The sequence below is a fragment of the Humulus lupulus genome, chromosome 6, assembly GCF_963169125.1.
Source record: "Humulus lupulus chromosome 6, drHumLupu1.1, whole genome shotgun sequence".
In the NCBI taxonomy this organism is placed as follows: Eukaryota; Viridiplantae; Streptophyta; class Magnoliopsida; order Rosales; family Cannabaceae; genus Humulus; species Humulus lupulus.
Window position 1 is genome coordinate 104,346,399 of NC_084798.1, and position 72,089 is coordinate 104,418,487.

At 40.6% G+C, this 72,089-nt stretch overlaps 2 protein-coding genes across 2 annotated transcripts; both read right to left on the reverse strand.

Annotated features, from left to right (window-relative positions):
* Positions 1-36,603: 36,603 nt before the first annotated feature.
* Positions 36,604-41,508, reverse strand: LOC133785368 (uncharacterized; the record flags this gene model as incomplete). Its single annotated transcript, XM_062224615.1, has 11 exons — positions 36,604-36,958; positions 38,525-38,652; positions 38,988-39,170; positions 39,658-39,719; positions 39,851-39,941; positions 40,025-40,127; positions 40,548-40,635; positions 40,755-40,908; positions 41,017-41,068; positions 41,179-41,258; positions 41,371-41,508. Coding segments are annotated over 11 exons (1,434 nt in total), but the record flags the coding sequence as incomplete, so codon positions are not given.
* Positions 41,344-42,145, reverse strand: LOC133784140 (uncharacterized). The gene is made up of 2 exons (XM_062223627.1): positions 41,874-42,145; positions 41,344-41,776 (listed from the first exon to the last, which is right to left on the reverse strand). The coding sequence occupies exons 1-2, from the start codon at positions 42,075-42,077 to the stop codon at positions 41,669-41,671; spliced, it is 312 nt and encodes a 103-aa protein (XP_062079611.1). The 5' UTR covers positions 42,078-42,145; the 3' UTR covers positions 41,344-41,668.
* Positions 42,146-72,089: the final 29,944 nt, after the last annotated feature.

Genomic DNA, 72,089 nt, shown 5'->3' on the forward strand with positions numbered 1-72,089 from the left:
TTAACGCTTCTCCAAATCACAGTTCCATCCCCATGAGTAAACACCATTCCAGAAGTAGACTTCCTATCATCGACAACCGTGTGAAAATCAGAATCAGTGTAGCCTATCGGTTCCATTGAACCACCCGAATAGACTAACATATAATCCTTTGTCCTTTGTAGATACTTAAGTATGTGCTTAACTTCTGCCCAATGTTCTCTACTAATATTTGACTGGTATCTTCTTATTATCTCCCACTGCGGATAGTAGATGTTCGACCTAGTGCATATCATAGCATACATAAACTTCAAACTGTGGATCCATAGGGAATTTTCTTCATCTCTTCTTCCTCTTGAGTAGTCTGTGGAGACTGCTTCTTAGAAAGATGAACTCCATTTCAGGATGGCAACAATCCCTTCTTCGAGTTCATCATAGAGAAATGTTCAAGTACCTTTTCTATGTACGCTTATTGAGATAGCGCCAACATCTTATTCTTCCTATCCTAGATGATCTAGATACCGAGAACGTAACTAGATTCACCCAAATCTTTCATCTGAAATTTGGTCCCAAGATAGTTCTTTATGTCTGATAATTTCTTGACATTATTACCAATAAGCAAGATATCATCTAGATAAAGTACCAAGAACACTATCACATCATTTTCCCTTAGTTGGTAAACACAGGGTTCATTAAGCCTTAAGTTCTAGGAGCACGAAGCTTGTACTTCCAGACTTTCTTTTCCAGTCCAGCTACTACAAATCCTTTTGGTTGATCCATATAAATGGTCTCGTCAAGCAAGCCATTGAGAAATGCTATCTTGACGTCCATTTGCCAAATCTCATTATCTTGATGTCTATTTTAACATGGCCACCAGAGAGAAAGTTTCCTCATAGTAAATTCCCTCTCTTTCAGCATAATCCTTTTCCATGAGTCGAGCCTTCTATGTCTCGACCTTTCCATTAGCTCATCTTTTCTTCTTATAGATCCACTTCCACCAATAAGCCTGATGTCCATCGGCGCTTCTATAAGATCTTAGACGGAGTTGGAGTACATGGACTCCAATTCTTGGTTCATGGCTTCAAGCCACAGTTCATTTTAAGAACTAACCATTACTTGTTTAAAGTATAATGGATCATCCTCATAAGTGTCGGTTGCTACCATATTGGTTTCACCACCCATTCCGTAGCAAACCGGGTTCTGAGAAATGCTCCCACTACGACAAGGCACTATAAATGTCTGACTTAAACCAGCTATATGTTCTTCATCCACTGTAACGACCCAACTTATTCTAGACTTTGGACCATTAATAGCTACTATACACAGACACTAATCTTAAGAGAACATACATATGAAATAACCAAAACTTTATTATAAACTGTAAAGCAAAGGTTAAATGCATGAAAATTCATTTAGGATATGGGATCCCATTGTTTTGAAAATATTAAAATAATCATAACTTTAAATCTTAAAATTCGTTACAAAACAAAGTGCGGAAAATATATGAAAAGCATAATTTTAAATGACTAGAAACAACATCATCTTCGAATCGTTCACGCAGTCCACTGATTCCATTCTCCCTCAATACACATTCCCAAGCCACCAAGAATCTTCCCGTCGCCAAAACTATTTTCCTGCACATATAAAACATAAAGGAATGAGCCTAATGCCCAGCAAGGAAAATCTACTACAAGCATGAAACATAATCATACACATAAACTATGAACATATATCATATACTATAACACATATATCATAATTCTAACCCATGTACATGGTAACTATTGGGCTTTGATAACTAAGCAACTATAAGCCTCAAACTAGAATGAGGTTTGCTAGTTAAGTAACTATAAGCCCTAAAGCAAAAAAGTGTTGGGGTTTGCAATATCTCAACTATAAGCCCAAAACATAAAAGTGTTAGGGTTTGTTATATAACAACTATAAACCCCAAAACATACATATATCATAACATATAAAATCATACTATAGCATAATCATAACATATTGAAAACATAACACATATCACATATGAGCTATTCTATTTCCCTTACCAAAATACCGGGATGATGAGAACAAGGTCGGAATTTTGAAACACTCCTAGAAACAATTAATAGAGAGGTGAGTATTCTAAAAGAAAAGAGATGAAAGGAATGAACTAAACCATTGAGAAGATACCTACCAACAAGAACCACAAGTTCAAAGAACTTAGATGCCTAACCAAGAATAAAGAAGACCGAGTTAGGATTTGAGTAGAGAAAAACTATAAAAAAACTAAGGAAATATACAGATGAACTAGGAATAGGAATACCTTTGATAGCTTAATAACCGAACTATACCTCGAAACCAAAATACTCTATATATCTTACTTCCCAAGTGTTTGATAAGCTTATAATGATAAAGCTTATAACCCCAACCCAAGTGTTTAACACTCTAAAGTAAACCTAGCAGCTTATAGGCTCTGAACTCAGCTTGAAGAATGAAGAAATGGCTGTGTACTAGGTCCTATTAATAGATTTCAAGAATGAAAAGTTCTTCATTTAGCTTGAATAAAATAATGGCTTTTTAATAGAAAAATATTTGAATAATCGTTCAGCAGAGGCTGAAGACTGGGTCAAAAAGATTATGGCTTATCAAGAGGTTTATAGTATAAAATGAGCTCGGTTTCAAAATCATTTGAAAATGCAGCACTAGAGTCGATATATCGCCTCTTATAGGAAGTATATCGCTTGGGCTCATATTCTTGAGGCTAGTCTAAGTAGTCGTGCGAAGTTACGTGTTTTTCGTATTCTCGTGTGGCGATATATCGCCCCCTAGAGATGCGATATATCTGCATACGCTAAAATATTATAAACGTAATTACACTCTTTCAGCCTAATTTGAATTGAGTAAATAGCTTTTACTGAGTCTAATAACAATTTCGAAGCTGCTGGCAGACTCTCAGATTTTCAAATATTACTCTTAATAAACTATTCCTCAAAAATACTTAATTTCTCATTAAACATACATATGACAAGTGTTATTATCTTATTGGGTCTATCTAAACCTTATAGTATAATAAATATCTTCTCCATAATCAGTCATATTAATCAAACCTGAGGTTACAATTAATATTCTTAAACTATAGATTAAACTTATAAAATCTACAAGTATTGCTACGAGTGTCCAACTAAGTCCCGGCTTGAACCAAAATCCACAGTAATAAACATACTATAACTACCACTAGCTATTACTATTACTACTATCTAACTAGCTAAGTAAAGTTCTTAGACTCTACAATTCTCCCCTACTAAAAGAATTTCGTCCTAGAAATTTACTTACCAATTATTTCCGGATACCGGCCTCCCATGTCATCCTCCAAATATTTCTGGAGTGCTACGTATTGTACTTGAGGACGTGAGATGGGTCTGACACATACTTGGGTAGCATTGAGATGTGGAGCACATTGTGGTTATCTGCTAGGGCTGGCGGTAGGGCTAGTCTATATGCAATTGCTCGTACTTAGTCCAATATCTCAAAAAGACCTATAAATTGGGGACTAAGCTTGCATTTCTTCCCAAAACGCTTCACACCTTTCATAGAAGATATCTTCAGGAAGACTTGATCTCTGACTTTGAATTCCGCATCGCGTTGCTTGGCATCCGCATAACTTTTCTGATGGCTTTGAGCAGCAAGCATACGCTGTCTAATTAGCGCTACTGCTTCTTGAGCTTTTCTAATAGCTTCGTGACCGAGAAGCTGCCTTTCTCCTACTTCGTCTCAATGGAATGATGATCAACACCTTCTTCCATAAAGCAACACATAAGGTGCCATGCCGATCGTTGACTGGTGGCTATTGTTGTAAGAGAATTCTATCAGTGGCAAGTACTTATTCCATGATCCTCCGAAATCAAATACACAAGCGCGCAACATATCTTCTAAAATTTGAATCGTACGCTCGGACTGACCGTCTATCTGAGGATGAAAAGTAGTATAAAGACTTAACTTAGTACCCATGGCTTGCTGTAAACTTCCCCAAAATCTCGATGTAAACACCTATCCTCTATCTGGCACTATTGTTTTGGGGATTCCATGCAGCCGTACTTTCTCTTGGACATATATGTCTGCGTACTGATCCGCTGTGTATGAAGTCTTAACAGGCAGGAAATGAGCGGACTTGGTTAGTCTTTCTATTACTACCCAATCTAAATCATGCTGCCTGTTTGTTCGTGGCAAACCCGTCACGAAATCCATAGCTATATTGTCCCATTTCCATTCTGGTACGCTAAGTGGTTGTAATAATCGTGTAGGCCGCTGATGTTCTGCTTTCACTTGCTGGCATACTAGACACTTAAACACAAATTTTGCTATGTCCTTCTGCATCCCTAGCCACCAATAGATTGCCTTGATGTCGTGAGTCATCTTGGTCGACCCTGGGTGAACTGAGTATGGGGTACTGTGCACTTCTTATAGAATCGCCATCTTAACCCGTTAATTATCGGGCACGCATACTCGATCCTTCTATCTCAATAATCCTTGACTTGATATTGAGAAATATATGGCCTTGCCTTCTTTGACTGCATCCATATGTGCTGCTAGTGTGTCATCATGCCCTTGCCCAATCCGTATATCTTCTTGTAGATTTGACTGGATGGATAAGTTAGCTAGGTTGCCGATAACTACTTCTATTCCGGCATTGATCATCTCTTCCTGCAGCGGCTTTTCTAATCTGGCTAGTGCTGCTAAACTTCCATAATTCTTCCTACTTAGAGCATCGGCAACTACGTTTTCCTTTCCCGGGTGGTATAGGATTTCGCAGTCATAATCCTTTACTAACTCTAACCACCTGCGCTGCCTCATATTGAGCTCCTTCTGAGTGAAGAAGTACTTTAAACTTTTGTGGTCCGTATAAATCTTGCATCGTTCTCCGTAAAGATAATGGCGCCAGATTTTTAATGCAAAGACCACTGCTGCCAACTCCATATCGTGATTTGGATAGTGTTGCTCGTACTCCTTCAGCTCCCTTGAGGTGTAGGCTATCACCTTGTCATTCTGCATCAGCACGCAACCAAACCCTTGCTTCGACGCATCGTAGTAAACTACAAACTTGTCGTTGGGTGTCGGTAGACAGTGTACTGGTGCTGAGCACAGCTTGCCCTTAAGCAACTGGAAGCTTTCTTCACATCTATAATTCCAGTTGACTCTTTGCTGTTTCTGGGTCAGGTTGGTGAGCAGAGTGGCTATCTTAGAAAAGCCCTCTACGAACCTCCTATAATAACCTGCTAATCCCAGAAAGCTTCTTACTTCAGATGCGTTCTTCGGTCTTGGCCAATCCTTCACGGCCTCTACCTTTGCTGGGTCTACTGCAACTCCGTCCTTGGATATAATGTGCCCGAGGAATGCCACTTGCAAAGGCCAAAACTCGCATTTCTTGAACTTGACGTAGAGTTGATGCTCCTTTAGTCGCATTAGGATTAACCTCAAGTGATCCTCGTGCTCGACTTCGTCCTTGGAGTATACTAAGATATCATCGATGAATACTACGATGAGTTTATCCAAGTAGTCCTTGAAGACCCTATTCATTAAGTCCATAAATGTGGCTGGAGCATTGGTAAGACCCAAAGACATAACTAAGAACTCGTAATGCCCATAACGAGTCCTAAAAGTTCTCTTAGGAATATCCTCTCCCCGCACCTTGAGCTGATGGTACCCGGACCGTTAATCAATCTTTGAAAATATGACCGCACCTCGGAGTTGATCAAACAAGTCGTCAATCCGGGGTAGCGGGTACTTATTCTTAATTGTTACCTTATTCAGCTCGCGATAGTCTATGCACATCTGCATGCTTTCATCCTTCTTCTTCACAAATAGAACTGGTGCTCCCCATGGAGAATGGTTTGGTCTAATAAAATCCAAATCTAGGAGTTCTTGTAGCTGTGTCTTTAACTCCTTGAGTTCTGTAGGTGCCATCCGGTACGGTTACTTAGAGATAGGCTCAGTGCTCGGTACTAATTCTATCATGAAGTCAATTTCCTGAGTCAGCGGCAACCCTGGCAAGTCATCGGGAAATACCTCTGGGAATTCTTTTACAATACAGACATCTCCAACTTTAAGCGGTGCTTCCTTTACTACAACTGTGATGCTGGCTAAGAATGCTTGACACCCCTTTTCTATCATCCTTTGAGCTTTGAGAGATGATATTAGCAGTGTAAGTAGTCCAAAAACTTGTCCCATGAAGTATAATTTCTGGCTGTCAGGAGTCTCGAACATCACCTTCTTGCGTTTGCAATCGATGGTTGCACCAAGATGTGCTAGCCAGTCCATGCCTAGTATCACGTCGAAGTCCTTGATCTCCAGTTCTATTAGGTCTCCTTCTAGTTCTACGTCCTCAATCTTGATTGGTATGCCTTGTACTATCCTTGATGATAGAATTACTTTGCCCGAAGGTAACTCGGTTACAAACCTAGTTCTAAATCTTTCACAAGGTTTGTCTAGTTTTTCTATCATTCGTAACGAGATATACAAATGAGTGGCTCCCAAATCAAATAATACAGAACATATATTATTGAGGAGAAAAACCAGACCTGTGACCACCTTATTGTTAGCATCAGCCTCTCCTTAGGTTAGGGAAAAAACCCTGGCAGGAACCATCTTATCTTCATTTTTCCCCTCTGACTTGAGCTGAGGACATTGTTTCTTTTGGTGTCCCTCTTGACCACAGTTGTAACATCCTTTGGTGTTTGCCCGACATTCCCCAGGATGTTTCCTTTGGTACTTAGCACATGGCGGGTATTCTACATAACCCGGCCTACTACCTCCATTATTTGTCCGTGCCCTTTTATCGCTGTCGGACTGCTTATTGTCAGGATACCTTCTTTTCTGACCGTTGTTGTTGTTGTTGCTGGACTGATTGTTGTTGTTGTGGTTGTTGTTCTGACTTGTCTGAGATTGACCCTGCTATCTAGGCTCAGGCTTACTGGCTTCTTCTTTACTAACATTAGACTACAGCGTTTCTACTTCTATTGTCGTCTCTAGAACATCGGCATAAGTAGTATTTCCTGGGTTTGTTAACTTAACCCCTAGCTCGATCTTCAGTCGAAGTCCTCTAATGAACTTAGACACCCTTAGATAATCAGTTGGAACCATTTCCAGTGCGAACTTAGCCAAACGGTCGAACTACCGAGCATACTCTGCCACTGATAAACTTCCTTACTTCAGGCCAGCGAACTCCTCAACTCTTGAAGCGAGTACAGCTGAATTATAGGACCTTTTGTGGAACAGCTCCATAAATCGAGTCCAAGTCATGGTGGCAACATCATGCATCTGCTAGACTAAGTCCCACCATATCCTGGCATCTTTCTTGAGCAAGGACTAAATGCAGGATATACGGTCCGCATTGTTGAGGTTCATGTGTGTCAGGATTGGCTCCATGTTTCTTAGCCACTCTTTTGCCTTGAAGGGGTCTATAGTCCCTTCAAAGTTCGGAGCGTGTTTCTTACGTAACCGCTCATAAACTGGCTCCATGTGCTGTATTGGATACGGCGCATAATTCTCCACTGGCCATCCCCTATATGGACCAACTTGTTGGGGGTACAGAGGCCATATGCTAAGGTTGTGGCTGCGGCGGAGGCGGAGGCTGAGTCTGGGGCTGAGCCTGTTGTTGCTGTTGCTCCAATAGTTCCTCGACTTGCTGTTGCAGTCTGGTGATCTCCGCGGTGTTGTCAACTGGCGGCGGCGGCTGGCAGTAGCACGCACTCCCCTTCTGTGAACTAGAGGGGCTTCATTGTTCACCAGAGCAACGTTGGAGGCGGTTCCTGTAACGCCCTACCTCCTTAGATTCATTGCTAAGTGACTTTTAAACGTTCGTTTAACTCGCTAATCGAGGTTTTTAGGTCAAAAGTGTAATTAAATCATGAACAGTGAAATAAACTTTGAAAATAATTCCATTTTCTACAAATCGTTGAGTGTTTGACACTTGGGATCCCAAGATACTGTTTAGAAATATTTACAACATCAAATTTACAAGTTTGAGTCGACTAGACGACAAAATCTAAGTTTTAATACAACCGTCTCCCAAAACCACTGGCCGTGGCAGCCAGGCAGACCAAACATGTACACGCTGCTTCTCACTCTCAATACTCATGGTTGGTTGACTTTCTTCTTGCCCTTGCCTGCACCACAGAGCACCCGTGAGCCGAAGCCCAGCAAGAAAACCCTCACAAGCAGATAACACATGCACAACAAACACTTAGCATATAATCAGGCCACCAACGGGCTAAACAAATACGACCATGTCGTCCCAGGCACTCCACCAGGCCTTGGGTTCGCGGTCCACACTGTGAGGATATCCCAGGAATCCTTTAGGGTCTCACCCTAGCAGCTCGTACTCCACGTGCTCAACGCTGCTTCTGGCCGCATGCCGTACTCGGCCATGCTCTCAACGTGCTGAATGTCGTTCCCGGTCCACTGCCAACCTTGGCCTGCGTTGTTCCCGGCTCTCGCCGAACGTTTATGTAATTGTATTCACAGCATGACAAACATATAATGAATACTAACATATTCAATCAAAGGGCTACGCCCTACAATTCAAACATATTGGGCTTAGCCCTGCATACAAGCTCTGTGGGAACAGTGGTTTTCTTATCTATATCTCGAACTTCCCGATGCACCAAGGCCGCGAGCACGGTCCTCTAACTCGAGCCTCTCCAAGGACCTAGTCACAACACATATAAATACCCTTTAATACTAACCAATCCAAAACCACTTCCCGGGACCAATCCCACACTCTCGGAATCCCCAAATTCCTAAAACAATACATCGAAAACATCCCCCGAACCCACGGAGCAAAAGCTCAAAATTGCAAAATTCCATATCCTGAAAATAGCCTAGCGCCGCGGCGCCCAGCAAGTCAGAGAGCATTTCCCCTTCCCAGAAACAGCCTTGCACCGCGGCGCCCAAGAACAGGGCCGCGACGCTCCTTCGCGAAACCCAGATTTATGGGTTTTTCCCTGCATTTTCCCCGAGCTAAAACCATTCCAAATCATTCCAAGCAAGTACCTAAGTCCCAAAATCATTTCCAAACCCCAAATAAACCCTTTAACAACCTATAAACATCATAAACAACCCCAATCACACAATCACACCCAAAATCCCATCTTGAGTTTCAAATTCTGAAAACTTAAACTATGGCTTCCAAGACTTAAACCAGAGCTTGAAAACTATAAATCATGCCTCTAAAATCTTAAACCACACCAGATACGAAAATTAGACATGCTAAGGATTCTTACCTCAATCAAACTTAGCTTGAACTCCTCCCAATTCTAGCTCCATGCCCCTTTCCTTTTGATTATCCTAACTGAATTTTCCAAGTAAAACCAACCATATTTCCTTTAGGTTCCCACACTTATTCTCTTTAAATTCAAGCTTAATTTCAACAAAAACAGAGTTCAAACTCTTACCTTTGATAAATCCTTGCTCAAAGTCGAGTTTGATTGCCCCAAACTCCCTCAATTCTCTTCCTAAGTCTCCCAACCTCAATCTTTCTCTTCTTCCCTTTTCTTCTAGCTTTCTCCCCAAATTTCAGCATAAACCCAATTGCCCAAATGAGAATAACGTGAATCACTTCTTCCCTTCAGCTCAAGCTTATCTCTTCTTAGCCAATGGACCATTTTACCCTTCCTTAATTATCCCTTCCTAACTAAACCTCAAGGGCTCTTTTGTCATTTCTTGTCTATTACAATTCTACCATTCCTTTCAACCAAACTTGTTACTCTCAGTGGTTACTAGCAGTTACACAAGTTACCAAATTACCAGTTACCATTAACTCACAAGAACTCAATTTACAAAATCCCCAAAGTACCCAAGGCTCCTCCCGAGCCGGGTAGTTAACCCCGTTGTGACCTTTAAATTAACTAGCTCTCTAGGACCGTCTCGGCATGTGCATCACATTAATATCACCACACTCACGTGGTACAAACCACATAGTACAATTATCACATTTATGCCCTCAACGGGCTAAAATTACCAATTTACCCCTATCATGCAAACGGGGCTCACATGCACATTTATACCACCTAAACATGCATTCTAATCACATATTCATTTAAATTCACATATTATCATATTAATTCACTTATTGCCCTCCAGGAATGCTAATGAAGGTCCTAAACCTTATTAGCAAATTGGGGTGTTATAATTATCCCCTCCTTACAAGAATTTCGTCCTCAAAATTACCTGGAGAACTCAGGATGCCGCTCCCCCATATCGGACTCAAGCTCCCACGCCGCCTCTTCAACCTTGTCGTTTCTCCGCAGTACTTTAACTAAGGCGATGGTCTTACTCTGCAAGACAGTACACCCCGTACCTCTGATTATAATTTTCAAAGTCCACCGCTTTTACTCTACTCCTCGACCATACTCTTACAAGAGTAACAATCTTGTTCCACAAGATCTTGTCTAATAGCTATACCTTCGTAAGTCCTCTGCTTACACCACAACCCTGCTGAAACTTCAGGGTCTGCTTAGCTCATAATGACCACCTCATTGTCTTACTCGTGATTCCACATAAATTTCAGAACTCCCCTTTCTTTCTTTAAACACCATTCTATTTCTTGTCTGCTCTTACTTAGAGAGACTCAAATCTCTTATCCCGGAGCTTTATTTCCCAAATTTTAACAATGTACAAGTTCTTTTATTCTTCTATATAGGCAGACACTCCTGCCTTAAGAATTCCATCAACCTCTTTGGCTTTCCCTCTAAACCAATATTGAACTGTAGTATTCACTATCGTTCACCCGCTTATCATTACATACCAACGCAGCACCAATTTCAGTCACTGCCTTGTCCACTCCATTACAATCTGAGACACACCTCTCAGTTAGGAGTTTCGCCTCCAATTAAATTTCCCTCAGTGGAGGATTCCAAACACCAATCACCCATCTGTTGCTTTTCACTAAATCTGGGTCTCAGCGTTATCTTTCTTACGAATGACCAAATATTCGTTTCCTTTTACTATGTGTACTTTGCCTACCCATTAAATCAAGTAAATTTACCATGTTCTCACTTTACCTTCCACGAGGCTTAATCCATCCTCTCATCAGTCTAAGCCTGGGCATGCCCCAATCTGTAATGCACCCCTCACAGTTTCCTATCTTCATCAAAAGTTAGATTCTTTACGCTGCAACCATTTACCCAATCATAACACGCTTATTCCTGCATTACCAAATGCTAATCAATTCCTACTCTGTTCTTTGAACTCCTAATCTAACACTATCCATTCAGTCTATCTTCAAGTTCTGCTGTTTCCCCCCAATCTTCGAAGTAGGCTTCTGCGAAGACACTTGTATAGTGGATGACGTGTTTGCCATTCTTGTTGTGCTCTCTATCCCTCAGACGTTCTTTAGTAGCTTCTCTGTGGCTTCAGACCAAACCTCTACATACCTGTCCTCTCTTCTTCTTGTAACGTTACTCTGAATTCCTCTGACAAGACCAAACCGACACTTCATGGAGCTTTACCTGTGACCCTGCTTCTTTAATGCTAACATCTTCGGCGCAGTCGTTCGCTTTCTACTTCTGACTTGGAGCAGTCCCTCATACCGTCCATAAACCTCAAAGGAGATTCCTCCGTACAGTTCCTATTTCTTCTATTTGTAGAGCTCACCTGAGTCGCTAACGCTTAACCAATTAAAAAGAACCTTTGTTACCAATCCATCACACCCTACCCAGTATAAGTTGTGATTTCTAAAATGTCTCACTCCTTGACCCCCAGCTGGTGATAACCAGACCATAGATCAACTCCCGGAGTCATTGTCTTGTCTAGTATCTGGGCATCTAATCTCTTTATCCATATCAAATGCTGCTAACAATTTCCATAGTGCGATACTCTAACTGATTCACCCCAAGGTCAAACTTCTTCAATTGCCTCAGTAGTGTTTTTTTTTCCTTGTCAAATCATTATCATCTTTCATAATGCCCCTGATATCGAATCTATCTGTAGCTGAGTTATGGAGTGTGCCCAGTCCTCCCTACTACAGCTATCTGAATCGCTACTAGTCAGCTTAGTTTTTTATTCCGTCCAACTAAAGTATTCCAATCGATTTTCTCCACTATCCATAGTTGTTTCCTAATGAATTTATTCCCATTCTGACTCATGCCAAGACTTCCATAGGACAAGCTCCCTTATTACTTGTGCCCCCAATTCCTCTTCCAGGAATTCCTAATTCCTCTTAATATTCCTCAGCCCCTCGCAAAGTATCTTGAAATATATTCTCTATGTCCAATTCTGTCTTGACACACTCTCAGTACCGAACTCTTTCAGCCTGTTATATATATCCAGAAACGTGAACTTCCAGTTAACCAGTCAATTCTGAAAAACTAGCCTCAGCTTCAAATGTAACAAGGCATTCCAGTCTTCCATCCCCTAGCCATGTGTAACGCCCTACTTCCTTAGAGCCGTTACTAAGTGAGTTTTAAGACAAAACAGTGTGCAATGAACTCGCTAACCGAGGTTTTGAAACAAAAGTGTGACTAATTAAAAGTTAGGGCTGTAATCTTTGAAAATGCGACGTTTCATTAAAAAGCTTCCAGTATTAAACACTTGGGATCCCAAAATAAGGTTTGAAAACTATTTACATATTGAAATAAGTTTACAGTCGATTAATCATAAAAATCATAGATTATTACAGCCATTTTCGAATAAACCCCCAACCAAAGTAGTCGGGCAGGCCAAACATGTACGCATCGCTTCACGCTCTTCGTACTCATGGTTGGTTGACTCAGCCTTTGCCCTTACCTGCAACACGGAGCACCCGTGAGCCGAAGCCCAGCAAGAAAACTCAAGCATTTCATAACATATGCAAAATATACAGTTAATCATATCAGATAATCCACAGATAAACAAGTCAACCATTAGACTAAGCAAACATGGCCCTGCCGCCCCAGAACCCTTACCGCAGCCTGGGGTCTCGGTCCTCACCGCAAGGATCTCACACATATCCTCTGGGTCCCGGGCCCTGCCCTGACCATAAGCATCCCATGTGCTTAGTGTTACTTCCGGCTCCGCTGCCGTACCCAGCCTACGCCGCACTCGACCTTTGCCGTTCATTTCATTATAATCATATATAGCATAAACCAAGCAACATTCAAACAAATGCCAATTTATTTAAATCTGCACCCTAACATGTAATGCAATATAGTGCCATGCCCGGCAATCATCTCATCATGCAACATGCAATATAGGGCCATGCCCGGCAATCACACTATGGGCCCACGCCCTATCCTACGGGTGTTATAGTTTTCTTACCTGTATTCCGAGCCTCCTGATGCACTAAAGCTGCGAGCACGGTCCTCTAGCACGAGCCTCACTAACAACCTAGTCACAACACACAAGAAACATCCCTCAATACTAATCAACCCAAAACCACTTCCCGGGACCAATCCCGCACTCTCGGGACCTCTAAAACCTTAAAACAACACCCCGGAGACATCCCCTGAACCCCCGGAGCAAAGGCCTAAAATTGCGAAAAATGTCATCCTGAAATTGGCCTTGTGCCGCGGCACCCATCAGTCAGGGGCTCCCTCACCGCGGCACAAAAAACCTGTGCCGCGGCACGCCTTCGCAGACCCAGAATTCTGGGTTTTCCTCTTGCGTTTTCTCCGAGCTAAAACCTTCCAAAATCATACCAAACCAATACCCAAACCCCAAAATCAATTTCAAACATCAAATAGACCATCTAACAACCCATAAACATCATCAAAGGCATCCAAACACAATAAAATCCCCAAAATCCACATCCTTGATTTCAATTTCAGAAAAAATAAAAACTCAAAGTTCAAACTTAAACCATGCTCAAATTTCTTAACCCATAACGTAATCAAGCCTTAAATGTGTACAAGATTCCTTACCTCATATGGAGAATCCATCCCAAAGCTTCCTTCATCTCCTAGGTCTCCAATTCAGCTCCTCCACTCATCTTCTTCTTCTTCATGCCCTAGCTTTTCCCTATCTTTTCTCTTCTCTTCAAACTCTATCAAGACCAAAATGACTAAGCCCCAAACTGTGTACCCCATATAACCCAGCTGCCATTTATCTAATTCCCAACCAAATGACCATTTTGCCCCTCCTTGCCTAACCTTTCCTACCTAAACCTCAAGGGCACTTAAGTCCTTTCATTTCTATTTCATATCTACCATTTTCTTTCTAAAAACTTGTTACTCTCAGCAGTAACTAATGGTTACCCAGGTTACTAAATCTCCAATAACCATTACCCGCTAAATCTCAACTTAACCATAAAATTCCCGAGGTACCCCTAGGCTCCTCCCGAGCCGGGTATAGAAATCCCGTTGCGACTCTTGAGTTAACTAGCTCTCTAGGACCGTCTCGGCACGTGCATCACAATGGTAACACCACACTCACGTGGTACAATTCACAGAATACAATTATCACATATATGCCCTCAGCGGGCTAAAATTACCAATTTACCCATATCATGCAAACGGGGTCCACATGCGTAATTATTTCACCTAACATGCATACTAACCACGTAGTCATGCATCTCAATGTTCAATTAGTCATATAACATGCTTTAAATCATGACCATGCATTTAACTCATAAAATCACACATAAATCCCATCGTGCCCTCTTGGCACGCTAATCAAGGCCCTTAAGCCTTATTAGCGAATTTGGGTCTGTACACCATGGAAAATCCATTTTAACATACCGAATCATTCTATGTAGAAGCCACACTCTCACCTGACATCCTCCCAGGTGGTACCTCGTGCCTCCGGTGCATAGTAGACAACTTCACTGGTTTCCATCACCATCCGGACAACTTCCTTGTCAATCAGATTTTCCCCCTTTCTGACAAAACTAGAAGCCATAAAGCTATCCGGGGTTCTTCTGCTTTGATTAGCGAGAATCTATCCTTACTATACTTCATCAAAGGAAACACTGCCATTTGCAGCTCTGGTACTCATGCTCTATACATCATTTCTTAGTTCTTCAAACAACTTGGCCCTCTCCGTTATCCACATACAGATGATAAGTTCTTACATCTGAGCGACCCAAATACTTTGGACTATTCCAGAGTTCAATCTTTAAATGGGTCATCATCATTTCCAACTACATCCTTCTGTATCAATTTCCCAAAATGAATTACCCAATTCACAAAACCCATTGATTTACACTGTTGATACCCTATCATTCCAAACCAAGCTTGTAAGCCCACCAGTCTCCACAGTTCAAACCATGTCTTTATAACCTCTTCTATCAATTCACCATCTGAGTTCTTTCCAACCCATCATGCCAATATCTCAGCCCGAGTACCATTTCTAGGCATCCCTCTGCCATAACATTTAACAGAACCCTTTAATCATGATCTCTCATCCTCTTAACCGATGGTGGAATTAACTCTGCCCATCCACTGACCAATTCTTTGTCAACCCAAACTTCCCTCAAAATCAGAGGATAACACCCCTTTAGGCCTTTCACATAATACCCTTGTCTATCCATATCCTTCCAATAAACCAACACTGGTAACCTTACTACTAAAGCATACAAAGCAGCTATTTTCCCAGAGAAGTCCGCTGTTCCTCTGTCCCGTCTCAACTATTACACTCCCCAGCTCGCTCACATAATAGCGATCAACTGCTGCGACTTTTAGGGATAGATGGAGGTCTCTATCTCCAACTATTATCTAGAATCCCCCTACAAAACAACACCAAGTCCACTTAACCATCCTAGGCACAAACAACTTGAATTCATCTGCCACTGCCGACCAACCTCCTCAACCCCGGGGTTCCCACTCTGAACCAATCCACAACTAAATCCAAATAATCACAGTTATCATGCACACACAAAGCATATTAGGCCAAATCCACAATGCCATGCATTCCACTACAAAATTTGATCACAACTAAGTATATCCACACTCATCATGCTTTATACAAGCCAATAAACAGATATAACATATCGATTACATCTAGGCAGTTAACCATATACACTCAGCATGCAAACCATTATCCCAATATTCATCCACATGCAACAACAATGCTATTCAGCACGCTTTAATCTCATCATGCAATAGTCAAGGGCCAGGCCCTATCAGTATCTCATGCATATGTCAACTCATTCATCATGCTCCATATCAACAAGCAGGCAAACAGGGCATTTAAACACATATTCAATCATATCAATCACTAATACCAACCAACCCTGAGTCGAGCTTGTCACTGACAGCGAGCGTACATGTTCGATCAATCTCCAGAACCAATAAACCTTGCCTCGCTCTGATACCAAGTTGTAACGCCCTACCTCCTTAGAATCATTACTAAGTGAGTTTTAAACGTGCGTTTAACTCGCTAATCGAGCTTTTTAGGTCAAAAGTGTAATTAAATCATGAACAGTGAAATAAACTTTGAAAATAATTCCATTTACTACAAATCGTTGAGTGTTTGACACTTGGGATCCCAAGATACTGTTTAGAAATATTTACAACATCAAATTTACAAGTTTGAGTCGACTAGATGACAAAATCTAAGTTTTAATACAACCGTCTCCCAAAACCACTGGCCGTGGCAGCTAGGCAGACCAAACATGTACACGCCGCTTCTCGCTCTCCATACTCATGGTTGGTTGACTTTCCTCTTGCCCTTGCCTGCACCACAGAGCACTCGTGAGCCGAAGCCCAGCAAGAAAACCCTCACAAGCAGATAACACATGCACAACAAACACTTAGCATATAATCAGGCCACCAATGGGCTAAACACATACGGCCATACCGTCCCAGGCGCTCCATCCGGCCCTGGGTTCGCGGTCCACACCGTGAGGATATCCCAGGTATCCATTAGGGTCTCACCTTGGCAGCTCGCACTCCACGTGCTCAACGCTGCTTCCGGCGCCATGCCGTACTTGGCCTTGCTCTCAACATGCAAAATGCCATTCCCGGCCCTTTGCCGTTCCTAGTCCCCTACAGACCTCGGCCTGCGCCGTTCCCGGCTCTCGCCGAACATTTATGTAATCATATTAACAGCATGAAAAACATTTAATGAATACTAACAAATTAAATCAAAGGGCTACACCCTACAATTCAAACATATTGGGCTTAGCCCTGCATACAAGCTCTGTGGGAACAGTGGTTTTCTTACCTGTATCCTGAGCTTCCCGATGCACCAAGGCTGCGAGCACGGTCCTCTAACTCGAGCCTCTCCAAGGACCCATTCACAACACATATAAACACCCTTTACTGCTAACCAATCCAAAGCCACTTCCCGGGACCAATCCCACACTCTCGGAATCCCCAAATTCCTAAAACAATACATCGAAAACATCCCCCGAACCCCTGGAGCAAAAGCTCAAAATTGCAAAATTCCATGTCTTGAAAAAATAGCCTAGCGCCGCGATGCTGCCCTAGAGGGCCGCAGCGCCTAGCAAGTCAGAGAGAATTTCCCCTTCCCAGAAACAGCCTCGCGCCGCGGCGCCCAAGAACAGGGCTGCGGCGCTCCTTCGCGAAACCCAGATTTTTTGGGTTTTTCCCTGCGTTTTCCTCGAGCTAAAACCATTCCAAATCATTCCAAGCAAGTACCTAAGTCCTAAAATCATTTCAAAACCCCAAATAAACCCTTTAACAACCTATAAACATCATAAACAACCCCAATCACACCCAAAATCCCATCTTGAGTTTCAAATTCCTAAAACTTAAACTATGGCTTCCAAGACTTAAACCAGAGCTTGAAAACTATAAATCATGCCTCTAAAATCTTAAACCACACCAGATACGAAAATTAGACATGCTAAGGATTCTTACCTCAATCAAACTTAGCTTGAACTCCACCCAATTCCAGCTCCATGCCCCTTTCCTTTTGATTATCCTAACTGAATTTTCCAAGTAAAACCAACCATATTTCCTTTAGGTTCCCACACTTATTCTCTTTAAATTCAAGCTTAATTTCAACAAAAACAGAGTTCAAACTCTTACCTTTGATAAATCCTTGCTCAAAGTCGAGTACGATTGCCCCAAACTCCCTCAATTCTCTTCCTAAGTCTCCCAACCTCAATCTTTCTCTTCTTCCCTTTTCTTCTAGCTTTCTCCCCAAATTTTAGCATAAACCCAATTGCCCAAATGAGAATAACGTGAATCACTTCTTCCCTTCAGCTCAAGCTTATCTCTTCTTAGCCAATGGACCATTTTACCCTTCCTTAATTATCCCTTCCTAACTAAACCTCAAGGGCTCTTTTGTCATTTCTTGTCTATTACAATTCTACCATTCCTTTCAACCAAACTTGTTACTCTCAGTGGTTACTAGCAGTTACACAAGTTACCAAATTACCAGTTACCATTAACTCACAAGAACTCAATTTACAAAATCCCCAAAGTACCCAAGGCTCCTCCCGAGCCGGGTAGTTAACCCCGTTGTGACCTTTAAATTAACTAGCTCTCTAGGACCGTCTCGGCACGTGCATCACATTAATATCACCACACTCACGTGGTACAAACCACATAGTACAATTATCACATTTATGCCCTCAACGGGCTAAAATTACCAATTTACCCCTATCATGCAAACGGGGCTCACATGCACATTTATACCACCTAAACATGCATTCTAATCACATATTCATTTAAATTCACATATTATCATATTAATTCACTTATTGACTTCCAGGCACGCTAATCAAGGTTCTAAACCTTATTAGCAAATTGGGGTGTTACATTTCCGTTGGTGTGAGCATATCTTCGAAGCAACATCGCAGCAGAGTTCTAACAATTGACAGAAACATGTCAGAACTTTACCCTAATAGGCTCTAAGGAAAAAACTTAATCTAAACAAACATAACTCGGAACTATTAATTATGACTTCTTATGAAAATATATAAGTCTTCTTTTTTATTAGAGTGGGTTTCTATACTTAGAAAAATAAGCCATCTTTATTATTTTCTTTGTTTTTTTCTAATCATCCTATATGACTAAATTCTCAGGCTCAAAAATCATCTTTGTTCCAAAGTTAACCATATTGAGGGAGGGCTGAGATCAGTAAAATCGTTCCCAGTACTATGGCCCCCTAACTCTCAATATAGAAACTTGGTTCATTGATTTGTATTCACCCTCACCGAACTTAGTAATTATTTATTTATTTATTTATTTTTTTATGATTACAAAAGAAAATCAAACTCATACATGATAATAAAATAACCATGATATTAATTTTGAAAAGAAAGTTTTCACTATTTACAACCATAAAGGAAAACAAATAATGAAACTAATTATTCTAAAAATCGGGATCTTTTATATATGATCCTTCATCTAACATATCATCATTTAACACCTCATAGTACTCATTATCATGTGCCTCAAAATTCCCTCAAGGAAGGTTCGTAAAAAATCTATGATGTTGCTCATTTGTAAACTAAAATTCCATTTTTGAAGTGAATATAATTAAGAGAAAATAATATCTCAGTGCTACCGGCAATTCATCTTCATCATCCATTGTTTCCCATATTTCCTCTAAGGCTGCAATTACAGTATGAAAATCTCTAAATAGTCTAATTACTAAAACGTATTGCTCCGTTGCTCTCATCATGATATGCTTAGATTCTTGGAGGTAACCTATTTCTCTATGGAACAAAACCAGCCTCCGAGTGATTCTTTCTAGCAGTCCTACGGTGTTTCTCAGTTCTCTAATTCTATTTAATGCCTTAATGATTCGAATATCCTCATAAGTTAATGCTCCGTTAATTCTTAACTGAAAACATAAACACTAAAATCGTTAGCTATACATATAAACATAATAACTATAACTTAAACACTTACTTGGCGTTCAGATTCAGAGCTTTGAGTGTGTGTATCAAGGAGATCTTCATGCGAATGAACCGTTGCCTTGATACCAACTGTAACGACCCAACTTATTCTAGACTTTGGACCATTAATAACTACTATACACAGAGACTAATCTTAAGAACACATACATATGAAATAACCATAACTTTATTATAAACTGTAAAGCAAAGGTTAAATACATGAAAATTCATTTAGGATATGGGATCCCTTTGTTTTGAAAATATTAAAATAATCATAACTTTAAATCTTAAAATTCGTTACAAAACAAAGTGCGAAAAATACATGTAAAGCATAATTTTAAATGACAAGAAACAACTTCATCATCGAATCATTCACGCAGTCCACCGATTCCATTCTCCCTCAATACACATTCCCAAGCTGCCAAGAACCTTCCCGCCGCCAGAACTATTTTCCTGCACATATAAAACATAAAGGAATGAGCCTAATGCCCAGCAAGGAAAATCTACTACAAGCGTGAAACATAATCATACAAATAAACTATGAACATATATAATATACTATAACACATATATCATAATTCTAACCCATGTACATGGTAACTATTGGGGTTTGCTAACTAAGAAACTATAAGACTCAAACTACAATGAGGTTTGCTAGTTAAGCAACTATAAGCCCCAAAGCATAAAAGTGTTGGGGTTTGCTATATCACAACTATAAGCCCAAATCATAAAAGTGTTAGGGTTTGTTATATAACAAATATAAGCCCCAAAACATACATATATCATAACATATAAGATCATACTTTATCATAATCATAACATATTGAAAACATAGCACATATCACATAGGAGCTATCCTATTTCCCTTAACAAAATACTGGGATGATGAGAACAAGGTCGGAATTTTGGAACACTCCTAAAAACCATTAATAGAGAGGTGAGTATTCTAAAAGAAAAGAATGAACTAGACCATTGAGAGGATACTTACCAACAAGAACCTCAAGTTCGAAGAACTTAGCTGCCTAACCAAGAATAAAGAATACTGAGTTAGGATTTGAGTAGAGAAAAACTATAAAAAAACTAAGAAAATATACAGAGATGAACTAGGAATAGGAATACTTTTGATTGCTTTATAATCGAACTATACCTCGAAACTAAAATACACTATAAATCTTACTTCCCAAGTGTTTGATAAGGTTATAATGATATAGCTTATAACCCCAACCCAAGTGTTTAACACTCTAAAGTAAACCTAGCAGCTTGTAGGCTCTGAACTCAGCTTGAAGAATGAAGAAATGGCTGGGTACTAGGTCCTATTTATAGAGTTCAAGAATGAAAAGATCTTCATTTTTCTTGAATAAAATAATGGCTTTTTAATTGAAAAATATTTGAATAATCATTCAGCAGAGGCTGAAGACTCGGTCAAAAAGATTCTGGCTTATCAAGAGGTTTATAGAATAAAATGAGCTCGGTTTTAAAATCATTTGAAAATGCCGCCATAGAGCCGATATATCACCTACCATAGGCAGTATATCGCCTGGGCTCATATTCCTGAGGCTCGTCGAAGGGGTTGTGCGAAGTTACGTGTTTTTCGTATCCCGTGTGGCGATATATCGCCCCTAGAGCTGCGATATATCGGCATACGCTGAAATATTATACATGTAATTACACTTTTTCAGCCTAATTTGAATCGAGTAAACAGCTTTGACTGAGTCTAATAACAATTTCAAAGCTACTGGCAGACTCTGGGATTTTCTAATATTACTCTTAATAAACTATTCCTAAAAAATACTTAATTTCTCATTAAACATACATATGACAAGTGTTATTATCTTATTGGGTTTATCTAAACCTTATAGTATAATAAATATCATCTCCATAATCAGTCATATTAATCAAACATGAGGTTATAACTAATATTCTTAAACTATAGGTTAAACTTATAAAATCTACAAGTGTTGCTACGAGTGTCCAACTAAGTCCCGGCTTGAACCAAAATCTACAATAATAAACATACTATAACTACTACTAGCTATTACTATTACTACTATCTAACTAGCTAAGTAAAGTCCTTGGACTCTACATCCACGTTCTCATCTATTGGCATTGGTATCGTTTGAACAGTTCCTCCTGATTGCATTTCTTCCAACAGTATTTTACTCAAAGGTTTGAAGTTTTCATGTAGTCGTTTTCCAGAAAAGGATCATTTGTGGAAGCAAACACTTTCTTGTCATTTTGACTGTTTATTGCTGGTTGTGTTGATATTCCTGTTTTTTCATTATAGTAATTGGGAAGGGATGACGAAAATTAAATTAGAGATACAATAAATTTTTTTTACTATTCCCTCCCCTTCTCTTCTTAATTTTTAGAATTGAAAATAAATTCCAAAAAGATTAAAAGTGGATTCACCCACGTGAAACTAAGAACATGGGTTTCCAAACTAAAAAATTAATTAATAATAGAGTGAGAAAGAAAATGTACTAGCTATGGAAACAATATTATACAAAATATAAATCAATGTTGTACGACGATTATAAATTCTAAATATAAATTAAGTAGAAATTTTCGTATTACTTATTGTTACTATGTTGACTGCAACTAAATCTTTAATAATTGGGTTTCAAGTTAGCGACTTCTAATTTTTTTTCCTTCCTTTCTTCTTCTTCGCTTCAGATTTGAAAATAGAAAAATAGAAGAGTTGAATTAATGAAAAACCCAAAGGAGGTTCATGGCCAGGGGTAACGAAGCCGGAGTAACAATTATTTTGGAATGTATCAGTTATGTTCAAAACCGTGTGAATAAGGAATCTATAGGCATTTCTCGACATAATATGCGTAGTCGAATAGAATTGTGAAAATTCTCTCCTTCTTGTTACAAACATATGATTCAGGGGAAGATAAAAAATAGATTGAACTGATCACTCGTGTGTCCGCCTTACATTCCAAGGAAGACAACAATTATATCATATCCAATCGATCCTATATTTATTTAAATATAAACAATCCAATTGTATATCGTTAATTCAAAATCATTTTTGATCCGATCAAAATACAATTAATATTTTTGTGACAAGGAATAAAAATATCATGGATAAATCCAAGGAAATCTTTTTTAAATCCAATCGATCTTTTCGTAGGCATTTGCCGTCGAAACAATCGAGGGATCAAATTGATTATAGAAATATGAGTTTAATTAGTTGATTTTATTAGTGAACAGGGAGGGATATTGTAACGCCCTGAATATTCAAGACCGTTACACTGTGTGTTAAAAATAATGCTTAACTCGTTAAGCGAGTCATTTAGTCTTAAAAGTGTAATTAGGGTTAAACAACCGTTTAGGTATTAAAAGTTTTTGTCAAAAGTTGAACTTTTCATTAAAAATAGGTAAGTAGTTACAAGGGATCCTAGAAGTTTCTAAATAAAATACAAGATTATTAAATATTATAGACTTAGCCGACCTAAGCGGAAAATTTCAACTAATAACTCTTGTTCCTCAAAATATCTCGACTGCAGCGGCCGAGCCGGATGAGTATGTACACGCCGCCCCTACAACTCTCCAACTCATGGCTTGTCCAACTTTCGTTTGCCCTTACCTGCACCATGAAGCACTCAAGAGACGAGGCTCAGTAGGAAAACCCAAACAATCATACAAATGATAAGATAGCATTAACATGTATTGCATACTCTATAACAACAACCGATTCACATACATTTTTTGTAACGTCCCAAATTACCAAATAAGGCTAAGGGCCTTAATTAAGGGGCCAAGATGTCAATTTATGGAATTATATGATTATATAAGTTATATTTGGTGTAATTATGTGAGTTATATGATAATATAATTAGATACGCATTTTTAGGGGTATCAAATATGCATGTGGGCCCGTTTCTTATCAGAAGGGAAATTTTCGTAATTTGGCCCGTTATGGGCATAATTGTATATATGTACATATATTTTATATATGTGAGAGACCACATTATTATGTGGGTTTATTTGGGGTACTCGGCACGACCCGATCCTAGGAAGCAAGTTAGCAGGAAAATCACAACGACACCCAATACCCTTCTCGGGGAGAGTCAAGGGGTATTTTGGATAACTAGTACGTTACCGGGTTATCAGGAAATAGGAATAGATATTTGAGGATATACTTGGAGTCAATGATAATAAGGGGAGATACTGAAGACTTTGACCATTTTGCCCTCGGGGACGTTTTTGGAACCCCGAGCCTCAATATTAACTTAAGTGACTTAAACCTTAAGGAAACAGAACACAAACACAAAAAAAAAAAAAAACACTCAGCTTTCTCTCTCACTCCCAACTGACTCTCTCCCTCTCTCACTCTCCCTCTCAATTTTGAAAGTGAATTCTTGAGGAAAATAAGGAGAATTGTTAGCCAGAACTTAGGGGATTGGATTGTTGCAGCTAGGGGAAATTAACTTCCAGTTGAGGTAACCTTTAGACCTTGTTTTCCATTGAAATTCTATTTAGTTTGGCTGTTCTTGTGGTGTTCTTGAGCTCTGTAGCTCAAGTGTTGAATTGTGAGTTTTGATGAATTTTTAATCAAAGTTTAGTTGTGTTTTGATGCTGCTAATGTGTTGAATCTATTATTAGGATTGAATTATAGTTCTTGGAATTATTTGGGATGATTTTAGTAGGTTTTGGCTGGAGAAAAACAATGGAATTCTTTGTTCGTAGGATCAGGTCGTGGCCCTGTTCTTGGGGTGCCATGACCTAAGCAAACCCAGAGCCAGATGGGGGGCTTTTGCTTTGAAGGCACACTGCGACCCTCTAGGGTAGGTCACGGCCCGTGTCCTAGTTCGAGACTGGAGGGTCCTCTGACCTGGGAGGCGCGTCGCGACCCTTATGGGCAGGTCACAGCCCGCCTAGTTTGTTTTCGCCATCTTAGGTCTTGAGTAACGGTTACTCAAAACTAAGGGCTCGAGATCGATTCTACTACCCAGTTTAGTGGAATTTGACGTCCCAGAGGATAGGACTCAATCCTATATTATGGTTGTGACTAGGTTAGTGCTAGGGACTCGAATCTGGGATTGTGCTCGAGGGTGTTTCTTATTATTACGCTATACTCGAACCTGAGGTAAGAAAAATGCACCCAATACATGATATATGTGATTAGGGCACGGGCCCCTTAGAATGAATGTGATTGAGTTATATTTGTGCTTGTTGATTAGACATACTTGAATATTCTATTTCTGTCTAAGTGCTATATGATTGGTCGCATGGTTTGCGTAGCTAGGGCTCAACCCCGTACATGATATTATGTTTGCTTTTAATTGATTGTATTATATGATTAATATGTATGCATAGTTGTATTGTCTAAAGTCTGCTTATCTGTATCTGAATACCTGGCTCAAGGCTTGACTTATTAGTCAAGGGAGGCAAGAGTGTGCTGCGCGCTGGTCGAAAGGCTTAGGCTCAATCTGGAACGTACTATTACGTTGGCCAACCCTATGGTCATTAAAAACTTAGAGGACCAAGTATAGTGGGCTAGCTCTATGGCTAGTCACTCAATGCCAAGGGAAAAAGCCCCAGGTGACTCTATGGTCACATAGCTAGGGCATAGGGCCCGGGGTTGAATCTATAGTCAACTATTCAGGGTAGCGGGCCCCGGAATGATCCAATGATCATTTATTTGTAATTTTTTGTATGAATGAGTAGGTTATTACTTCTGGGCATGTTATATATATATGTTTATGGATTCTGTATCTACTGTCCGTGCACATGTTTAAGTTTTCTTGTTGAGCCTTGGCTCACGGGTGCTATGTGCTGCAAGTAAGGGGAAATGAAAGCTTGACTAGCCATAAGTTGGAGAGCATCGGTGGTGGCATATACATATGCAGATGCTCCTCCACCATGACCGAGGGTTTCTCAGAGGAACTAGGCTTGCATCCCTTATTTTGGCGCTTAGGTCATCTCGTTGTAACTTTTGATGTACATACATCCTTTTGAAACAGTTGTTTGTAATATTTTGGGATCCCATGTATGTATGAAACTTTTGAATGAAAAGTCAACAGTTCCATTGACCAAAATTTTTCACCCTAACCCTTGACATTAACCTTAGTTACACGTTTATAACCAAATGACTTGATTAGAAAGCCTGACACTATTTAAATTACACAGTGTAACGGTCCTGGATTAGGAGGATGTTACAACTTGGTATCCGAGATGCCAAGGTTTAAGGGTTCCTGAAGACTAGCCAGGCATGTACACTCGCCGCTAAAGAAAGCTCGACTCAGGGTTCAGTAACTATTTATGTGGTTAGGTGTTTAACTGCTTAAATACGATATAAACACCTTTTATGCATGCCTGTTTAGGGAGCATGTGATAATATGATAGGGCATAGCCCTTATACTGTTGCATGAATGATAAAGAACATTCTTATTAGCATTGTCATTGCTTGTGAATGCGAAGGAACCACTTATTAGCGTTATTATATGGACATGAAGGTCAGAACGTGCTCATTATCATCATTGTTTACATATAGGCTAGGAAACGCTTATTAGTGCTGTTAGCACTGGTGGGGATTAAAGAACATGTTGATTAGCATTGTTATGCATGCATAAATGTTTGAACATGCTTATTTCAATCGTTAATTGCTTATGAATACCATAAATGCTTATTAGCATTTTTAATTACTGATGAATATCAGGAAGTTCTTATTAGCACCATGATTGAGTATATTTTGTGCTGGCATGCTTATTAGCATTTCATCTGTTGGTTTGTCATTTTGATCTTGGACCATCATGTGGCAAGTGCTACAGTTATTACTCACCCAAAGGCCGATTTGATCACTATAGAGTAGGTTAGATATTTGTATGCTTCCTTGTAGGTCAAAGAGGTTGGCTAGCAAGGAGATGCAGGCCAAGGAAGAGAATGACCTAGGCCAAGGCCCACCGCCAGCTCCAGAGAACTGGCATCAGTTGCGTGCTAACAAGCAAGATAGGTTAGAAAGGCAGGAAAATGAGATTCGCCTCTTGAGACAGCAACAGGTTCTAGCACGGAATCCACAACCCGCAGTACCAACACTGACACAGCCAGAGGTACCAGTGATAGTACAGCCCCAGGCAAGGAAAGATAGATGGGAACCTCTGTATGAGAGGTTCAGGAAACAGAACCCTCCAGTTTTTGAGATCAGCTTAGATCCTATGAAGGCTAAACAGTGGATGACCATGAGAACCACCACCCTGGATTTCATGAGGGTAGGTGGTAAGGAGAGAGTGACCTGCGCCACTTACATGTTTCAGGAGGATGATCGAATATGGTGGGAGGTGGTATCCCATACCAGAGCAGTAAACATTACGACATAGGCAGAGTTCAGAACTTTGTTCAACGAGAAGTATTGCACTGGCGTAGTTAAATCTGAGATGGTTGAATAGTTCAGCAAATTACTTCAAGGTAGCATGATAGTGATTGAGTATGTCCTAAAGTTCGACAAATTGGAAAATTTTGCTAGGGATCTAGTGCCCATTGATGAGACCAGAATAGAGAGGTACCTCTAGCGGCTACAACCTATGATAGCCCGGGATGTTTGTATCACCAATGTTCCAGGATTGACCACCTATGCACAGGCTACAGAGAAGGCGCTTACAACTTAGAGTGCAGAGAACAAGATCTATCGTGAGAATGCAGCCAGAAAGGATTCTAGGAGGCCAAGACCTCCATTTATAGGCTTTAGTAGGGGCAGAGGCCCAGTGACCAAAAGTGAAAGACTCCAAATACAATTTCAGCTCCAAGGCCAGACAAGAGGCCACGGGGCATACAGAAGGGCCTCCAGGGAGGCAATGAGACCTGGAAAGCATTCCCAAAGTGTACTCGGTGTAGGAGGTGCCATATTGGGGAATGTCAGGTGAAGGCCTGCATTGTTTGTGAAAGTGTGAGGCATTTGAAGAAGGACTGCTTGAGAGCCTGGAAGGAAGAGCTCAAGAAGGTAGACAACTTGCTAACAATTCCGGTGTTCACCTTGACCCTGACAGAGGCCGAGGCTAGTCCCTTGATGGTTACAGGTTAGCTTACTAGCGCTGGAACCCTTTATCTTATTTTGATTGAGTTGGGTGCTACACACTCTTTTGTTGCTAGTAGGATTATGGACAGATTCTGTAGACCACGTGACTTTTATCCTATGGGGTTTGGTACTATGGTGCCTCGAAGTAGTTAGTGGTTTCTAGCAGATAGGTTAGATAACTACCAGTTAAAGTGGATGGCAGGGAGTTTCCAATTTACTTGGTAGATTTGGTTATGACTAATTTTGATATAATTCTGGGTATGGACAGGTCAGAGTAGTATGGCGCAACGATTGATTGCAAGAAGAAGATGGTAACCTTTGAGCCTCAAGGTGAGGATCCTTTTGTAGTCATTGGCATTATCCATGGACCCCGTATACATATGATATCTGTGCTTAGATCTAGAGATCTATTGCAGGGGGATGCATAGGGTTCTTATCTAGTGTTGGGGATACCACTCAGATCATGCCAGTGGGACCAGGATAGACCAGATTGGTCTGTGAGTTTCTGGAGGTGTTTCCAAAGGATCTTGCATGGTTACCTCCACAAAGGGAGATAAATTTTGTGCTTGAATAGGTGCCAGGGATAGAGCCAGTGTCTAAGGAATCTTATAGGATGGCTCTAGCTGAGCTGAAGGAACTAAAGGTCCAAGTACAGGAGTTACAAGACTTGAGTTTTATCAGGCCCAGTTTCTCGCCATAGGGCGCACCAATTCTCTTCACGAAGAAGAAATATGGTTCTTAAAGGATGTGTATTTCTTATAGAGAACTGAACAAGTTGACTATCAAAAACATGTATCCTCTACAAATGATTGATGATCTGTTTAATCAGCTACAGGGTAGAACAATATTCTCCAAGATAGATCTTTGATCTAGTTATCACCAGCTAAGGATTAGGGAGGAGGATATACCGAAGACAACTTTTTGCACCAGGTACAGACATTAAGAGTTTTTGGTGATGTCATTTGGACTGACTAATGCCCCAGCAACATTTGTGGATCTGATGAACAGGGTGTTCAAAGGCACTTAGATCAATTTTTGATTGTCTTTATCGACGATATACTGGTATACTCTCATCCAGAGACAGAACACGAGCAACATCTCTGATTGGTACTACAAAGGTTTAAAGAACACAGGTTGTATGCGAAATTCAAGAAGTGCGAGTTCTGGTTGCCACAAGTGACTTTCTTAGGTCACATAGTCAGTAAGGATGGAATTATGGTGGATTTAGTGAAGATTGAGGCAGTTAGAGATTGGACAAGGTCGAAGAATGCTTCAGAGATTAGAAGTTTCTTGGGATTCGCAGGTTAGTACAGACGCTTTGTGGAAGGGTTTTCCAAGATTGCGTCACCACTGATAGAGTTGACACACAAGAATGAGAGGTTCATATGGTTAGATAAATGTGAAGATAGATTCATGAAACTAAAAAATAATTTGATCACCGCTCCAGTTTTGAGTCTTCCTATAGATCACGACCTAGGTTGTGTCCTTATGCAGTTAGGGAAGGTGATTGTCTATGCATCACGTTAGCTGAAGGAGTATGAGCAGATGTACCCCACACACAATCTGGAACTTACAGCAGTAATTTTTGCACTGAAGGTGTGGCAACACTACTTATATGGTGAGAAGTTGGAGATATACGCATTTCACAAGAGTTTGAAATACTTTTTCACCCGGAACGATTTGAACATGAGACAGAGACGTTGGTTAGAGCTGGTGAAGGATTATGATTCTGAGATCCTATATCACCCTGGGAAATCCAATGTGGTAGCAGATGCCTTAAGCAAGAAGGGTTCGGGACAGTTGTATAGTGCCAGGCAGATATCTAGGGAGTTGGCAGACGACATGACTAGAGCAGGAATTGAGTTAGTGGTGGGCCAGTTTGCCAACATCACCCTGCAGTCTACTCTTTTAGAGAGGATTAAGGAGAAGAAATTGTATGATCAATAGTTGGGGAAGATCAGAGGGACATCCTAGTTGGAATAGCTAAGGACTACACAATGTCAGGCATGGGCTTATTGAGATACAAGGATTGGATATGCATTCCGATGGACACTAAGATCAGACGGGATATTCTGCATGAATCTCATACTACCCCTTATTCTCTACATCCAGGGACCATGAAGATGTACTAGGATATGAAAGTTTTATATTGGTGGCTTTGGATGAAGAGGGACATGACTGAGTGCGTGGCAAGGTGCTAGACCTGTCAACAGGTCAAGGCAGAGCATCAGAGACCAGTAGGGTTGTTGTAGCCCCTAGATATCCCAGAGTGGAAGTTGGATGATGTCACGATGGATTTCGTGGTAAGATTGCCTAGGACAGTGGGCCAACAACATGATTCAATCTGGGTCATCGTGGATCGGTGTACGAAATGAGCTCACTTTCTTCTAGTGAGGGCGAATTGCACGGTTGACCAGTATGCAGTTCTCTATGTGAGAGAGATAGTTCGCCTTCATGGGACTCTGAGGTCTATCGTGCCTGATAGGGACTATATCTTTACTTCCAAGTTTTGGGGAAGTTTACAGAAGGCGATGGGTACACAGCTGAAGTTCAGTACAACTTACCATCCTCAGACCAATGGTGAGTCTGAGGGGACTATCCAAATATTGGAGGTCATGCTTAGAGCATGTGTATTGGACTTTGAGGGTTCCTAGAGTAAATATTTTCCTCAAATAGAGTTTTCCTATAAAAACAGCTACCAGTCGACTATTGGAGTGGCACCTTACGAGATATTGTATGTTAGGAAGTGCATATCGCCCATTCACTAGGATGAGATGGGTGAGAGGAAATATTTGGGTCCTAAGGCAATTCAGAGGACCACTGAGGCTATTGAAAAGATTAGAGCTCAGATGCTCGCATGTCAGAGTAGACAGATGAGTTATTTAGACCCAAAGTGGAGGAACGTGGAGTTCCAAGTGGGAGACTATGTCTTCCTTAGGGTTTAACCACTGAGAGGGGTGGAGAGATTTGGGAAGAAGGGCAAGTTGTGCCCTATGTTTGTTGGAAAATTTGAGATCCTGGAGAGGATCGGTCAAGTGGCCTATATGTTGGCCTTACCCCTGCACTATCTAGTGTGCACAATGTATTTCATGTTTCCAAGCCAAGGAAGTATGTATCAGATGGGACTCATGTATTGAGTTATAAGGATTTAGAGCTGAAGGCAGATGTGTCCTATAAGGAGCAGCCAATTCATATTTTAGATAAGAAGGACAAGGTCCCGATGAATATACCTTTAGTAAAGGTATTATGGAGGACCACCAAGGTCGAGGAAATGACCTAGGAGCTAGAGGCATATATGTAGAATCCGTATCCTGAGCTGTTCAGGTAAAATTTTGAGAACGAAATTTTTGTAAGGAGGGGATAATTGTAACGTCCCAAATTACCTAATAAGGCTTAGGGCTTTGATTAGGGGGCTAGGATGGCAATTTATGGAAATATATGCTTATAGGAGATACCCCTGGGTGTAATTATGTGATTATGTGAGTTATTTGATAATATAATATATGCATGTTTAGGAGTATTAAATAAGCATGTGGGCCCGTTTCTTATTAGAAGGGTAATTTTTGTAATTTGGCACGTTATGGGAATAATTATATATATGTGCATATATATGATATACGTGAGAGACCAAATTACTATGTGGGTTTATTTGGGTTACTCAGCACGAGACAATCCTAGGGAGCAAGTTAACGGGAAAGTCACAACGGGACCCAATACCCGACTCGGGAAGAGTCAAGGGATATTTTGGGTAACTAGTATGTTACTGGGTTATCGAGAGACAGGAATAGATATTTGAGGATATACTTGGAGTCAGTGACAATAGGAGGGGATACTGGGGACTTTGACCATTTTTCCCTCGAGGACGTTTTTTGTATCCCGAACCTCGAGATTAGCTTAAGTGACTTATGCCTTAAGGAAACAAAACACACAAAAAAAAACACTCAGCTTTCTCTCTCACTCCCAACCGACTCTCTCCCCCTCTCAAACTCTTTCTCAATTTTGTAAGCGAATTCTTGAGGAAACTAAGGTGAATTATTGTCCTAAACTTGGGGGATTGGATTGTTGCAGCTAGGGGAAATTAACTTCTAGTTGAGGTAAGCATTAGACCTTGTTCTCCATTGAATTTTTGTTTAGTTTGGTTGTTCTTGTGGTTTTTTTGAGCTTTGTTGCTCAAGTGTTGAATTGTGAGTTTTGATAGGTTTTTAATCAAAGTTTAAGTTGTGTTTTGATGCTTGTAATGTGTTGAATCTATTCTACGGATTGAATTATAGTTCTTAGAATTATTTGGGATGATTTTAGTAGGTTTTGGCTGGAGAAAAACAAAGGAATTCTGGGTTTGTAGGGTCAGGTCGAGGCCCTGTTCTTGGGGCAATCCGACCCAATTGAACCTAGGGCCAAGTGAGGGGCTTCAGCTTTGGAGGCATGCAGCAACCCTCTAGGATAGGTCACGACCCGTGTCCTGGTTCTAGGTTGGAGGGGTCCTCTATCCTGGGAGGCACGCGAAGGCCCTTAGGGGCAGGTCGCGGCCCACCTGGGCTGTTTTGGCAACCTTAGGTCTTGAGTAATGGGAACTCAAACCTAAAGGCTCGAGATTGATTCTACTACCTAGTATAGTGGAATTTGACGTTCCGGACTCTAGGATTTGGTCTGGAAGCCTTTATTTGCTCGTTGTTGATGAGATCCTATATTATGGTTGTGACTAGATTGCCGTTAGCAGCTCAGAACTGGGATAGTGCTCGAGGGTCGTTCTTATTATTATGCTATACTCGGACCTGAGTTAAGAAAACTGGACCCAATATGTGATATATGTGTTTAGGGCACGTTCCCCTGAGAATGAATGGGATTGAGTTATGTTTGTGCTTGATCATTAAAGATACATGAATATTTTGTTTCTTGCTAAGTGTTATATGATTCTTCGCATGGTTTGTGTAGCTAGGGCTCAGCTCCGTTAAGGAACATGGTTATTACTATGTTTGCTTTTAAGTGATGGTAATATATGATTAATATGTATGCATACTTGTATTGTCTGAAGTATGGTTATATGTATCTGTATCTGTATCTGAATACCTGGCTCAGGGCTTGACTTATTAGTCAAGGGCGGCAATAGCGCGCTGCGCCTTGGTCGAAAGGCTTAGACCCAATCAGCAATGTACTATTACATTGGCCGACCTTATGGTCATTGAAAAATTAAGGCGCTAGGTGCTGGGCTAGCTCTATGGCTAGTTAGTCAGTGCTAAGGGCAAAGGCCCCAGGTGACTCTGTGTTAACTTAGCTAGGGGATAGGGCCTAGGGTTGACTCTATGGTTAGTTATTCAGGGCAGTGGGCCCTAAAATGATCGAATGATCATTTATTTGTAATTGATTGCATGCATGAGTAGGTTATTACTGCTGGGCATGCTATATATATATGTATCTGGATTCTGTATTTATTGTTCATCCATATCTTTAAGTTTTCTTGCTGAGCCTTGGCTTACGGGTGCTATGTGGTGCAGGTAAGGGGAATGGAAATCTTGACCATCCATGAGTTGGAGGGCATCGGTGGCGGTGTGTACATATGCGGCTACTCATCCACCACAGCCGAGGGTATCTCAAAGGAACTAGGGTTGTATCCCTTATTTTACCGCTTAGGTCGGCCGATTGTAACTTTTGATGCAGATACATCATTTTAGACAATTTTTTGTAATATTTTGGGATCCCATGTATGTATGAATCTTTTGAATGAAAGTCAACAGTTCCTTTTACCAAAATTTGTAACCCTAACCCTTGATGTTACCCTTAGTTACACGTTTATAACCAAATTACTTGATTAGCAAGTCTGACACTATTTAAAGTACATAGTGTAACAGTCCTGGATTAGGAGGATGTTACATTTTCCAAACAATGTAATTTCGAAACAATATACGAATCATGCCGAGTAGAGGGATGCCATATCTTTACAATGGCCTCGGCACTATGGAGGATATCGCATCCGCATTATGGCCCCGCCACTCGGCATACCTCACACATGTATTGCTGTTAAAGGTTTTCCGACCGAGAAATAAGTACAATCAAGTATATCAGCATAAATTCAAATACAACAAAAACTAAACTATAATCAGTTTCTTGACAAGTCATTCCCATGCCCTATAATTGGGGCACACGCCCTACACTTGGCACAAGAGACAATTTTCTTACCTTATGTCCTCTACGATAGAGTACGGCACCAACGAGCATGATCATTTCCTTCTTGAGCCCTAGGGTACCCCTAGTCACAACATAATAATGGATAACCATGAAGAACTAAACTAATTAAAAGTTATAAGATTGAGTCCTAGCCTCTGAAAGCATGAATTCTACTATATCGAGGGGTAGAATCCTTCCCAAGCCATTAGGTTTGAGTTCCCCTACTCAAGAACCCCTTTTGGCTAACATTCCCAACTAGCACCGCGGCGCGCCTCAAGTCAGAGAGTCCCCGCCCAATCTATCTACCTGGACACGCGTCGCGATGCAAAGGCAAAGCCAGAGAATCGCTCTAGGCTTTGAGTTCATGTAGGCTGCGGCGCTCCAAGAACAGCACTGCAGTGCAACCCTGCGAACCTAGAAAACCTGCGATATCAGAAATCCAAATCCTCCCAAATCCCTCGGAAACTCGATTTCTAACCCAATTCGACCACAACATCACACCAGCAATAAAGAAAAAACACCATAAACAATTATCAAAATCCTCTACACGCCACCAAACTCATAATTCTAATATGTCTTCAAGAACACCAAAAACAAAAAAAAATTAAAGCTTTAGGATTTAGACTTACTTCCTAGAATTCGAATTCTCAACTAGATTTCCAAGGTTAGCGGTCCCTAATTCTTCAAGAACTAGCTTAAATTCCACTAAGGTTGCCTATAGGATCAACATCAATAAAGTTCACTTCTTAGAGCTAAGTGGAGAGAAGAGAGAGCAAAAGGGAAAGAACGTGAGAGTGAGGTTTTTCCTCAGACTTTAGTTAAGTCTGAGTTATCCATTGGCAAAAGACCATAATGCCCCTACCTTAAAAATCCATCCTTAAGGTCCCCAAGGGCAATAAGGTCATTTGACACCAATTTCCTGCTAAACCTCAAATTCCACTTAAAATTCTTAATTTGTCCCATTAATCTTCCAAACACTAATATTTTCCCTCAATTATAACTCATACTCCAATACCCTTTGTAATTCACCAAATTACTAAAATACCCCTAAGATCACCCCAAGCAGGGTATTAATCTGCGATGTGACTTTCCCACCAAATTGCTCTCTAGGATCGCCTCACGCCACGTATCTCAAATATATCCAAATAATAATTTGGTCTCACTCACAAAACACACATAATTACAGATATACCCTCAGTTGGTCTAAATTACAAAAATTCCCTTTTATACGGAAATGGGCCTATAGGCTCATTTAATACACTTAAACATGCATAAACAGTCATATCATAATATAACTCATAAAATTCACATATATAATTACCATCAAATCATACTAACATATAAACATCCAATTATGCCCTACTGGCACAGTAATCAAGGCAGTAGGCCTTATGAACAAATTTTGGACGTTACAACTATCCCTACCTTATACAAATTTCATCCTCGAAATTTACCTGAACAACTTGGGATACTGATCCTGCATGTCTGACTATAATTCCCAGGTCGCCTTCTCAACCTTGCAGTTCCTCCATAACACTTTAATCAAAGGTATAGTCTTGTTCCTAAAGAATTTATCCTTTGTATCTAAGATCTGTACTAGACGCTCCTTATAGGACAAGTCTATATGTGGCTTCGGATCCTTATAACTCAATACATTAGTTGCACCTGATACATACCTCCAGAGCATCGATATATAAAACACATTGTGAACTCCTGACAATGCCAGAGATAAAGCCAACCTGTAGGCTACCTAACAAATCCTCTTTAGGATCTCAAAAGGTCCTACACATGTAGGGCTCTGCTTGCCCTTCTTCCCAAACCTTTTGACCCCTTGTAGTGGTGAAACTCAATTGAAGACATAGTCTCCCACTTGGAACTCCACGTCTCTGTGGTTCGGATCTGAATAACTTTTCTGTCTACTTTGTTACAGGAGTATTCGAGTTCTAATCTTTTCTATGGCCTCATTGGCCCTCTGAACTGCTTTAGGACCCAAGTATTTCTTCTCTCCCATCTCATCCTAGTGAATGGGAGATCTACACCTCCTACCATACAACATCTCATAAGGGGCCACTCAAATGGTCGACTGATAGCTGTTATTGTAGGAAAATTCTATCAAAGGAAAATACTTACTCCAGGAACCTTCAAAATTCAGAACGCATGCCCGAAGCATGTCTTCCAACACCTGAATCTTCCTCTCTGGCTGACCATCTGTCTGAGGATGGTAAGCTGTATTGAATTTCAATTGGATCCCCATAACCTTCTCCAAAATTCCCCAAAAATTGAAAGTAAAGATGGGGTCTTATCTAATACAATATACCTAGGAGCCCCATCAAGGTATACTATTTCCTTGACATAAAGATCATCATACTGATCCACTGTATAGTTCATCCTAACTGCCAAAAAGTTGGCAGATTTGGTATATCGATCGACAATCACCCATACTGAATCATGCTTCCCCACGGTTCAAGTAATCCAACCACTAAGTCCTTAGTGACATCCTCCAATTTCCATTCAGGAATACCCAAAGGTTTTAGTAACCCTGCTAGTCTCTGGTGTTCAGCCTTGACTTGCTGTCACGTCAGACATTTAGCCACATATTCAGTCAGATCTTTCTTTCATCCTAGACCACCAATATAAGGTTTTTCAGATCCTGGTACATCTTTGTTGTGCCTGGATGCTATGAATACGGTGTCATCTGAGATTCATCTAGAATCTCTCGTCTGATAGAAGATTCTATCGAAAGACAAATCCGCTCCTTGTACCTCAGGAAACCCATCGATGAAATAGTATAGTCCTTAGCTAGTCTAGCTAGGACATCCCCTCTGTGCTTCATCAACTGAGGATCAATCAGCTGACTTGCCTTTCTCCTCTCCAAAAGAATATATTTTAAGGTGACGTTGGCTAACTGATCCACCGCAAGTTCTATCCTTGCACTAGTCATCTCTTCTGCCAACTCTTTCCATATATGCTTCAAACTGAATGAATGTCCCGGACCTCTCTGGCTCAAGGCATCTGGCACCACGTTGCTTTTCCTGCATGGTAAAGAATGTCACAATCATAATCTTTCACCAACTACAGCCAATGCCTCTGTCTCACGTTTATATCCTTTTGGGCAAATAAATACTTTAAGCTCTCTTTGTCAGTGTATATCCCACACCTCTCCCCATAAAGGTAGTGCTGCCATAATTTCAATGCAAAGACCACTACTGCTAACTCTGAATCATGAGTAAGGTACCGAAGTTTATATTCTTTCAACTACCGTGATTCCTAAGAGATCACATTCCCTGCCTATATAAGAACACAGCCTAACCCCTGCCTCGAAGCATCACTGTAAACCACAAACTTCTCTTGACATGTCAGAAGACTCAGTATTGGACCTATAATCAATCATCGCTTCATCTATCTGACCAAACAAAATTCTGATTCTTGCATGTCAAATCTATCAGTGGCATAGCAATCCTTGACAACTGTTCTACAAAGCGTCGGTAGTATCCCGCCAATCTAAGGAAAATTCTGATCTCTGAGGCATTCCTTGGCCTTGGCCAATCTCTCACTGCATCAATCTTAGCCGAATCAACCTTAATTCAATCCTTACTAACAATGTGACAGAGGAAGGTCATCTGAGGTAAATAGAATTTACACTTCTTGAACTTGGCATACAATTTGTGCTCCCTCAACCTCTGAAGTACCAATAAGAGATGTTGCTCATGTTCAACCTCTTTCTGAGTGTTGACTAGGATGTCATTGATGAATACACACTGCAAGAAAAAATGCTTTTAATAACACCGAAAATGTGTTATCAAAACATACCATAACACTTTTTGATGTGTTAAGACTGACTATGTTATCGTAGGTCAGGGTACTTTACATAACACTTTATCATTGTTATACAGATGTGTTATTATACTGTCAACGATAACACACTTTCTGTGTTATTTTAATATATAGACAAGTGTTTAATTATGTTATTTATAGTCGATTATATAACACATTTCAATACTTATAAATTTGTGTTATACTACACTTTAGTATAACACTTTTTTTGTGTTATACTACACTTTAGTATAACACATTATTTGTGTTATATAATGAAGTTTGCATAACACAATTCTTTGCATAAAAAGTGTTATTGTAATAGATATTACAACACAATTTTCGTATTATTGTTATATTTAGATATGTTTAATTTTTTTATATAATTAAAATTAGCTCTAATATATACTAGCATCATCAAATGAACTTGATTTTCAAATAACAAAAAGTAAAAACATTCAACATTGTATTAACAATCCACAAATTAGTTTAAAAATCCTACCTAAATTAATAAACCTAAACTTCTGTCAATTCTTGATAATTAATATTACAAGGGATGTTAAACAGATTAACACTTTGCAGAGAAAGAAAAAAGAATGATAATGAATTGTCTTTTCTTAGTTACTTTATACTTAATGATATCAGGTCAATGTTAACCAACCATTGCAGAAGCATGTCGCAGAATCAATGGAAAATGCTTCTCTAGTGCCTCGCACCATAGCAGAGTTCATGACTTGCCAGCATTATATTCATCTCTACTACCTTCTGAGAACTCTTGTTCTTACAATGGAGACGACGAAAATTTCTTCATCCTTATGTTATCAGAAGTAAATGGGGTTTCCAGTAATTTATCATCTAAAAGATCCTCAGTTCCTTTAAACCTCGATATTGCACGAAGACATTCATCCAAAACCTGTAATTTTCACATATAAAATCAACATTATTATAAATTACACGGATAAAGTGCAAGTATAAAACCATTAGATTATCTCTATGGTTAGAATAAGAAACATATTTTATGTAGTACTGTATAGCGTAGTGTTCTTTACACTTCTAGGACTTGTTAAACATTGTCATCTGTGGCACATAATAGGTGGCAAACTATAAATCTTGCCATCAGGAGGATACCGCAAAAAATATGTTTTACCTCACCACACATTTGAATGTAGTAAAAAAGACGAATTGGGATAAACAATAAAATAATTCCTCCACGGGAATATTAAGCCAAAATGTGGAATGAAAGCATACCTTTATAGCTGCTATAATAATCTTTTCGCCAAAAGGTCCCATTGTATTGCCAACATGCGCCTTCCACGGTCTTGTATTAGCTTTAGGTGTTGCAACCCTCAAAAATCCAGAAACCATGGTGGAAACTTGTTCCCAACAGGAAAACATTATGACTGGATAATTGTGTGAAACAGCTCTGAGAGTCTGTAACCAATAAATTTTTTAAGCCTTCCTTAGTACATAAAAAGTTAGTCTAATAAACAAAAGCTTGAGCAGATACTACTCATATCTTTTATTCGCTTCTATTTTATCTTTCATAAAATGTATAACTAGATCCAATTACAATGACAGATAGCCACTTTCTCAATTACAGCTAACTAACGAAAACACATACCCTAATACATACTCATGCCCTCACTTTACACGAGATAAATAGCTACAATTCTAACAGGAAAATGTATTCAGAATTATATAATATCTATAGCAAAAAATAACTACTTCCACCATTGAAAACATGATACATCCACACAGGCATACAAATAGTAAATCCAAGAAGCCAAATACAGATTACTTCAAGCAATGCCTAGATTCTTGACAAGAGAATAATTTCTGACAACCATAAAGCATGGTATTTCAAAACTAACTAATAGGTTACTTAGAGAGCCTCTAAGCATACTATGTGATTGTTTACTTTTTCCAAATAATGAAACAAAGTAAGAAGAACACCTGGCTTCTTTTCAACCTCAATATAACCTGTAAGAAAGCCAACAATGAATTTATAATATTAAATGAAAGAAGGAGTTTTGTGTAAAATTCTTGAGCATACTTCTGACAATATGAAATATCAACACTTAACCATCCTCATGGCATGAAATAATACTCACCTTCATTCATCTCTTTAAGAAGCACTTCTTTAACTTGTGTTGAGGATGGTGAGATAGTGAAAGCTGCTGTCAAACAACTAAAAGAAGCAGTCTGTTGAAAAGAAAAGTATCACTGAGGCGTGCAATGAAGTGAATAAAATTATGTAATTGTTATAATCAGAGAGCGAACCATACCAGTAGACATGTCTGGTCATTTCTGAAAGGGAAACTGACTTCAATCCTTTTTTCTATAGATGTTATAACTGTTGGCAACAGTTCAGCAGTCATTCTTGAATATCTGTAACAAAAAATAGCAATAAGTAAAGATAGGATTTAGTGAAAAGATAAAAAAGCAAGATAAAGCAGGAAGTCACTTTGAGCAAGAGCATCCTGAACCTGCAGGTACAACAACATTCTAAATACTATTCCCTGGTGTCTAATATAGCTAGCAAATAGAGTGGAAATTTAATTAAACTTAAGTTGATCGAGTTGTGAAATTCCCAATTTTTATAATATTAGAATTCATGTCCTAAATGACGGTAATAGTAGCCAGGTACCCAGGCAACAGGAGATGTTTTATTTACAAATTGACTGGCATCAAGCTTAAGCAGCTCAATAAGCAATGCATAATAGTAAACCTGTCATTGGACTTGGAGGTTAAAAGATAGAAATAAGACATGTATTTAAACAAATAATGTGAATAGGAAATGAATTATACGGTGTGGATGATATCAAAAGCATGAGAATTTTGAACAAGGACACCAGCAATCTACCATGGTTTTCCCGCTGAATCAAGTAAAGAATACTTACACCAGAAATATGTGGAAATCGTAACTTAAGACTTGAGAATCTAAAGATGATGTTTATTGGACCAATTAAAAAACTGAGGAAAAAGGTGTACGACCAAGAGCTCTTTCTTTCAAACCTGTATGCAACTGCATCAAGATATACCCCAAGGAAATTGAAAGTGCTGTGAAAGATACAGATTTTGAAGGTTCCTTGTATTCTGCTACCTGCAAAAAAACTGAAGAAGATCCATCCAACATGACTGCCAAAGTTGAGGCACATGCAATCCTTGCCTAGGTATCATGGATTCAAGAGTCAGCAAGGAACACTAAAAAATAAAATCATAATATTTTAGGTGCTTAACTTAAACAAACTTCCCAGAAAAGAGCAGTAATATATACCTTCAAATAAGGGTCAAATAGCAAGCATGTCATCAGAGTTGCTTCAAACTTCCTGATTATCAGAAAGTTGAATAAAACAAAACAATAATACAAGAAAATTAAGCATTTTGACAATAATATATATATATATATAATGATAGTTTGGGAGAATTAATTCTTCACCTTGGTTGTAATACATCACAGGTTGGCAAGAGCAATGTCCATTGAGTAACAAATGATTTAGAATCAGCTTGACAAAGATCCTACCCATCAAATTTCAAAGACAGATTCCATGAGCTTTCAAAGGTTCATTATAAAGCAAACAAACAAAAAATAATAGAGAGGGGTTGGGATAAGAACCTAAAAATAAATTACCTTGATGCAATCCAATGCCGCTATTCTAACCCTTAATTTCAGAGCACTGTCTATATCTTTAACTGATACATAACAGCTTCTACATAACAAACGTTGACTGATGCTAAAATAGATATCCCTACATATTGTGGATTGATATCAAGTCTGCAACACACTCGTACACAGGTATAGGTACACTTACATGGTCAGAAAGGGAACCCTTAGGATCCATAAGAACCAAATGCAGGCAATGCAAAAGAGCCGCAAAATACCTGCAAAGACAAGGGCAGTCTATTGATTAGGATAAAAGCTCTCTCTCTTATATTTTACAGTTTTCGCTGATGTAAATTTGGTGGAACCTAGACATGACGCTATCGTCCAAAAGCACAGTCTTAGATGCCAAAACATCCATCATTTTCCTAAACACCTGGTTTGGTCATGAGAAACTAGCCTAAGCAACAGAGTGTATAGTTGTATATAATATGTAGTATAAGTAAAAAAAGCATAAATATTGGTATGTGTACCTCAATAGTTGATATCCATATATGAGCAGAAAAGGATGATCCCAGTCTGGAGATGGCTTCCTCAAGCATGGTGAAGGCAATGGTTTGAACTTCCCACAAGGAGGTCCCAGACTGGTTGATCCTCTTAGCTGTCAACTCTGAATGAGAGACTGCAACTATGCTAACCAAGAATTTCACCCATTGAATATCATCTGAAGATGACATTTTTCTGCGGTATCCTTTCAAGAGACACCTTATAATTGGCAACCATACGAACAGAGGAAATGATCTACATAGATTTTTTTATGAAATTTCAAGACTGATTTGCATGTGACATTGCTACAACTATCACTAAATACAACAATTGACACATACTTTAGTACCTATTTTTATTCATAATATACAAATTTGCATATCAACCATAACCAAATTACTTCTTTTACTAACTACAATCAAACCAATTTGTGTATTCCAAAAAAAAAAATACAGATTGTTCTATATTTCCATATTCATGCATAGTGTGAGATCACATAGCCAAAGAATCTAAAAGTAAATAAATAAAAACATGCCAGCATACAGCTACATACTCAAATGATGTTAACAACCTGCAATAGTCTTATCTCCAACAAGGCCAATTCGAACTCCAGCAATAGTCTTTGCATTTGGCACTTTTGATAAAGCACTGTGGAATTTATATAATCAGGCTAAAAAAATATGCTAGTCTATCAAATTCTAAATGTGATATCGAAGTGGCAGTACATGATAGTTTAAAAATTAAAAAAAAAAGTTGAAAAAAAAAATTACATTGTTATTCCTACAGCTATGATTGCCAAAGCATCTGGAGAGTGCAAACCATCATAACTCAGAACCTGCATGCATAGGAAGATCATGAAATTTCTCGGAAGTACGAAGCATAAATGTAGAAAGACAGCTCTAACGTACTGACCTGTTCAGAAAATAAAAGTGTTACTCAATTATCAACACATAAAAAGCATAGAACAGCAGGATGTAGCCAGCCATGAGGCTTTTCTTAGAGATTTAATACCTAGTTTGTTTGTGTAATTTGTTCCCTTTTTTCTTTCTTTGTATTAAACTAATTACTTGTAATAATACATGATGTGTGCCTATATTTGTTGCAATGACTAAAAGTAAATGCTAACACACCAAAAAAGTATCTGAGTTTCATGGTAGAAGCCTTTCAGCATTGTTGGATGCAAAGGCCTATCAATCAATCTACAGATCAGAACCTGCATGCAACAGCAAAAAAGAAAATAAAAACTGTTGTACAAATAATCATAGGACAAGTAAGTAAAGTAAAGGTTATACTATGACTTGCCTGCTAGATTGTCAAGTAAAAAGCTCATTAGGTTCTGGTGGTTCTGGTAACTAGTGAGCTAGGAATCCATAATCAACCTTCTTTTTATTTTCACTAATAAGAAGATATTTGTATTAATCAAGAAAGAGAATACACAGCAACAACATAGCTGTTCTCAACCTTAAATCCAATCTAAACAAAAATTTACCCAATAAAATAATTATAAATGCACTACAGACTCCCCACCCTCTCTTCTATTCCTCTTACACGTAAGACTTGCCATTTGAAAAACTATTGAAGTTTCTGAAAGGGTCTTTTTAAAAAAAAAAAAAGTTTCTGAACGGGTCTAATTAAGGATAAGCTCCTTTAAGCCCATCTGCTAAACCATACAGACTGAAAAGGAACAAGAATAAAAGGAACTGGAGTATAAATGAATTCAAAAATGTCATTTCAGGAATTAGAGCAGAATAATATAATATTTAGCCTACTTCGGAGTAACTGGTTTCATCTTTTGTCAACCTAAGCTTGTAGCATGTTTCATTATCTGTTGAAAAATCCTAACCTCGAATTTCCAGACAGTGCATAAAATGACAAAAGGAAAAAAAAGAAGAAGTGAAAATAGTCTGATTAGCTAGAAAGCTAAATCTACCAACTGATTTCTTTTTAATCTAACTAGCCCTCTAGCATCCAGGAGATAAAAAATATAGTACACCATAAATATGATGTCAATTTTATTTTTTGTTGCATGATGATGAATCAAAGACTAGTATTGACTAGAAGAGAGGACAAGCACACTCCACCAATGCAATAAAGATATCCATTCTCTTAACAAATCAGAGAAGGAAAGCAGCCAAAGGCCTACCCAATGAAACTTGTAGGAAAATGATTTGCACATTAATTGAAAGGTCAAATCAAATTCAACACCTACTCTCCCAGTTCACGCAATTAGAGGAGAGGATGATCGGAAACATATTAAGTTCAGTCTATTTAAGCTGACTACAAAATTACACTACTGGACAAAACATACTTGTTCTCAGGTTCAGATATCAGATAAAAAATATGTATTCTTTGCTTTTCCATGCTAAGGCAAACTGCAACCCCTCACATCTGAAAAGTTCTTATATTTCTTTACACCCCTCAAAGTTACATGAACACATTGACATTCATGCTTGCACAATTGGGATACTAATTGTCATAACAAACCACAATTTTAAGAAAGCATTGTTAATAGCAAGCAAAATGTTTCGTAGAAGAACCAAATATAAATGCCTACAAACTATAATTATGAAGTCAAATGATTAAGACCAAGTTATTTCTAGGCACAGGACAATAAACTAATGGTCAGATACTTTTTTTTAAAAACAAAATCTTAGCCTTTATTAATGATGTTGAAATAGTAAGGTTGTCACATAGAGAAATATAAATAAATTTCAATGAAATACGTACTTGAGCTTTGCCATTGTGTTATCCACCAAAGAATTATTGAATAAAAAGCCAACAATAGAGCAGTTCCAGCCATTATTACGGCCACATAACATATTTAATTGTGGTCCTTGCAAGATGTTCGGCCATTTTCTGGCAAAGATCCAACTGAAACACATGCACACGTATGACGAAAGAAAAGAGGACAAACATATTATTGTAACACAACTCTTAAAGAACACAAAGAAGGTTTTACAAGTCTTATTCTTTTGATCTACATAAATAGAAAGTACATAACCAACATATATCATATCATCATATCTAACCATATTACTTAGTTAAGAAAAGAAAAAACAACTTTCTTCAATTAAGGTGTCTGTCAATTTAGTATATATCATTGTTAACACTTGACCAGGAAGAAATTTGAGCCAAAGAACCTTTCTAATTTAATGCATTTAAGCTAAACAGAGTTTTCATGGTATTACTGCCCATCAACTAAAGGGAATACATTTAATGCATCTCTAGACAAGACAGGTTCTGTTATCTGGGCTTCTAAACATCATCATGGAAAATCAAAAGGTTTCAATCACATAATTCAAAAGAAGAATCTTTAAGATGCAAAAAGAGTAACGATGGTGATAGAGGGTCATCAAGTTGCTTGCTAGTTCTAAATCAAAAACACTAATGCAAAATAAATCATAATGTCAATGTCCACCAACTCCAACCTTGCACTAACATAATCAAATCAAACCAAATCCAATGAACTCTTTGGCCTACGAACATAAAGTAATTACAAAAGAAGAAGCTTTAAGAAGAAAAGAGAATAAATATGGTTATACAGGGTCATCAACTTGCTTGTTTTGCTAGTTCTGAATTAAAAAAACTACTGCAAAATAAATCATAATCAAATCCAATCCAATCCATTCAACACTTTGGTCTAAGCAAAAATAGTAACTACTACAAATTAGCTTGCAACACTAAAAAACAAAGTGAAGTCAGCTACTTGTAAATCCTCCATGGTCTCCAATTCACTGCCCATAATATAGAAAATGAAGCCGAACCCAGAAAAGAGAAAATGGTCCCCGAAATCACACACGCCAAAAGCAGGCAATTCTCATCACCTTCCATAGCCCAGCTCTCTCCCCTGCTCCATAATATAGAAAATGAAGCCGAACCCAAAAAAGAGAAAATGGTCCCCAAAATCACACACGCCAAAATCAATAACCACATGCATGATTGGAACTTCCGAAGATGGAGCCGAATGACTGGAAACGCCGAAGAGCTGATCGTTGTAGACAGAGCAGTGGGCTGACTTCGGAGACACCATAGGCGATCAGAAATACCGTCGATGATTGTAGGAGTCAAACAAGAAATTTTTTCCTTGGAAACAAATTCGATGATAGCAGGCAATAAAATATTGTTTAGAGGTTTGGAAATAAAAACGGAGAGGAAAATAAAAAAGTAAAGGTAGAAGATAGAATACGCGGGCTCCCAAAATTTTGTACCACCAAATTTTTTTTTCTTTCCCACCTATTATTTTATTATTTGATGTATCATAATACTTTTTTAATGGTATTATATTCATGTGTTATGGAAAGGGGTATTTGGCATAGTGACAATTACAAACTTGTCGAGCTAGTCCTTGAACACCCTATTCATTAGATCCATAAAAGTTGCCGGGGCATTGGTCAGCCCAAACGACATGACCAAGAATTCATAATGTCCATACCGTGTGCGAAAGGCCATCTACGAAATATCCTCATCTTTGATCCTCAGCTGATGATAACCAGATCAAACATCAATCTTTGAGAATATTGTCCTACCTTGCAACTGGTTGAACAAGTCATCAATCCTTGGCAGTGGGTACTTTTTCTTGATAGCCAACTTGTTCATTCCCTGTAATCGATGCACATCCTCAATGTCCAATCTTTCTTCTTATAAAACAACACTTGTGCACCCCACAGTGAGAAGCTTGGCTTAATGAATCCTAAATCCAATAACTCTTGTAAATGTACCTTCAACTCCTTAAACATCTTCGAAGGCATTTTGTATGGTGCTCTGGATACTGGTTCTGTGCCCGCTACCACTTCTATAACAAACTTCAATCTCTCCCTGCGGCAGTAAGCCTAGTAGGTCCTCTAGAAATACATACAAAAGATTACATACCAATCTAGCCTCTGCCGGCCAAACTGGCACATTCCTAGTGGTATCTACTATGCTTTACAAGAATCATATGTAACCTCCTTGCAATAGGTCTCTAGACTTCATTGATGAGATCAAAGGAATACAAGGCCCGTTCACCTCATCCACAAACACAAACGGGTCCTCTCCCTCGAGCTCAAAGGTCACCATCCTCCTTTAACAATCTACGGTTGCTCCATACTTGGATAACCAGTTCATGCCCAAAATCATATCAAAATCCTCCATAGCTAGCTCAATCAGGTCTATTGAAAATTCTCTACAATCAACTTCTATCGGTAAGGTTCTAATCCACATCCTAGAACTACACCTGTAGGCAATAAGTTTCCAAACCCCACAACATAGAAATCGCAAGGCCTACATAGTTTATCAATCATTCTACTAGACATAAATGAATTTGTAGAGCCAGTGCTAAAAATCTGACCTGTCACTACCGAGGGACTAACCTCAGCCTTTGACTAGGTCAGTGTGAACACTCAGGCTAGGGTCAAGCTATCACCTTTGTTCTATACTTTTCGCTTCAGTTGTGGGCAATCCATCTAAAAATATCCCACTACCCTGCTAAGGAAGCACGCCGTAGTACAACATTCTCCTACATGGTGTCTCGTGCACCTGATGCATAATGGATAACTTCTCCAGGCTTATTGCCACATTGGCAGTCACTCTGAGTATACCAACTGCTCCTATCAGGACTAGGAGTAGTAGAAGTTCTAGGGGTCTTCTGCTTCTGGTGACTAGGGCCTTCGCCCTTACCAAACCCAGTAAATGGAGGTACCATCCTCTTGGCATCATGTCTCCCAGAGCTCTCGCGGAAAATCCTATCCTATGCACCCTCAGCAGTAAGGGCCTTCCCAACTACCTGAGCATATGTGGTAACTCTAGGCACTGAGGTAATCTTAACATCCCGTGCTATCAATCCCTGAACAAACCTGTCTCTCTTGACAGTATCAGTTGGTACCAAGTCAGAAGCGAACTTGGCCAACCTATCGAACTTCAGGGAATACTTAGTCACAGTCATGTTGCCTTGATTCAGTCTTGTGCAATCATCTGCCTTCGTAGATCGAACTGCATCGTCGTAATATTTCTCGTTGAAGAAATCCCGTAACTCATCTCAACTCAATGCAGCGATGTTCCTAGTCTGAGATACAACCTCCAACTAGATACATGCATCTTCCCAAAACATGTACGTGGCACAAGAAACCCTCTCATTACCTACCACCCTCATAAAGTTTAGGATGAAGGTGGTCATACTCATCTACTTCTCAACTCGTAGAGGATCTGGTACTTCCTCAAAAGTAGGAGGGTGTAGCTTCCTGAACCGCTCATATAATGGTTCCCATGTGATTGATACTTCTTGCTTCTGTTGTACAACTCTTACTAGAACAGTACGCGATACTACTGGTGCAGTGTTCCATGCTGGAACCTGTTGTTGTCTCAACTGATGAATTTCTTCTTCCTCTCTCTACAGTCTGGCTTTCATTTAAGCAAACATCTACTGCCAATTCTTAAGAGCTAGCGGAGGGTCCTGACCCTCGTTTTCATCTCTTGCAAGAATTTCAGCACCGACTAGTCTATTTGATCGACTTGGAGGTATAACTCCCCAAGTATAACTTCAATCAATGACTCAGCTCATCAGGCAATGATAAAAAATTCCACAACTGCCCCATGGTTCACAAACGAGCAAACAGGCAATACTAAAATGCATCATGCTATTTGATATCTCACATGCATCAACAACACTAAAAAGCATACATTCTCATGTTTGCCTAGTAGTCAAGGGCCATTCCCTATAAGTATATCTCATGCTCCCTAGCCAATCATGCAGATAATGCATATATATTTCATTTAAATAATTAAGCACATAATCATATCATTAGTTACAAAACCCCGAGTTGAGCATATCTTTAGCGGTGAGTGTACATGCCCAGGCAATCTTTAAGAACTAATAAACCTTGGCAGCTCCGATACCAAGTTATAACGACCTTAATAGTCAAGATTGTTACACCGTGTGTTAAAGATAGTGTTTAACACGTTAAGCGAGTAGGACATAAAAATATAATTAGGGATAAACAATCATTTAAGTATTAAAGGATTTGGTCAAAAGTTGAACCTTTCATTAAAAAAGGGTTAAGTAGTTACAAGGGATCCCATACGTTTCTAAATAAAGAACAAGTTTATAAAAAATTATAGACTTAGCCGACCTAAGCGACAAATTTCAACTAATAACTTCTGTTCCTCAAAATATCTCGACCGTGGCGGCTGAGCCGGCTAAGGATGTACACGCCGCCCCTACAGCTCTCCAACTCATGGTTGGTCCATCTTTCCTTTACTCTTAACTGCATCACATAGCACCCATGAGCCGAGGCTCAATAAGAGAAGCCAAACAAACACACAAATAATTGGATAATATTAACATGTATTGCATACCTATAAGCACAACCGATTCAAACATATTTTCTAAACAATATACTACTCATGCCGAGTAGATGGATGCCACATCTTAGTAATGGCCTCGACACTATGTCGAATATCGCATCTTCGTTATGGCCCGCCATTACGGCATACATTACACATGTAATGCCGTTAACAGGCTCCCAACCAAGCAATCACTACTAACAAGTATATAGGCATAAATTCAAACACATCAGACATTAAACTATAAATGGTTTCATGACACGGTTGTGGCGCATGCCATACACTTTGTGTAAGAGATGGTTTTCTTACCTGAAGTACTCTACGATAGGGTAAGGCGACAACGAGCACGATCCTTTACTTTCAAAGCCTTGCGGTACCCCTAGTTACCACATAATAATGGATAACCATCAAGAACTAAACCAATTAAAGGCTTCAAGATTGAGTCCTGGCCTCAGGGCCAAAGAATTCTACTTAACTTGGTAGTGCAGTCCTCCCCGAACACTTAGGTTTGAGTTCCTGTACTCAAAAACCTCTTTTGGCTATCTTTCCAAACTAGCACCGCAACGTACCCTTGAAGGGCCGTAGTGCGCCTCAAGTTAGAGAGTCCACTTCAAACTATCTCCTTGGACACGCACTACAACGCCAAGGCAATCTAGAGAATTGCGTAGCCTCTGAGTTCATGTGGGCTGGGACGCTCCAAGAATAGCGTCGCGGCACAAGGTCTCTAACCCAGAAAATCAACAATATCAGAAGTTGAAAATTCTCCCAAATCCATCCAAAATCGATTTTCAAATCCAATTCGACCACAAAATCTCACCAGCATTTTAGAAAAAAACCATAAATATAACGACCCAAATTTACTAATAAGGCTTAAGGGCCTTCATCAGTGTGCCGGGAGGGCATAATTGGATTATATGTGATTTAATGATTTAAAATCATGTTATATGACTGTTTGAATATTTGTGATGCATGACTATGTGTATTAGTATGCATGTAGGCCCTGATTAGGTTAGAAGGGCATAATCGTAATTTTGGCCCGTTGAGGGCATAATTGTATATATATGTGATAAATTGTCGAGACCACATTATTATGTGGATATATTTGTAATCTGTGACTCGAGACAATCCCAGTGGGCGGTTTAGCAAAAAATTCACGGGGGGGATTTATACCCCCTCGAGGAATTAGCAGGAATTGGGTGAAATGACCAAAATGCCCCTAGGTGGATTAGAAGGCTTAGGAATTATGGGAGGGTATTGTGGTCATTCGGCTTATAAAGGATAAATGTTATCAGGCTTTATGCCATAGCGGATTGTGTAGAAGGGGCTGGAATTCTGAAGGATAGAAAGGAAAGAAAAGAAAGAAGAGAAGGAAAAAGGGAAATTGGAAGTCTATTTTTCTCTCTCTCTGTTTAAGTTTCTTCACCATTTCTTGAGGTCTTTTGGGGCAGAAACATAGGAAGAATTTGGGCAAGAACATGAGGCTAGGATCCCTGTTCTGGTTTGACGAATTGGCAGAGCAATTCATCCATTTGAGGTAAGGTTCAGGGTAGTTTTTCAGTCTCTAGTTTTTGGTATTGTTGTGGATTTCAAGCTGAATTTTGGTGGGGAATGTTAATGAAATTGAAGCTGAGGTTTGAGGAGGTGAAGGCCAAGCTAGTGAGGAGGATAACCTAGGCTAAGCTCATCCAGCAAAGTTAAGGAATTCTAGTTTAAGTTCTATGGTTTAAGTTGGTGTTTTGTTGAGTTTTGAACTTTAGGTTCAGCCATGGTGTCTTCCTTCATTTGGGGTGCATTTTTTTTAGTTATGTGTGGTCGGAAAGTTTGGGATGAGTGGAGGATAATGGAAGGCTTGCTTTGAAGTTTGGTTGAAGTTTGGTTGGGTTTTGAGTAGGTTTGGCTTGGGAAAATTCGATGGAGAAAATGTTGTGCAGGGCTGTGTTGTGACTAGCACTACAACACTAGTCATTGGGCACTGTAGCACTAGGCCCTGAAGTTTCAGAGCCTTTTGGCTCTGTTTTTAGCGCTGTAGCGCTCTCCTTAGAGCGTTGTAGCGCTCTCCTTAGAGCGTTGTAGCGCTCTCCTTAGAGCGTTGTAGCGCTACCATGTTTCCAGAAAGGGGTTTTTTGGTTAATTTCAAGGGTTTTCGCCCGAAGTTCGGGGTTTGATTCCACCACTCCGTTTGGTGGAATTAGGGTTTCCCGAGGGCTCGGGATTGGTCCCGAGGCTAGGTTTTGGACATGAGGTTTGGTGATGATTTTGATTGATGGTTGTGACTAGGTGTGCGCTAGGGCTCGAGAGGGATCGTGCTGGAGGATCAAATTGAATAAAGCAAGCAAATCTAAAGGTAAGAAAACTGCACCTGGTTATGTGTTTATGATGGGACTAAGTGCTCCAAATATCTGTATAATGTCATGAATGGTATTAAGCCATGGGACATGTGATAAATGGTGTAAGGGTGTCGTAAATTATACTTGTGCACAGGGTGCGACTCGGCCAATGGTAGCCGAGGATAGCTCAATATTCACTGAGCTCTGTTTAAGCGGGCTGGAGTCAGTGAGGTAAATAGAGGGTGCGGCCTAACGGCGTTAACCCTAGTTATCTTATCTGGATTGAATACGAATATGAAATGATATGCTTGGTATGATGAATACTTGATTAACGTGAATGCTTGAACTATTGAGTACACGCTTATGCGGTATGAATTATCTGATTGTCTATTGAGTGATTGTGCTCTGTTATTGTGTTTTCTGGCTGGGCCTTGGCTCATGGGTGCTATGTGGTGTAGGTAAAGGCAAAGGAAAGTTGGACCAATCCTGAGATGGAAAGCTGCAGGGCTGAATGTACATAGTCAGCTGTTCGGCCACCATGGCCAAGGAGTGGAATAGGACGAGATATGCTTAGCTGTCTGTTTTGCCTTGTTTATTTATAAGAAATACATCTTTTAGGAAAAAAAATCTTTTAACCCTAGTTCAACTGTAGTTACAGGAACACGTTTTGAATTAAATGACTTGATTAGCAGGTCTTGCACCTTTATAAACACACAGTGTATCGGTCCTGGTTATCCAGGGCGTTACAACTTGGTATCAGAGCATCCTATGTTTAAGGGTTCCTGAAGACTGGCTGGACATGTACATTCACCGCGAAAGACAAGCTCGACTCAGGGTTTGATAATTGTGTATACATGACTATGTCTTTAAATGATTTGAATGAGATATGATTGTTGATATCTGCTTGATTAATAGTGAGCTTGAGATATTGATAGGTCCTGGCCCTTGACTATTTCGTGATGATATTGAGGCATGCTTATCAGCACTGCTGTGTATGTGAATGAATATATGGATGAATATATGGATAAACTGTTATAATTTGATTGCTTGTGAATGATTGGAGTTCCAGTGATGGATCATGAAAGGATTATTACCTTGTCATCATAGTCTGATTGCTGAGTCATTGATTGCAGATTGACTTGGATAATTATGCGTCCAAGAAAATCTACACGACTAGCTGGCAGGTCCGAGACTAGAGATGATGACCAGGGCCAGACCCCTTCGCCAATCCCTGAGAACTGGCAGCAGCTTATGGAAGACATGCAGGCTCGGCTACAGAGCCAAGATGAACATATCCGAATTCTGCGGCAGCAGGCTCCATCAGGGAGTGTTGCCACCATTGTGCCACCTGCAGTGGTACTTGTTGTACAGCCAGTTGAGGTTGGGAATAGATGGGAGCCGTGTATGAGCAGTTCAGAAAACAGCAGCCCCCGATCTTTGAGGGAGGACCTGATCCACTGAAAGCTGAACAGTGGATGACCATGATTACTACCATTCTCGACTTTATGAAGGTGGAGGGACATGACAGAGTGGCCTGTGCCACATATATGTTGAGGGAGGATGCCCGAATCTGGTCGGAGGTGACATCACAGACCAGAGATGTTACTGCCTTGACATGGGAAGGATTCAAGGACTTATTTAGTCAGAAGTACTATAATGTTTCCATCAAGGCAGCAAAAGTAAATGAGTTCGTGGGGCTGGTTCAGGGCAGCATGACCATTATAGAATATGCCCTAAAGTTTGACAAACTTGCGAAATTCACACTAGATCTTGTGCCTACTGATGTAGCTAGGCTGGATAGATTTATCAGAGGGCTTAATGCTATGATAGCCTGAGATGTGAGAATTACAACAGTTCCTGGAGGGACCACTTATGCCCAGGCTGAGGAGAAGGCTCTTACCGTTGAGGAAGCGGAAAATAAGATATGGAGAGAGAGTACAGCAAGGTGGGAGAGCCGTAGGGAGGTGCCTCCATATTCTGGTTCTTGTAGGGGCGGAGGCCCTAGTGATTTGAAGTTGAAGACCCCTGATGCTTCGACCGTTCCTGGCCCTGATAGGAGGGATCGGGGTACTCAGGGTGGCCTTTAGGGAGGCAGTGATACTTGGAGGACTTATCCTGAGTGCACGAGGTGCAGAAGATGCCATCCGGGCGAATGTCGGGCTAAGGCCTGTTATGTGAGTGGGGTGGTGAGACACCTCAAGAAAGATTGCCCGACAGTGAAGAAGGGAGATGCGGAGAAGGTGGACAGCTTGACTCCAGCTCGAGTGTTCACCCTGACACAGGCAGAGGCTGAGGCTAGCCCCTCGGTAGTGACAAGTCAGCTTTCTAGCGCTGGCACTCCTTTTACTATATTGATTGGCTCTGGTGCTACACAATCGTTTGTTTCTAGTAAGGTGATTGATAGACTGTATAGATCTAGTGAGTATTGTACTTCAGGGTTTGGGACTATTTTGCCTACAGGGGAACTCGTAGTATCTAGGAGATGGATTAGAGCACTGCCAGTGATAGTTGATGGTAGAGAGTTGTCAGTAGATTTGATTGAGTTGAGTATGGAGGACATTGATATGATTTTGGGTATGGACTGGTTGGTTAGATATGGAGCTACTATTGACTGCAAGAAGAAGATGGTGACCTTTGAGCCAGAGGGCGAGGACCCCTTTGTTTTTGTGGGAGTGGTGCATGGACCCCGCGTACCCAGGACATCAGCACTGAGAGCCAGAGATCTGCGACAAGGAGGGTGTATAGGTTTTCTGGCTAGTGTGGTGGATACCACCAGGGTTTCGCTAGTAGGACAAAAAAAGACCAGATTGGTTTGCGAGTTCTTGGATGTGTTCCCTGAGGACTTGCCGGGGTTGCCGCTGTAACGCCCTACTTCCTTAGAGCTGTTACCAAGTGAGTTTTAAAAGAAAACTTTGTGCCATTAACTCGCTAACCGAGATTTTGAAACGAAAGTGTGACTAATTAAAAGTTAAGGCTGTAATCTTTGAAAATGCGTCGTTTCATTAAAAACTTCTAGTATTAAACATTTGGGATCCCAAAATAAGGTTTGAAAACTATTTACATCTTGAAATAAGTTTACAGTTGATCAGTTCTAAAAATCATAGATTATTACAGCCATTTTCGAATAAACCCCCAACCAAAGCAGTCGGGCAGGCCAAACATGTACGCGTCGCTTCACGCTCTCCGTACTCATGGTTGGTTGACTCAGTCTTTTCCCTTACCTGCAACACAGAGCACCCGTGAGCCGAAGCCCAGCAAGAAAACTCATGCAGAACATAACATATGCAATTTATACAGTTTATCATAACAGATAGTCCACAGATAAACAAGTCAACCATTAGACTAAGCAAACACGGCCATGCCGCCCCAGAAGCCTTACCAAAGCCTGGGGTCTCGGTCCTCACCGTAGGGATATCACATGTATCCCCTGGGTCCTACCCTGACTATAAGCATCCCATGTGCTAAGTGTTACTTCCGGCCCCGTTGCCGTTCTCGGCCTTGCCGCCCTCGGCCGTAGCCGTTCATTTCACTATAATCACACATATAGTATATCTCAAAATAACATTCAAACAAATATCAATTCATTTAAATTTGCACCCTAACATGTAATGCAATATAGGGCCGTGCCCTGCAATCATCTCATCATGCAACATGCAATATAGGGCCGTGCCCCGCAATCACACTATGGCCCATGCCCCATCCTACGGGTGTTATAGTTTTCTTACCTTTCCATTCAATAGCTTAGATCACCTGACTCCTTGAGCACGATCCCACTCGAGCCTTAGCGCACACCTAGGCACAAACATAGGTCAAAGTCAACACCGAACCCCAAGTCCGAATACCTAGCCTCGGGACTAATCCCGAGCCCCCGGGAAGTCCTAAATCCCCAAAACAAAGTGGCGGAATCGAGCCCCGAACCCTAGGTCAAAATCCCTCATCAAAAACCCAAAAAATCCACTTCTGTGAACAGTGCAGCGCTACAGCGCTCTAAAGAGGGCGCTGTAGCGCTACAAGCAGAACACACCCCCCAGAACAGGGGCTAGCGCTATAGCGCCCACTGACTAGGGTTGTAGCGCTAGTTGCAGCCCAGCAGAACCCAGAAATCGCTTCTTGTGATTTCCTTCAACCAATTCAATCCCAAACTTGTCCAAACCTTTTCCAAACCCAAAATCAAGCTTATAAACACCTCACACTCATCCCAAGAATCCCAAGAACTCAAAACCCAAGCACAATCAACACAACTCCCAAAATTCACCATGAACAACCCTAAACCCAGAAATTCAGTCAACAACAAAGTTAAAGGCTTAGAATTCTTACCATTGATGCAAATTTCGACCTTGATTCAACCCTAGACCTCCTTAGCTTGTTCGTCCTCAAATCTGGCCCATAAATTCCCTAAAATTCCCATTAACTCAGCTCAAAACACAGCTCAAACCATCAAAACCCTTAAAACTGAAATCTCTAAAAACTTACCTCAAAAGTTGATGTGTTCTTACTAATCCTTGCCAAATCTTCAAGTGTAACCTTAAGATCCTTGATGCTCAGCCTATCCTAGCTCCCCACTGAGCTTTGCTCCAAGAGGAAAAAAATGGAGAGGAATGGTGCAAGAATGCACAAACCGAACCTTGAGAAAAACCCCTCTGTTTTCTCTCTTTTCTTTCTTTCCTTTTTTCTTTCTTTTCTTTCTTTCTCTCCACAGCCAACACTTTCTCTATAAATCCCACTAAGTATAAAAAGCCTCATAAATCAATCTCTAAAAGCCAAATGACCAAAATGCCCTCCCTATTAACTCTAAACCCTTTTTATCCAAGTAGGGCCATTTTAGTCATTTTACCCAATTCCCGCTAATCCTCAAGTGTCTCAAATATTTTCCCGTTGCTTTCCAACACCTGATAAACCACGAAATAAATATTCCCCATATCAAAATAAACGCCAATAAACTCAACAGATCCTATTTATACCCTAGGCTCGCCCCGAGCCGGGTATAAATTCCCGCCATCACTTACCGCCAGCCTGCTCACTGGGATCGCCTCGAGTCACAAATCACAGATACATCCACATCACAATGTGGTCTCAACAATCATCACATATCAATACAGTTATGCCCAACATGGCCAAAATTACAGTTATGCCCTTCTAACACGATCCGGGCCTACATGCATACTAATATACATAGTCATTCATCTCAGATATTCAAATAGTCATATAACATGCTTTAAATCATAACCATGCATTTAACTCATAAAATTACACATAAATCCCAACATGCCCTCCTGGCACACTAATCAAGGCCCTTAAGCCTTATTAGCTATTTTGGGTCGTTACAGCCGCCGTGTAAAGAGATTCAGTTTGTCATTGAATTGGCATCGGGGACAGAGCCTGTAACGCCCTACTTCCTTAGAGTCGTTACTAAGTGATCTTAAAAACGTGCTTTCTTCTCGCTAATCAAGGTTTTAAATCAAACAGTGTAATTAAGCTATAAACAGAGGAAAAACCTTAGAAATATTAATTTCCATAGAAAATCATGAAAGGTTTACACTTGGGATCCCAAAATACAGTTTAGAAATGTTTACAACATATTAATTAAACCAAGTTGACTAGACGACAAAATCAGAGTTTATTTACAAGCATCTCCCAAAATCCTCTGGCCGTGGCGGCCAGGCTGGCCAAACATGTACACGCCGCCTCACACTTGCTGTACTCATGGTTTGTTGATCACCTCTGTACCCTCTACCTGCACCATAGAGAATCTGTGAGCTGAAGCCCAGCAAGAGAACCCACAAGTAGATAACATATGCAACACATATATCAATCATATAAACATGTCATCAATGGCTAGACACGTACGGCCTAGCTGTCCCAGGCATTTACCAAGCCCTCGGATCGCGGACCATGCCGTGAGGATATCCCAGGTATCCTTCCAGGGACCCGCCCTGGCAACTCGCACTCCACGTGCTCAGCGCTGCTCCCGGCCCCTTGCCGTTCTCGGCCTTGCACTCAACGTGCCCAACGCCGTTCCCGACCCTTCGCCGTTCTCGGTCTACACCGTTCCCGGCTCAAGCCGACCATTCACATCATAATTCACATAGCATAACAAGCAAGTATAGAATCCTAGCATAATTAGATAAAGGGCTCTGCCCTGCAGTTCTAACATATGGGGTTCGGCCCTGCATACTAATCCATTCAATCACACTGGGCTCAGCCCTGCATATCAGTTCATTCAAACACATTGGGCTCAGCCCTGTACACAAGCTCTATGGGAACAAGGGATCTCTTACCTAAGTTCCGAGCTTTCTAAGCACCGATGCCCCGATCACAGTCCTCCAGCGTGAGCCTCGCCGAGACCCTAGTCACAACACATTAACAATGTCCATCCATCAGATTCTAATCCAAAAAAATAACTTAGAGCCATAACCCTAACCTCCGGGTCCTTGAATTCTATCAATTCGGGTGATATAATCCATCCCGAGCCTTAACCATTAAATTCCCAAGCCTAAACACCCTTAGAAGTGCAAACTGGCACTAAGGGCCACGGCCCCACCATCAAGTGCCGTGGCTAGCCTCAAAACAGAGGCTAGCACCACACTGACCCCCACACGGGCCGCGACGCGCATGAACCTTCTCGGCCTCCCATGGCCGAGCGCGCACACGGGCCGCGGCGCACCCCTCCTAGGGCCGCGGCGCTCCTCACCAAACCCAGAATTCTTCATCAATTTCCTACCTTTTCTTCAAGCCAATCCTCACCAAAACTCACCTATCTAACCCAGATATTAAACACATAAACTCCAGCTCAATAATAACTCAGTAACAACATCAAAACCCATTAGAATCCACCCCAAAACTCAACTAGACCACACAAGAACAAATCAAGCTTGCTAGCATGCATATTCTAATAACCAGCTGCAACTTTAGACTTATCCACCATAATCAAAACTTACCTCTTGCTGAATTGAGCCTTCGAACCAGTTCCCCCTATGCTTCAATCTTCAAGCTTCAAGTTCCCTTAGATTTCCCCAGCTGAAATCCCTTAGCTTTAGATTAGTTTTCCTTAAGTTTCCCCTTGGGTTTTCCTTAGTGAGTGAGAGAGTGAAGAGAAAGAGAGCTATCTCAGCCAAGGGAGAGTGTATAAGTTGGTTTCTCCAAGGTTCTAATTAATTCCTCTTTTGTTTTATTCAGCTTAAGTCTATGTGGTTACCTCAAGGCTCGGGGTACCAAAACGTCCCCGAGGGCAAAATGGTAAACTTCCCCAATATTCCCACCTAGGCATTCTATCCTCAAATATATCTCCAAATATTTATTTTCATGCCCTAATAATCCCATAACACTCCTAGTACCCAAATTACCCTCCTCGACTCGCCCCGAGTCAGAATCTCAACCCCGTTGTGAATCTCTGGCTAACCGCTCCCCAGGACTGTCTCGGATCGTGCTGCATAGACATCTCACATATATATAACATATATCACATTCATGCCCCTAATATCTAGACGGGGCCCACATGCACATTTAACTCATTAAACATGCATCACTATCATATATCCACATTAATTCACCCATTAACACATTAAAGCATAATAAATCATTTATTGCCCTCCAGGAACACTAATCAAGGCCCTAAGCCCGATTAGCAAATTTGGGTCGTTACAACTATCCCCTCCTTACGGGAATTTCGTCCTCAAAATTTTCTGAACAACTCAGGATACCGCTCCCTCATCTCTATCTCAAGTTCCCATGTCGCCTCCTCAATCTTGCTGTTCCTCCACAACACTTCTACCAAGGCGGTGGTCTTGCTCCGCAAGACTTTGTACTATCCCCTCCTTAATATAATTTCATCCTTGAAATTTACTTAAGCGCATCGGGCTGTATACCTCATAACTCTGATGACAATTCCCAAGGTCCAATGCCTTTACCCTTTATCATCAATAGTACCCATGCGCGAGTACAATCTTGTTCCACAAGATCTTATCTGATAACCATACTTTCTTTAACTTTTACTTATACATTAAATCTACAGAATTTCAGTGTCTGCTTGGTTCACAACAATCTCTTCGTTGATTATTCTCAATGTCAAAATACTTATGAATCATCATCCTTACCAGGATAAGATCAACTTATAGGCCCGCGGCCAAATCCTTAGTACGACTTCAGGACTCTTGTCGAAACGAAGATCATAACTCCTTTTTTTTCTTTCCTCACTATCATACTCTTCCTCGCTGCTTAACTTGGAGGAATATACAACTCCCACTCTGGAATCACATACTCCAAAGTTAACAGTTACAGGTTCCTATAAACTTTCAGATAGGCAGACATCCCCTGCCCTGAGAATTCCAACATCCTCTTTGCTTTTCCTCTTAATTATTACTGAACCACAGTGTCCACTAACTCTTAATTCTTTGCTTTTACCTTACCAGGTATTATGCCTTGTCACCTTAGCTGTACGCCAGCATCCAATACCGTGACTGTCTCATCAAGGAATACACCCCTTTTGATATTCTAAAAGTTGCACATTCAATGCCTAAGCCCTTAACATAATTGTTAAGCCTTCAGATTGCTATCCTTTCTGCAACCAGTTAGTAATCCCAGATCCATCACCTTACCAATGCCCTATCTCATTACCAATTTATACAAACCAAAGTATGCTGTCTTATTCAGCTGAGTTACAACTCCTCCCCTGATCCATCACCTTATTTACAGTCTATCGTGATCCATTCTTATGACCTATCATCGTATTATTTAACTTTCCAATATTCGAGTATCTCAGGTTCTGCCCTCAGCTAAAACCTCCCAGTACCACAAACCCTAGGAGGTGAAACAACACCCACTTATAATTCCCATCTCCACATCAAATTCTCTTTGGCTCATTTATCTGGTGCTTGTACCTTATCTTGTATAACACTCGTAGGGTTCTTCCCTGTTTCCTCAAAACCCAAGCTTTGGATTCCATTCTCCAAAGAAAACATATGTATTCATCACCACACACTAACACTATACCAGTTTCAATCATTATCCTGTCCATTCCATTGTAACCTGTGGCGCTCTTCTAACTGATACACACCTTCCAAGTAAGGGATCCACCTCATAATAAATCTCCTTGCACAGTCGAAGACTCATAACATCAACCTTCCATCGGCTGCGTTCCACTAAATTCCAGTTTCAAGATTATCTTTCTTACTAACAATCCAACACTCAAGTACCTTATGCTATGCATAACTGTCAACTTAACATTCCAAGTATATCAACCATGTTCCATTCTTTCACATCCCGCGAGGTTCGACCCATCCTCGCGCCAATCTAAGCCTGGGCGTGCCCAACCTGTGGCGCACCCCCGAGGTTTCATACTCTCACCATAGATCAGGTCCTTTACGCTATCCTCTATACTTAACCATAACACACACATATTTCTGTATCACCAGATACCAATCAACTCTTGCCTTGTTTTCTAAATTCTGGTTTGACACCATTCATTCCGTCTAACCCCAAGTTTTATCATTCTTCCCATCTTTGATGTAGTTGTCTGCGGAGATACCTATGCGATAGATGACGTGCTTGCCAGCCTTGTTATGCTTCCTGTTCTTCAGATGTTCTTCATTAACTTCTTCGTGACTTCATATCAAATTTTCTCATACCTGTCCTTTCTTCTTGTAGCTCTACTCTGAGTACTCTCAATGGAACCCAAACTGACACTTCGTAGAACCTTACCTGTGACCCTGCTTTCTTGGTACTAACGTCTTCAGCATAATAGTCATTCGCTCTCCATTTCCGTCTAGAGGTAGTCCATATGTACTGCTCGTGAACTTGAAGGAGACTTGCTCATACCATTCCGATATTCTCTACTTAAGAACTTACCTGTGCTACTGTAGCTTGAACCATTCTAGAATCTTTGTTACCAACTCCTCACACCTTACTCAGTACAAAATAAAAACTCCTGAAATGTCTCTTTCCTTGATTTCCAGCTGGTAATAACCAGGTCGTAGAAGAACTCCTGGAGACATTGTCCCATCTTTTACCCAATATCAAACTTTTCATTCTTAACTGTCGATGCCAACAATTCTTACCATAGGATGCTCCGACTAATCCAAGGTCAAATTCCTTTAATTGCTTCAGGTAATTCTTTCTGTTAGCCAGTGCCGTCTTCCACAACATCCCTGATACCCGATCTACCTGTAGCCTGACTTAATAATAAGTCCAATCTTTCCTTATATACAAATACAAGTTTCCCACTGGTTAGCTTAGTTTCCATTCAATCCAATCAGAACACTCGAAATGATGTCTCTTATAATCCATGGTTGTCTCTTAATAGATCCACTTCCACTCTGCCTCATGTTGAGACTTCCTTAAGACAAACTCTAATGTTCTCATTATGAAATTCTTAATTACTTGTATCCCGACTCATCTGCCAGAAGTTCCTTATTCCTCCTAAATAAATGCTCTTATCCTCAGCTTCATACACAACACCCTTGAGGCAAACTCTCTATGTATAACTCCCTCTCAAAACATTCTCAACACTGAGTTCCTCCAGCTCATTAGATGACTAAAACATAAAACATCCAGTTAAATACTCATCTTTGAGGAATCAACCTCGAACTTCGAGTGTAACGAGGCATTCTAGTCTCTCATTTCCTCACTATGGAAAATCCATCCTAACATACTGAATTATCTCATTTAGAAGTCGTGCCCTCACCTGACATCCTCTCAAGTGGCATCCTCTCCCTCAGGTGCATACCAGATAACCTCCTTGGTTCCTGTCACCATCTTGATACCTATCTTTCCAGTCATGCTCTTTCCCAATCACAAATCAGGTACCCTAGCACTGTCTGGGGTCCTTCTACCTCAAAAACTGAGAATTTGTCCTTACTAAGTTCTACCAATAGAAGCACTGTCTTTCACATCCCTTGCCCTGTAGCACTCATGCTCTTTACCTCATTCCACAAATCTCAAATAACATAGCTCTCTCTGCTACTCAAATACCACCGAAGATCTAGTACACTGGAGCGGCCCTGTCACCCAGAACCATTCCAGAATTTAATCCTTACATGGGTCATTATTTCCAACCACCACCACCTGCATAAATCTCCAAAGTGAGGTATCCAACTCCTAACACTCACTAACACAGGTTGTCATTGTCTTATCATTTCAAATCAAGCTCATAGACTTATTAATCCCCTCGTTCTTATAACTTCTTTTATCGAATCCCCATTTGAGTTATTTCCAACCCACCATGCCAATATCTCAACCTGAACACCACCTCCTAGTTTCCTCCTGTCATAAATACTTAGCACAATCCTTTAGTTATGACCTTTCACCTCCATATAACCAAGAATGAAGTTAGCTTTGTCCATTCACTAAACAATTCCCAGGCAACCCAAACTTTCCTCTCCAACCAGAGGTTAGCACTTCTTAAGCCTTCCAGTTACTATTCTTTATCTGTCTGTATCCTTATACTGTACCAATACCATTTACTCATACGCTAGCAGACATCTCCGGACTTTTAGGGTAGATGGAGATTCCAACCCCAATTATCATCTGAAACTTTCCTGTATTACGATGCCAGGTCTACTTAACCATCCTGGATGCAAACAATCTGAGTTCATCCGCCACTGCTGACTAAACTTCTCTACCTTGAGGTTCACATTTCGAACCAAACCACATCCAGGTCCAAAAATCACAATATTCATACACACATAAAGCATATTAAGCCAAATCCACAATACCAAACATTTAGTTACCCAATTATACCACAACTAAGTGTACCCATGTTTCACTATGCCTCCTACAGGCCAATAAACATATATTACATATGAATTCAATTTAGGCAGTTAACCACACACACTCAGTATGCAAACCAATATCCCAATATTCACCCACATGCATTAGCAACACTATTCAGCATACCCCAATCTCATCATGCAATAGTCAAGGGCCAAGCCCTATCAGTATCTCATGCATATGCTAACTCATTCATCATGCTCTATATACAAGATAAGCAGGCAAACAGGGCATTCACAGACATATTCAGACATATTAACCAATCTTACCAACCAACCCTGAGTTAAGCCTGTCACTGGCTGCGTTTGTACATGTTCGGTCAATCTCCAGAACCAATAACCTTGGCTCGCTCTGATACCAAGTTGTAACGACCTGCTTCCTTAGAGTCGTTACTAAGTGAGCATAAAAATGTGCTTTCATCTCGCTAATCGAGGTTTTAAATCAAACAGTGTAATTAAGCTATAAACAGAGGAAAAACCATAGAAATATTAATTTCCATAGAAAATCATGAAAGGTTTACACTTGGGACCCCAAAATACAGTTTAGAAATGTTTACAACATATTAATTAAACCAAGTCGACTAGACGACAAAATCAGAGTTTATTTACAAGCATCTCCCAAAATCCTCTGGCCGTGGCGGCCAGGCGGGCCAAACATGTACACCCCGCCTCACGCTTGCTGTTCTCATGGTTGGTTGATCATCTCTGTACCCTCTACCTACACCATAGAGCATCTGTGAGCCGAAGCCCAACAAGAGAACCCACAAGCAGATAACATATGCAACACATATATCAAACATATAAACATGCCACCAATGGCTAGACACGTACGACCTAGTCGTCCCAGGTATTTACCAAGCCCTGGGTTCGCGGACCATGCCGTGAGGATATCCCAGGTATCCTTCTGGGGACCCGCCCTGGCAACTCGCACTCCACGTGCTCAGTGCTGCTCCTGGCCCCTTGCCGTTCTCGGCCTTGCACTCAACGTGCCCAACGCCGTTCCCGACCCTTCGCCGTTCTCGGTCTACACCGTTCCCGGCTCAAGCCGACCATTAACATCATAATTCACATAGCATAACAAGGAAGTATAGAATCCTAGCATAATTAGATAAAGGGCTACGCCCCACAGTTCTAACATATTGGGCTTAGCCCTGCATACTAATCCATTCAATCACACTGGGCTCAGCCCTACATATCAGTTCATTCAAACACATTGGGCTCAGCCCTGCACACAAGCTCTATGGGAACAAGGGTTCTCTTACCTGAGTTCTGAGCATTCTGAGCACCGATGCCCTGAGCACAGTCCTCTAGCGTGAGCCTCACCGAGACCCTAGTCACAACACATTAACAATGTCCATCCATCAGATTCTAATCCAAAAAATAACTTAGAGCCATAACCCTAGCCTCTGGGTCCTTGAATTCTATCAATCCGGGTGATATAACCCATCCCGAGCCTTAACCATTAAATTCCCAAGCCTAAACACCCTTAGAAGTGCAAACTGGCACTAAGGGCCGCGGTCCCACCCTCAAGAGCCGGGGCTAGCCTCAAAACAGAGGCTAGCACCACACTGACCCCCACATGGGCCGCGGCGCGCGTGAAACTTCTCAGCCTCCCATGGTCGCACGCGCACACGGGCCGCGGCCGTCGCGGCGCTCCTCACCGAACCCAGAATTCTTCATCAATTTCCTACCTTTTCTTCAAGCCAATCCTCACCAAAACTCACCTATCTAACCATGATATTAAACACATAAACTCCAACTCAATAATAACTCAGTAACAACATCAAAACCCATTAGAATCCACCCCAAAACTCAACTAGACCACACAAGAACAAATCAAGCTTGCTAGCATGCATATTCTAATAACCAGCTGCAACTTTAGACTTATCCACCATAATCAAAACTTACCTCTTGCTGAATTGAGCCTTCGAACCAGTTCCCCCTATGCTTCAATCTTCAAGCATCAAGTTCCCTTAGATTTCCCCAGCTGAAATCCCTTAGCTTTATATTAGTTTTCCTTAAGTTTCCCCTTGGGTTTTCCTTAGTGAGTGAGAGAGTGAAGAGAAAGAGAGCTATCTCAGCCAAGGGAGAGTGTATAAGTCAGTTTCTCCAAGGTTCTAATTAATTCCTCTTTTGTTTTATTCAGCTTAAGTCTATGTGGTTACCTCAAGGCTCGGGGTACCAAAACGTCCTCGAGGGCAAAATGGTAAACTTCCCCTATATTCCCACCTAGGCATTCTATCCTCAAATATATCTCCAAATATTTATTTTCATGCCCTAATAATCCCATAACACTCCTAGTACCCAAATTGCCCTCCTCGACTCGCCCCGAGTCAGAATCTCAACCCCGTTGTGAATCTCTGGCTAACCGCTCCCCAGGACTGTCTCGGATCGTGCTGCATAGACATCTCACATATATATAACATATATCACATTCATGCCCCTAATATCCAGACGGGGCCCACATGCACATTTAACTCATTAAACATGCATCACTATCATATATCCACATTAATTCACCCATTAACACATTAAAGCATAATAAATCATTTATTGCCCTCCAGGAACACTAATCAAGGCCCTAAGCCCGATTAGCAAATTCGGGTCGTTACAGAGCCAGTGTTGAGGGCACCATATAGGATGGCACCGGCGAAACTGAAAGTATTGAAGATACAATTGCAGGAGCTTCTGGATTTGTGGTTCATCAGGCCTAGCTACTCGCCATGGGGTGCTCCAATTTTGTTTGTGAGGAAGAGGGATGGGACTTTGAGAATGTGCATAGACTACAGGGAATTGAACAAGTTGACTATCAAGAATAAGTACCCCCTACCAAGGATTGACGACTTGTTTGATCTGCTGCAGGGAAGACGGTGTTTTCGAAGATTGATCTTCAATCTTGTTATCACCAGCTGAGGATCAAGGATGAGGACATACCGAAGACGGACTTCTGAACGAGGTACAAGCACTATGAGTTTCTGGTCATGTCATTTGGTTTGACCAATGCCCCAGCAGCTTTCATGGACCTAATGAACAGGGTGTTCAAGGACTTTCTGGATCTGTTCATTATTGTCTTCATTGACGACATCTTAGTGTACTCCAGTTCAGAGGCAGAGCACGAGATTCATCTTCGACGGGTTCTTCAGAGGTTGAGGGAGCATCAGTTGTACAGCAAGTTTAAGAAATGGGAATTTTGGTTACCAGAAGTGACATTCCTTGGACATATTGTGGGTGCAGATGGGATTAAGGTGGATCCGTCTAAGGTGGAGGCAGTTAGGGATTGGGCGAGGCCAAGGAATGCCTCGGAGGTGCAGAGTTTTCTTGGTCTAGCAGGTTACTACAGACGGTTTGTGGAATACTTCTCGAAGATAGCAGCACCGATGACAGAACTGACACAGAAGAATTTGAAGTTTATCTAGTCAGACAAGTGTGAGGGCAGTTTCCAAGAGCTGAAGCGACGACTTACTTCTGCGCCCGTGTTGAGTCTTCCTTTGGGGAAAGGGAAGATTTTTGTTTACTACGATGCATTGAGGTTAGGTTTAGGCTGTGTGTTGATGCAGAATGTGAAGGTCAAAGCTTATGCATCACGACATCTGAAGGAGTATGAGCAGCGGTATCCTACTCATGATTTGGAGTTAGCGAAGGTAGTTTTCGCACTGAAGATTTGACGAAATTATATGTATAGGGAGAAGTGTGAGGTATACACTAACCATAAGAGTCTAAAGTATTTCTTTACACAGAAGGACCTGAACATGAGACAGAGGCGTTGGATAGAGCTGGTGAAAGATTATGATTATGATATTCTTTACCATCTGGGAAAAGCCAACATAGTGGAGGATGCATTGAGCCGGAGAGGCCTAGGTCAGTTGTACAATTCCATCCAGATCTCGAGAGAGCTTACTGATGAGATGGTCAGAATGGAAATAGAGTTGGTAGTAGGCCGGTTGGCCAATTTTACTCTGCAGTCGACCCTGCTAGAGCAGATTAAAGAGGGACATTGGGTAGACTCTCAGTTATGGGAGGTTAGAGAGAATGTCTTAGCGGGAATAGCCAAGGACTATTCTATTTTTGTGGTTGATTTACTTCGGTATCAAGGGTGAATTTGTGTTCCAACTGATGAGGAGATCAGACGAGAGATACTGGATAAGTCTCATACGACGCCGTACTCACTTCATCCAGGTACCATGAAGATGTACCAAGATCTACAGACGTTATATTGGTGGCCCAGGATGAAGAAGGATGTTGTGGAGTACGTAGTCAGATGCTTAACCTGTCAATAAGTGAAAGCTGAGCATCAGCGACCAGCAGGGTTACTTCAGCCTTTGGGTGTTCTCGAGTGGAAATGGGAGGACATTATGATGGATTTTGTGGGAGGTTTACCCAGGACGGTAGGGCTTCATGACTCGGTGTGGGTGAGAGTCAACCCATTTTCTTCCAGTGAAGTCAACGTATACTGTGGATCAGTATGCTCAGTTGTATGTGAGGGAGATCGTACGTCTCCATGGGGTTCCTAAGTCTATAGTGTCAGACTGGGATCCTATCTTTACTTCCAAGTTTTGGGGTGGTTTGCAGAAGGCTATGGGGACTCAGTTGAAGTTCAGTACAGCCTTTCATCCTCAGACTAATGGATAGTCTGAGAGGACGATTCAGGTATTGGAGGATATGCTCAGAGCGTGTGTGATTGACTTTGAGGGATCATGGAATAAGTATCTCCCGTTGATTGAATTTTCATATAATAATAATTACCAATCAACGACTGGAGTGGCTCCCTATGAGATGTTATATGGGAAGAAGAGTAGATCACCCATTTATTGGGATGAGATTGGTGAGAGAAAGTATTTGGGGCCAGATATGGTTCAAAGGACAAGTGAAGATATAGAGAAGATCCGAGCTAGGATGCTCGCCTCTCAGAGTGGATAGAAAAGCTACGCTGGTCCCAGGCGTAGGGACGTAGAGTTCTAGGTTGGGGACCACGTGTTTCTCTGAGTTTCACCATTGCGAGGGGTGAGGAGGTTTGGTAAGAAGGGAAATCTAAGCCCTAGATTCATTGGACCTTTTGAGATCCTAGAAAGGATTGGTCAGGTGGCTTACAGGTTAGCCTTGCCACCGTCGTTGTCAGGAGTCCATGACGTATTCCATGTTTCCATGCTCCAGAAGTACGTCTCAGATGCGACTCATTTGTTAAGGTATGAAGACTTGGAGTTGCAGACAGATTTGGCTTATGAGGAGCAGCCGGTTTAGATCCAGGATCAGAAGGATAAAGTAATACAGAATAAGACGACTCCTCTTGTTGAGGTATTGTGGAGGAATAGTAGGGTCAAGGAGGGGACCTGGGAGCTTGAGACAGCGATGCGGGATCAATATCTTAAGTTATTCAAGTAAATTTCTATGACGAAATTCTCATTAGGAGGGGATAGTTGTAACGACCCAAATTTACTAATAAGGCTTAAGGGCCTTGATTAGTGTGCCAGGAGGGCATAATTGGATTATATGTGATTTAATGATTTAAAAGCATGTTATATGACTATTTGAATATTTGTGATGCATGACTATGTGTATTAGTATGCATGTAGGCCCTGATTAGGTTAAAAGGACATAATCGTAATTTTGACCCGTTGAGGGCATAATTGTATATATATGTGATAAATTGTTGAGACAACATTATTATGTGGATATATTTGTAATCTGTGACTCGAGATGATCCCAGTGGGCGGTTTAGCGAAAAAGTCACGGCGGAGATTTATACTCGGCTCGGGGCGAGCCTGGGGTATTTCTGGGAATTTAGAGAAAATATTGGAGTCTATTTTGATATTGGGGAATATAATTGGTGGTTAGTTAGGTGTCAGGAAGTAAGTGGTAAATATTAGAGACACTCGAGGAATTAGCGGCAATTGGGTGAAATGACCAAAATACCCCTAGGTGGATTAGAAGGCTTAGGAATTATGGGAGGGTATTGTTGTCATTTAGCTTATAAAGGATAAATGTTATCAGGATTTATGCCTTAGTGGATTGTGTAGAAGGGGCTGGAATTCTGAAGGAAAGAAAGGAAAGAAAAGAAAGAAGAGAAGGAGAAAGGGAATTTGGAAGTCTATTTTTTCTCTCTCGGTTTAAGCTTTCTTCACTATTTCTTGAGGTCTTTTGGGGCAGAAACTTAGGAAGAGTTTGGGCAAGAGCATGAGGCTAGAATCCCTGTTCTAGTTTGAGGAATTGGCAGAGCAATCCATCCATTTGAGGTAAGGTTCAGGGTAGTTTTCCAGTCTCTAGATTTTCGTATTGTTGTGGATTTCAAGCTGAATTTTGGTGGGGAATGTTAGGGAAATTTAAGCTGAGCTTTGAGGAAGTGAAGGCCATGCTAGTGAGGAGGATAACCTAGGCTAAGCTCATCCAGAAAAGGTAAGGAATTCTAGTTTAAGTTCTATGGTTTTAGTTGTTGTTTTGTTTAGTTTCTGAACTTTAGGTTCAGCCATGGTGACATCCTTGATTTGGGGTGCATGTGTTTGAGTTATGTGTGGTTGGGATGTTTGGGATGAGTGGAGGATGTTGGAAGGCTTGCTTTGAAGTTTGGTTGGGTTTTGAGTAGGTTTGGCTCAGGAAAATTCGAAGGAGAAAATGTTGTGCAGGGCTGTGCTGTGACTAGCGCTATAGCGCTAGTCACTGGGCGCTGTAGCGCTAGGCCATAAATTTTCAGAGCCTTTTGGCTCTGTTTGTAGCGTTGTAGCACTACCCTGTTTCTAGAAAGGGGTTTATGGGTTAATTTCAAGGGTTTTCGCCTGGGGTTTGGGGCTTGATTCCACCACCCTGTTTGGTGGAATTAGGGCTTCCCGAGGGCTCGGGATTGGTCCTGAGGCTAGGTTTTGGACTTGAGGTTTGGTGATGATTTTGATTTATGGTTGTGACTAGCTGTGTGCTAGGGCTCGAGAGGGATTGTGCTTGAGGATCAAATTGAACAAAGCTAGAAAATCTAAAAGTAAGAAAATTGCACCCGGTTTTGTGTTTGTGATGGGACTAAGTGCTCCCGATATATGTATAATGTCATGAATGGTATTACGCCATGGGACATGTGATAAACGGCGTAAGGGTGCCGTTAATTATACTTTCTCATAGGGCGCAGCTCAGCCACTGGTAGCCGAGGACAGCTTTATATTCACTAAGCTCGGTTTAAGCGGGCCAGAGTCAGTGGGGTAAATAGAGGGTGCAGCATAAGGGCGTTAACCCTAGTTATCTTATGTGGATTGAATACGGATATGAAATGATATGCTTGGTATGCTGAATACTTGAGTAACGCGAATGCTTGAACTATTGAGTACATGCTTATGCGGTATGAATTATCTGATTGTCTATTGAGTGATTGGGCTCTGTTATTGTGTTTTCTTGCTGGGCCTTGGCTCAGGGGTGCTACGTGGTGCAGGTAAAGACAAAGGCAAGTTGGACTAATCCTGAGATGGAGGGCTGCGGGGCAGAATGTACATAGTCAGCTGTTCGGCATCCACGGCCGAGGAGTGGAACAGGATGGGATATGCTTAATTGTCTGTTTTGCCTTGGAATGGCTAATTACTGTATATTTAAATCTTGAATCTTTTATAAACAGTCTTTAACTTATTACTTTTGGGATCCCATGTAAAAAGAAAATTGTTTATTTATAAGAAATACAACTTTTGAGACCAAAATCTTTTAACCCTAGTTCAACTGTAGTTAAAGTAACACATTTTGAATTAAATGACTTGATTAGCGGGTCTTGCACCTTTATAAACACACAGTATATCGGTCATGGTTATCCAGGGCGTTACAATAAACAATTATCAAAACCCTCTAACCACCACCAAACACAGAATTCTAATATTTCTTCAAGAACACCAAAAACAAAAATACATAATGCTTTAGGATTGAGACTTACCTCCTAGAATTTAAATTCTCCACTGAATTTCCCGAGCTTAGCAACCCCTAATTCATCAAGAACTAGCTTCAATTCCACTAAAGTTTCCTGTAGGATCAATACTTATAAAGTTCTCTTCTTAGAGTTAAGTGGAGAGAAGATAGAGCAAAAGGTAAAGAATGTTAGAGTGAGGTTTTTCCTCAGACTTTGGTTAAGTCGTAGTTATCCCTTGGCAAAAGAACATAATGCCCCTACCTTAAAAATCCATCCTTTACTTCCCCAAGGGAAATAAGGTCATTTGACACCACTTTCCAGCTAAACCTCAAATTCCACATGAAATGATGAATTAATCTCACTAATCTTCCAAACACTAATATTTTCCCCCAATTATAACTCATACTCCAATACCCCAACTAATTCACCAAATTAGTAAAATACCCCTAGGCTCAACCCGAGCCGGGTATTAATCCCCGATGTGACTTTTTCTCCAAATTTCTCACTAGGATCGCCTCGCGCCACACAAATGTTTCCATAAAATAATGTGGTCTCCCTAAAAAATCACACATAATTACAGATATACCCTCAGTGGGTCAAAATTATGAAAATGCCCTTTTATACAGAAACTGGCCTATAAGAAAATTTAATACAATTAAACATGCATAGACAGTCATATCATAATATAACTCATAAAATTCACATATATAATAACCATCAGATCATACTAACATATAAACACCCTTATGCCCTACTGGCACAGTAATCAATGCATTAAGCCTTATTATCAAATTTTGGACATTACAACTATCCCTTCCTTATACAAATTTTTCCTTGAAATTTTCCTCACCAACTCGGGATACTGATCTCGCATGTATGACTATAATTCCCAAGTCACCTCCTTGACCTTCCAATTCCTCCATAACACTTTAA

Bases quoted from the DNA above. Each gene is read 5' to 3' on its own strand.
- LOC133784140 (XM_062223627.1), bottom strand. From the start codon at position 42,077: ATGTCATCTTCAGATGATATTCAATGGGTGAAATTCTTGGTTAGCATA. The intron at 41,777-41,873 runs GTACACATACCA...TGACCAAACCAG, and splicing joins TATGGATATCAACTATTGAG to GTGTTTAGGAAAATGATGGA.